The sequence below is a fragment of the Mercurialis annua genome, linkage group LG2 (assembly GCF_937616625.2).
Source record: "Mercurialis annua linkage group LG2, ddMerAnnu1.2, whole genome shotgun sequence".
Classification (NCBI taxonomy): domain Eukaryota; kingdom Viridiplantae; phylum Streptophyta; class Magnoliopsida; order Malpighiales; family Euphorbiaceae; genus Mercurialis; species Mercurialis annua.
The window spans coordinates 45,402,354-45,474,442 of record NC_065571.1 but is presented as its reverse complement, the minus strand read 5'-3'; the positions used below and the strand labels follow the sequence as shown (position 1 = coordinate 45,474,442).

The following is a 72,089-nucleotide window of genomic DNA, read 5'->3' as shown; positions in this document are numbered from 1 at the left end:
ACTTTAAGAGTAAGCATAATACCTAAAATGATATTTGGATAAAACTAGCATGTTTAAATATTAACAACAAGAAGCAACAAATGTAAAACACCTGTGCTCTTTTCTTAGATAAATGGAAAAAAAATTGGGGAAAAAGACATATTCCCAGTACAAAAAAATATAGAAACTATCCTAATAAACCATTTTAGAGGTAGATCATAGTTAGATCAACTCGTCGCTCACTTTTGACACATCCCAATCACATGATTATATGACACTCTTGATTACTGAAATATTCTAAATTTTTCACAAATAAGCACATGAAGCTTCCAGGTACATGCCCAGATTTGACACTATTCACTCTATATATATATTCAATCATCACTAGAAAATTTAGCTTGCAACTGATGATTATCGACACAACTTGGTTTAGGAAACTCTAGCAGCAGAAACCTAATAAATACACCGTAACTCTGTACAATGATAAATGTGAATCAAAGACTCCAAGCAATTAGTTTACCAGTGCTAAAACACAAGGCTGTGACTGCGCCTCTCGAAGATTGAGAAAACGCAACCACCTCTTCATCAGAACGAATATTATGAACATGAATTTTCCCATCAGCACAACCAACAGCAATAACATCAAGAGCAGGCGACGACACACAGCTAGTAACAGCCGAGTTCCATCCTTTAAATTCAAAAAGCTTTTTCTTAGTGCTAACATTCCAAAGCTGCAAACAACCCTCTTGACTCCCAATAACAACCTAAAAGCAAATTCCACGCAATCAAACAACAACAACTAAAGAAACTATAAAACAAGAATCAAACAAAAATTACCTTATTTAAATAAGTATCAGGATGCATTATACAAGTCGGTGTAAAATTGTCGTCTAGCATAACATGTCCAATTGGTGCAGGATTGTTTTCAATTCCTTTAAATCCCCAAATAAACATATTACCATCAGCATCAACACTCATTACATAATCACCAAATAACAATAGTATATTAACTTTCGCGATATGTCTACTCCACGTCGCCACCTGCACCCAAAATAAATCAGTTTAAGACAGAATGCAAAATCATTTCCATAAATTTATGACCTAAAAATTAATTTAGATGTTCATATACCAGTTCAGCGCGTTTGAAAACCGCGATATGGTTAGAGTAAGCTGCGAAAGTTAATTCACGATAAGAGGTTAGAGCGCGAATTTTGTGAGGGAGTTGAGGGCTGACTAGAACTAAACTGAGCTTTGCGCAGTTGTAGACTTGAAATGCTTTGCCGACGCTAACCGTGACGAAAGTTTCTGTGCCTAATCGCTGTACAGAGAATGGAACTGTGGTTGTTATGTATCCAATTGCTCTAAATGGCTCGAAAATTCCCATTTTGTTTGATTTTAGGGTAGTGAATTGAGTAATGGGAACTGTGAGCTGAGACAAAGTGATGAAGAAAAACAACCAGAGAGAGGTGTTTGCTTGTTAGGGTTTAGATGTTAGGGGTTTAAGGATTTTTTAATTTGGCTAATCCCCTTAAAAACCCCCCACTTTTTAACCCCAATTCAATTGCACCCTTATATTGTAAAACCACCAAATATACCTTAATTTCGCTTTCAATTGCACCCTCAAATTTAAAAATTCACGGCTTTTGATTTCAATTATACCCTCAAACATCAAATTGACTTTTTTTCAATACTTCAAAGTTTTAAAAATATTCTAAATAGTCCTTAATGTTATTATTAAAACAAAAATACCATCTTCCATAAAAAAATTAAATTAATAGTAATTTAATTAATATATTATGTTGAAAAAAAAATTACATCCGCTCTCGTTAAACCTCAGCGTTCTTTTTCCATAAAACTAATTTAAATTTTAAAAAAAATCCCGATTTGGGTTCGTCTTCTCCATAGATCCGGAGAAGGTCGTCTTCTCCAATGGAGAAGTTTGTCTTTTTTGTGAGTTCGTCTCGGAGAAGACGAGTGGCATTTTTTTCGGGTTGATAGTCGGAGTACGAAAAGGCGATTGTGGAAGTAAAAATTTTGGAATTATTTATTTTGGTATAAAACCGATTTAATATACTGAAATTTAAAATTAATAAAAAAATATTAATATTTTTTAACATAATATTATTTCTATTAAATAAATAATTAATATTAAGTTTTATAATTTTTGAAAGAAGTGTTTTTTATTTTAAATATAATATTAAACACTTTTTAGAATACATGTTAAAATATAAAATATTAATTTAAGGGTTAATTCTTAAAAAAATCACGAACTTTACACGAAGTTTCATTTTAATCATGACCTTTAAAAGCTGTCATTTAAAGGCACGAACTTTCATTTTATTTCAAATCTATCACCAACGTAAAATTCAGTGTATTTTATCTGACTAAAAATTCCTAATCCTAGATATTCTAACTGAAAGATAATAAGATTTGACGTTGATTAATAACTTGGGTCTTTCATTAATGGTTTACTGAAGAATTTAGTCAATAAAAATACATTGAAATGATGAATTTGAAACAATATGAAAGTTCGTGCCTTTAAATGGCAACTTTTAAAGGTCATGATTAAAATGAAACTTCGTATAAAGTTTGTAATTTTTTTAGCAATTAACCCTTAATTTAAACATTTTTTTCAGTAAAAAGAGGTCAATTTGATACGTAAGGGTGCAATTGAAAGCGAAAGATCGTAATTAGGGTATATTTGATGGTTTTACAATGTGAGGGTGCAATTGAATTGGGCTAAAAGGTGGAGGGTTTTAAGAGGATTAGCCCTTTAATTTTTATTTTGTCTTTTTTTTAAAAAAATTTCTGGCTTAGCCATCCAAACATACTTTTTTGACTTTTTTGTCTAAGTCCTGCCCTTTAAAACTCGTACATTTTAGTTCATTTTCCAATTTTCAACTTTTAATTAGTAGTTATTTACTTTCAAAAAATATAAATAGTCATTTGATCAAACTAAAGTAAAAAAATCAATATGACCTATTTATGATTTCAGATTGTCCTAAGTTGTCTCTCTATCATCATAAATTTCAAATATAAATGACATATTTGAACATTTTTTCCATTTCATTTGAAAAATATCGCTATTATTAAAATTGAAAATTGAAAAATAAGTTAAATAAACGATTTTGAAAATTCTAGTCGTAAACAAAAAAATGAATGGGGTATCCTTTTTTATGATTGATTTTTTTTCTGCGTCATTTTTTTTGTTTGATGTTAACTTCTTGAATGCCTAGAGGTGAGTGAAAACCGACCCAAATTCAAAAACGGAACCGAATTGGACCTGAAAAATTAGTGTAGTGGTTAAAATGGTTAAATTTGAGTGATTTTGTGTAGGGTTTTGAAAATAACGGTTTATGGAGTTGATTTGGTGTCAAGCCTCGGTTAACCGAACCAAAAAACTGATACTCAAAACGACATAGTTTTGAGTTTGGATAAAACTCCACAAAAACCCCCAGCATTTATTATCCTAACATCTACCCCCTGATATAAAACCAAAATTTTCTAACCTTAACCCTCATTTCTCCATTCAACTGCCTCTCTCATCTCTTTGATTCATTCGCTCTCTGCTCTCTCTAAGATCTAAACCTAATCTCTTATCTCTCCTCTCCCTCTCGACGGCAATTAGACCTAAATCTAATCTCGGAATCCTCTGATTCTCATCCTCTCTATCAATTAAACCTCTTATCATCCATCAATCATCATCATCTCGAAGGCTTCTAGTTCTACTTTGTTTTTTCGAGCGCCATGATATTGGTCACCGCTGCCAAATCATAGAGGAACGGCCTTCCCAAGATTGCAGTAAATGTTAAATCCATATCTACTATGTTAAATAGAGACATGATCTTCTTATTTATACCTTGTTTTGGTTCAATTATGACCTCTAGAGTCACTACTCCAAGAGGATTGATAGATGGTCCTCACTGGATAGTGGGATTGGGACTCGGTGTAATTTGGCTGCTGTTCCGCCAAGGCTTTATAAGTTGTATTTGTCATTAAATTAACAGCACTCCCCTCATCTACGAGGATTAGCTCCATGTTCCAGTTTTTGATGATTGTAGTTGCCACTAAGGCATCATTATGAGGTGCTTTGACATGCTCGTAGTTTTTGACATCAAAGATGACAGTGGGCATGTGAGTTTCCTGGATGTTCATCACTTTATTTTTTTATTTTTTCCTTATGGTGGAACTGCTGGAGCCACCACCGTTGATCATGTGGATCGTCCCCAAGATTTTTTTAGGGCCTCTCTTCCTCCTTTTCTTTTGTTTTTTCATCTTTGTGCCTCTTTACTACCTGGTCACTGCTCCTTTTATTTTTGGAGACGAACTTCCTAAGCTCGCCTGAGTCAATCATTCTCTCGATTTACACCTTGAGATCCCAACACCGTCGATGTCGAGTCCATGCTCATCGTGGAATTTACAGAATCTTGGTGTCCCTTATTCCGGCTCTTAGCTTAGGCGTCCGCTTCATGTTTTTCATGTTTCTCCTTTATCCACCTCAAGACATTGGTTTTGCTCGTGTTGAGCGGTGTGTAGTTCCTTCCATCGTCTCAGGGGTCATTCCTCGGCTCATATCTACTCGGTGGGGAGAATCGTTAGCTTTTTCATGTCGATGACTTCTCTCTTCTGGCCTTGACTTTGTTATTCCTTAATTGTTCCTTGGATTCTTTCATTTTTGCCTCTTTTCCTCTTATAGCTCTTTGTCCTTTGTCAAGATCGAAGTACTTCTGTGCTATTCCCATCACGTTCTTGAAGGTTGTATGTTTGTTGACCAGCAGTTTATCCACCATTTTTCTGAACCGCGTTCCCTCTTTAATGGCTTTAGTGGCCATGTCAACGTTTAAGTTGCTGATATTCATCGCCCTCTTGTTGGATCACTCTATGTAGCTCCTCAACGTTTCTCCATCCTTCTGGATGCATGATCTCAGGATGTTGGTGGTGGTTTTGGCCGGTATGTTGGTGAGGTATCTATTCGGGAATTCATTTGATATTCTTGTGAAGTTCTTAATCGACCTTGCTTTGAGCTTATAGTACCACCTCTAGGCTGTCCAGTTCTGGGTGGTGGGGAATACTCGGCACAAAATGGTGTTTAAAATGCTTAAGAGCCCCATCCTCGCCGAGAATCTCGATGTATGGTCTCTCGGGTTTCCTTCGCCATTGAATGTTTGTAGGATTGGAAACTTCATATTGTGGGGAATTTTTTCCTTCATAATGTCACCGGATAAGGGCAAGTAACCTCATATCATCTATATCAAATTCCTCAATTTTGAGCCTTTTTAGCGCTTTGGCTATCTTTCCTTCCAGGTCTTCTTCAGCTACGTATATTGTTTTACTCTGTTGTGGAGATTCAGAGGACTTGCCTTCGTCCTCTTGGTTTTTTTTTTATTGCGCTTTGTGAGGGCCTTTTTCCATCCTTTTTTCTTGCCTTTTGCTCTTTGCTAGGGCATCTTCTTTTTCCCTTTGCTCTTTTCTTCTTGAATTTAACCCACTCATGGTTTCGTTCTGATTCTCGCCATTTCGGGTGGTATTCCCTCGGTTTGCTTTGTTTTCTTTGTTCTCGTTTCTTCCTTCTTCGTTGTTAGGGGTCTTACGCCCATCTTCATTATTTCTTTTAACTTTTTTAACTCCTCCTACATTCCCTTAATTGTCAGGGTTTCTTCCTTCTGTTTCCACCATTTGCCTGTGGCGATTGGGCGGGGCTGTGAATTAATCTCTTTGCAAATTTATGCTCTCCATATGAGCGCTTGTAGATTTCCTAACTTCTTCCATAATCTTGTCCAGGTTAGCTTAGAATGTTTCCAACACCTTTTTTTAACATCTAGTGCTAGGTTTTTGGAAAAATCAAGCTTGCGATTGGCGTTCAGATTCTGTCTAGATTACGGAAAACAATTGGTTTTCTTCCCCTAATCGGTTGCGTTTGATATAATGGAGTGTGGTTTTTGATGAGAACTTCCTGCCGCCATAGAGTTTACTATGGTGAACCAATAGTTTCAGCTATGGTGACACTAGTGGTGTTGGGGGTGTTTAAACCTTGCCCTAGTGTTTGGTCCAAGTCTTTTAGATATATCGGTTGCTTATTTTTTAGATCAATTGGCTGCCTTTAACAGTCCTGTCAATGAATAGGATCTTGTGCAGGCCATTATTGAAGGATTAGGGACTGCATACCGTCCCTTTGTTCGAGCTATTGAAGCTCACCATTCTAATATTACCTATGACGAGCTCTTCGATCTTCTACTTAGTGAAGAGAAACAACTTAAGGATGATGGTGTCACTGACTCCTTCTCACCATCTATGCATTTTTCTGCTCGCCAATAAAATTACAACAGAGGGCGTGGGCGTGGACGCAATGGAGGAGGAAGGGGTCGTCAAAACTATTCGGGAAATTATTCAGGTTCTTATAACTCTTCTCAGCCTGCTGGTTATCACAATTCATCTAATTTCCAGCCTGCGATAAATTCAGATTTCTGCCTTTTGAAGCAGCCCATTACCCACTTGTCACAATTTCAAAGGTATTGGGCATGTGGCTCGCACTTGCTCATCACCAAAACTCAAACCGTTCGTTTAAACCACAATCCAACGTTGCCTCAACTGCAACAAATCCTAAACAACCTTGGGTGATGGATTCGGGACCAACTCATCACATCACGTCTAACCTTGCTATTCATTTTGAATATCAAGGACCTAAGAAAATTCACTTGGTAATGGCACTGCATCTTTTATTTTTCATATTGGAACATCTTCCTTTAATATTCATGATCATACATATGTTCTTAATGATATGTTACATGTTCCTGAGTCCTCTAATAATCTCATTTCCTGAGTCCTCTAATAATCTCATTGCAGTACATGCTCTTACCAATTCTAATAATGTCTCTGTGGAATTTTTTCCTAATTATTTTTTTGTGAAGGACTTAAGAACGAGGACAGTTCAATTCAAAGGCAGGAGTGACATAGGTCTCTATTTACTGCCCTCATCTGATCCAACGTCCCCTTCAATTTGTGCTCTTACTGCTTCTCTCCGCACTTGACACGAACGCTTGGGGCATGCTTATTTTCGTACCATTAAGAATATATTAGCTGCAAATAACATTTTAGCTTTTGATCATAAGAATTCTTCTCTTTGTTCAGCTTGTTGCACTAGTAAAATCTCAAAACTACCATTTTCTTTATCTACATTTCAGGCTATTAATCCACTTGAACTTATATGTTCCGATGTTTTAGGACCTGCCAAATGTACTTCTATTGATGGTTATCGTTATTATGTTATTTCCTTTGATCATTTCAATAAATACACTTGGATTTACTTTATTCAGTATAAATCTGATGTTTTGCCTATCTTTATCAAGTTTCGCACCTTGGTAGAGAAATATTTTAATTGCTCTATTAAAACCTTCCAATATGATTGGGGAGGTGAATATCGTGCATTGACATCTTATTTATCTGACAATGGTATTGTACAACGCAGGTCATGCCCTTATACTCCGGAACAAAATGGTTGCGCCGGGCGTAAGCATCGACATATTGTTGAGTCTGGCTTAGCTTTATTGCAACATGCTAAAGTACGACTTGAATATTGGACATGTGCCTTTAATATGGTTGTTTACACCATAAATCAATTTCCATCTTCTGTATTAAACTCAAAAACTCCTTATGAATGTCTTTTTGGCTGTTTGCCAGATTATTCACAATTTAGAGTCTTTGGTTATTTGTGCTTTCCTTGGTTGCGTCCTTATGCCAATCATAAATTGGAGCCTCGTTCCAAAAAATGTAAATTCTTGGGTTATAGTAAATTGCACAAAGTTTTTTGTTGTTTAGATCTTTCTACTAAAACAATTTTCTCTCACGATATGTCTTATTTGATGAACAAGTTTTTCCGTTTGCTGATTGTGATCTTGTTGCTCCTGAACCCAAATCTGACCAACGGCCTACTGCTCACATTTTAATTCCACATACAGCTTTACCGAACCCAAATCTCACTGCCCCCTGCACCTTACTAAATTCTACTCCTACCTCTTCATCTATCGAATTTGATCCACATCTGACTCACCCAAATATCTAAGCTCCAACACCTGAACAATCTTCCAACTCGACTGATCGGATTATCACTCAATCGCAGAATGGAATTTTTCGACCCAAGAAAGTTTATTTTGCTGTTTCTCTTCCTCCTGAGCCCACATGTTATTCACAAGCTGTCAAAAACTCAGATTGACGAAAAGCTATGGCTGCTGAATATACTGCTTTGCTTGCTAATGGAATTTGGCGTCTTGTTCCACCACCTTTGAATGCTAACATAATTGGCTACAAATGGGTGTATCATCTCAAAACGAAATCTGATGGTAGCATTGATCGCTACAAAGCACGATTGGTTGCGAAGGGTTTTCACCAACAACAAGGCATTCATTTCTCGGAGACATTTAGTCCAGTTATTAAACCTGCTACAGTTTGATTGGTTTTATCTCTTGTAGTTTCTTTTAAATGACAAATTCAACAACTTGATGTCTCCAATGCCTTTCTACATGGCTAGCTTGACGAAATAATCTATATGAGCCAACCTCCTAGCTTTGTTGATCCTCGGAGTATTCTGATTATGTATGTCTCTTACAGAAATCGCTTTATGGCCTTAAGCAGGCTCCTCGAGTTTGGAATAAATGCCTAATTGTGGCGCTTCAATAATTTGGCTTTTTGGGTTCTAAAACTGACACCTCCTTGTTTTACTATAACAAAGGGTCGATTGTGGTATTTTGCCTTGTGTATGTCGACGATTTATTACTTACTGGTAATAACTCCTCTTTTCTTGATAAATTTTACAATTTCTTGGGCACCGAATTTTCCATCAAAGATCTTGGTAAATTACATTACTTTTTGGATGTTGAAGCACATTGGCAAGATGCAGGTTTTTGCTTACTCAGACCAAGTACATTCATGAGCTTTGTGCTAAGGCAAAAATGGTTGGTTGCAATGGTCTTTCTACACCGGCTAATCCTAGTGAGAAGTTACATCTCAATCAAGGAGAGCCATTTCATGATCCTGGCTTATTTCGCAACATAGTTGGTGGTTTACACTATCTTAATTTCACGCGTCTTGGCTTATTCTGTTAGTAAAGTCAATCAATTTATGCACGCACCAACAAGTGCACATTGGGGAGCTTTGAACGAATATTGAGATACATTTCAGCCACTTCCTCACATGGTATACTTCTTCGCGCCGAGTAAAATTGATTTAATTGGCTATGCTGATGCGAATTAGGGTGGCTCCTTGGATGATCGCAAGTCTACAACAGGGTTTGCTATGTTTTTTGGAAAGAATATTATCTCTTGTTGCTCGCGAAAACAACAAACAGTCTTTCACTCCTCAACCGAAGCTGAGTACAGGGTTGTTGCCACCATTGCTTCTGAAATAACTTGGTTGAGTTCATTGCTTAGAGAAATTTGTTTCCCACTGCTCAAACCTCCTACAATTTAATATTTCACTCTAGAAGCAAGAATTTAGAGATTGATTTTCATTTTGTCAGAGATAAAGTTCAAAAGAAGGAGCTACTGGTGTCTTACATCTCAACAATGGATCAGATTGCAGATGTTTAATGAAATCCTTATTGAAACAACGGTTTCTTAGTTTGAGAAACAACTTGATGGTTCTTCCCAAAGATCCATCATCTTGAGGGGAAGTGATAAGGATTGACCATGTTCTTGTATATTTAATTGATTTAAATAACTAACTTCTTAGATATAATCAAGTAGTTTAAATAGAGATAAAACTCTATCTCTTTGTATCCTTCTTGTACTGCAACTCTTGTTGCTAACGCCTATTTTTGGGTTTTTATCATCAATACAATTAAGCTTAATACAACATTTATAAAAGGTAATAAATTTAAGGTTGAAAGGATGGTTTACGCACAAGGTGATGGTGGAGATGAAACCCCACCCATTGTTGAAGTTTTTGGTGTGAAAGAACTTGTTTGGAGAAAAATTGATGCTAAAAATGTAAAATCTTGTTGTGTTGATTGTATTTGGTCTCAATGTTTCTTGAATGAGTTCATTCATTGTGTTTCATTTGATAAAACTGTTTATGGGTTTGTGGACTCAGAGGTTGGTGCAGGTGGAAGAAAATAAAAAAGAAGAGTTTAATGGACGACAGAGGGAAAAGAAAAATAGAGAGAATATAATAAAATATAAAATGAGCAAAACAAGTCCTTAAAATTTTAGAATTTTAGTTTTGTGTTATGATTTTCAAAATTTGAATTTAAGGACATTTTTGACACAGTGACAATAATGTCAAGGGATGAGTAAACAAAATTAACTGATATGGCTGCCAAAATGTCAACAAATTTAGGTTAGGGTAGAGTTGAAAACGAAAGATGCGGATTTGGATTATCTAGCGATTTTACAACGTTAGGGTGCAAACGAAAAAAGTTAAAAAGTGAAGATTTTTTCAAATCATTACCATTTTTAAAAAGTTCTTTTTCTAATTTTCATATATGTCAAATTTCAGTTTTCATGTTTTTTTTATATATTTTTTCAGTCTATGTACTTGCAATTTGTTTCTCTTACAACCACAGAAAAGAATATAAAAATTGAAATTTGACAAGTATAAAAATTAGAAAGATATATTTTCTAAATAGGAGCTTTTTGAACAAAAATATTAAAATACAAGGTGTTGGCATATGGATTTTGCCGAACTTTTTTTACTGGGAAAAGGGCCATGTATGCCCCTACGGTTTGGGGTCAGGATTAAGTGATACTTCAACGCTCGGAAAGGTTCAATTATTCTCCTAACGTTTGAAATTTTGAACAACTAGACTCCCAATTTGACATCATCTGACTCAGTTACTCCAATTCTATGTGGCTATTATTTTTACTGTTGCCATTAATAATGTGGCTTTTAATTAATAGAGAAAGATCATACATGTCCCTATAATTTGAAGTCAGGGTCAAGTGAGCCCTTAACGTCCGAAAAGGCTCAACTGTGCTTCTAACTTTTGAAAACAAACATGTCCACCAGTTTGACACCGTCTCCGAGTCTGTTATTTCAATCCTACATGGCTATATTTTTTTTGACCGTTGCCTTTATGACAATGACTTAATTAAAGGTATGTCTTTAATTAATGACATGACTTTAATTAGTGACATGAATTTTGTTGACATTTTTTTAAATAGTAATTTAGAAGAGAATATTTTTATAGAGAGAAAGAAAAAATAAAAATTGTAGAAATGAGTTGTATAGTAATTATTTTAAATACGGAGCTAAAATAAATTATGATAATCATAATGAGTTAAGAAAACTTGTTAAAATTAAATCGAAACTGAATCGAAATCGTTATAATCAATTTTTAAGGTAGGAATTAACATTTTTAGTAAGAGAAAATATGTTTTATTATAAAAGAGAAAGAGAAGAGGAAGAGAAAGACCCGAGATGATTTTCTTTAAAAAAATTCAGTAAAATCACAAATTATATAATATGGAGAATAAAAGCATAAAACTGAGAAAAGCTGATGTATTTTCTTTAACCTTTCCGTGTTGCGGTAGATTTTGTCACTATTTTTTATTTTATGTAAAAATGTTTATTTCCCTTAAAAAAAGACTTTTTATATGATTTACTATTTTTCTTAATTACAGCCCTTCAAAAAAATTAGTTTATTCTTAAATCTAACAGGATTAGAGACGGTGTTAAATTAGGAGGTCTATTTGTTTAAATTTAAAACGTTAGGGGCACAATTGAATCTTTCCGGACGTTAAGAACTCAATTATTGTGACCTCAAACCATAAGAACTCGGATAACCCTTTTGCATTAGTTAAACTCCATGTCATTAATGGCAACATTAAAAAAATAACCATGTAGGATTAAAGTAACGGAGTCAAAGATAGTGTTAAAGTAGGGGGTTCCTTGTTCAAAATTCCAAATATTGAAGGCACAGTTGAATATATTCGGACGTTAAAAGCTCATTTGATCTTTACCCCAAACTACAGGGGTATAGATGGCCCTTTCCCCTTTTAAAATCGAGAATATGTGCTGCTGCTTCTCTTTCTCCGATAATTTTCATATTTAGTGATTACAGTTCTCACATATTACTCTTTGAATGCTGCATTCATTGAGAAGTTGATAACCAAGAAAAATGGCTGCCATTATTTCTACTCCGATGTGCTGTGCGAGCTTCAACTCAAATCCCACAATTAATTTCCCAAGAAAATCTCAAAACTCTGTTCTACCATTCCACAAAATCAACTCTTGTTCATTCTCACCCTTATCCAAATTCCCTCTGCACAAACTCAGCAATACCCATTCGTATGTGAAAGCTTCTTCTTCTTCTTCATCATCACCAGCAGGTAATATTCACTACCTGCGTCTAATTTTCTAGTGTAAATTTCTTGATCTTTGTTTAACAATTGCATGAAAAGGGATTTTATTTGTAATCGTGTTAATTTTGGTAAATAATGTGGTCAAATTAAGGCAATGGGTGATGAAGTTTCAGTACATATGTCATATGTGTGAAGCTATGGATTTGTAAATGCCCAGTTATGTGTCGAGCTATAAGCTAATAGAAAGGACAGTCTTGCTTGAAAATCATCTTAAGAAAGCTTAAATGTTTAAATTTCTGGACTCAGAAGCTTTTCCTCGGAGAATAGGCATGGATGGCAATGAGTTGAGAATTTCTCGTCTTTGTATGGGGATCTATATATGGGGATCTAACTAGTACGGGAATGGAAAAGTTAATTTTCAATCCACGGGAATAGGGAGGGACGGGGAGTGTAGTCTTCACCCCATTGGGGATCACATCCCGTTCCCATAGAAACCCGATTTATATATATGTATTGGTATTACTTTATATGTATATTAATTAAAATATAAGTGGGATAAGATGACTCTCATCTGCATGTCCGTTTTCATAGGAAGGATCGTAACGGGCAAACCTTGAGAATTCGGTGCCTTGGACGGACCTCTAAGATTTGGTTTGTCTTGTCTTGGACCACGATGCAATTTGGTTCAGCCATTTGGTGGTCTAGTGGTTGCTTATGTTCCGAACCCTAAGGTCCGGTGTCCATCAAGTATTAAAGTAAAATGTAATATATGGAGGATTAAAAATTGTATGAAAATGGAATGAAATAGTATTGCTAACAGGTAAACGTCTCCATGTGCAATTTTTGTTATGTTCTGTATTTATATCAGAATTCTAAAGTCCATTTTTCATGTGTTTAATATGTTGGCTGCAGTTGGAAGTTCAGAGTACTCAGAGGAAACTGCGACCAAAGTGAAATTTCAGAAATCTATATGTTTGCCTGGTTGCTCAAGTCCATTATCTCTTATTGGAACTGGTCAGTAAAACTCTGGCATCATAGGAAGTTTCTCTATGCCTATAAAAACTTGTTGCTACTATTACTGGCACACAATGGTGTTGATGGTAGTTTCGAGCAAACAAAATGTTGAACCGATTTTTCTCTAACAAATAGATGGTTATACATGCGATACTAAACCTAGTATTACTCCAGTGTAGGATGTAATCTGAGTCAAGTCGAGTCTAAACACTCCCAAGTTCGAGTTTGACTCGACTCTAAAATTTAAAACTCGAAACTCAATTCAAATTCGATTGAGTTTTATTTTAGGAGATCGAACTCGACCTCAGTAGAATAATTGAGATTCAAATTCGACTCAATTATCTATTATAAAAATTTGAAAATTAAATTTTAGCTTAAAAATAAGACTATTATTGTAAATATGCATAATTATAAGAAGAAAATTATTCAAAGCTCGATTTATTAGACTCGCAAGTATCGGAGTATGTAGTAGTAGTACTGAACTCTACTCGGCAGTTTGCTTGAGTAGCTCAAACTCGAGCTCGACGACTCAAGTTTATGTAGTTTTCAAGTCAATCCCGAGTAACTCGTGAGTTGACTCGACTAGATTACATCCCTACTTTAATGTCTCCTTAATCCTTAGAAAAACTGTAGTGTTTGAATTTTTCTTGGAATTGTAGTTTTTTTCTCGGAAATGCGAAGGATGACCAGCTGTCTGAATTAGTCTATGATAATAACTTTGATGATCTGCCATAATAACTTTCAGGATACAGGGAGAAGGTTTTTGCTATAATTGGTGTTAAAGTGTATGCTGCTGGACTATATGTTAATCAATCTATCATAAGTTCATTAAATTCTTGGAAAGGGCAATCAGGTGCTCAAATAAAGGAAAATCAAGTCTTTTTCAGTACGATTTTTCAAGCTCAATTTGAAAAAACGCTGCAGATTGTACTGGTGAGAGATGTTGATGGTAATACATTTTGGGATGCCTTAGACCAAGCCATCTCCCCAAGAATTAAAGCACCCACTCCAGTTGATGCTACTGCATTGTCCACATTTCGTGCTATCTTTCAAAGTCGACCTCTTAAGAAAGGAACATCCATATTTCTCGTATGGTTGGATCCCTCCAAAATGCAAGTAAGTTTTATTTGGAGGACAAAGGAAAAAAACATATTTAAAATTGAATGGCACGTGAAAGTTGAGCCTATATGTTATTTACATTTTTATTTGAAATTAAATAATCTTGCTCTTGTTCTACTTGTGCAATGCTAATCCAGGTTGTTGTTTTGTGATTTTTAGATTTGTATCTCATCAGATGGGATGCCGTCTTCTGTGGATGCAACAATTGAGTCGATGAATGTTAACTTTGCTCTTTTTGATGTATTTTTCGGAGATGCTCCGGTTTCTCCTTCTTTGAAAGAATCAGTTGCCAATGAAGTGGCAACAATTCTCAATTGAATCTTTTGACTTAGAGGTATAATTCCTTTAATTACTAAACATTTTTTCAAGTAGAAATTCCTGTTTGATTCAATTCTCTTTTCATAGCTAATGAGTCAACAACTACCTTTTCTGGTTTGACAAGCTCAAGCATCTGAACAATCTGAGTCATGGTAGGTCTGTTTGTAGGCTCTGCTTCAAGGCACATCATTGCTATTCTGAAAAGATTGTTAACCTCGTCCATAGGCGCACACTTTATGCTTTTATCCAGTGCGTATTCTTCGCTCTTATCTTCCACAACCGTCTTCACCTGTTAAGGTACACAATTTTTTACTTTAGCACACTCATTTGTTAAGTTATCATGCAAACACTAGTTGAGGAATTGCTTTCATTCTCGTTGGCCAAAATCAAAAACTAAACTATCCGCTCATTTATATCCGAATCAAACTGTTTGACCATTTAAATCGAATTAAAAAAATTGTTTTGATTTTGTTAGGATTATCAGTTATTCACTTACTTACCCAAGTTACAAGCTTAGATCCTTCCTCAAAGAATGCTTCATCTGTTGGTTTTTTTGCTGTTAGAAGTTCGAGCAAAACAACTCCGAAGCTGTAAACATCTCCTTTTGCTGTGGCCTTCCCTGTATCAAAGTACTCTACGGAACATTACATAGTTTAAGAAGCATTAGTTGAATTATGACGGCTGGACTTAAGTATCAATTTTTGCTTCCCAAAGAAATTTATATTTAAGTGGAAAAAGGTGTAGTTCGAGTTAAATACCAGGAGCTAAGTATCCGAAAGTTCCGGCGGGAAAGGTGGAAACATGTGTGTTATGAGGCTGGATGAAGGTAGCTAATCCAAAATCGGAGATTCGAGGTTCCATATTGTGATCAAGCAATATATTACTAGGCTTGATATCTCTATGGATGATATGAGGGATGCAATCATGATGCAGGTATGAAATTCCTCGTGCAGCACCAACTGCTATCTTATATCTGCATGCCCAATCCAAACTCTTTTCATCATTTGATTTTCCTGGATAACAAATCGACTTCATTACATTCATAATTCATAGCATAGTCTAAAAACGAATTTTACGACTAGTATTGCATACCATATAGGACTCCGTCTAGGCTTCCATTAGGCATGAATTCATAAATGAGAAGATTAAAAAGCGGAGCAGTGTAATATCCATGAAGAGCAACGACATTACGATGTTTAATATCACCCAAAGCCTCCAACTCTCTTTCAAAACCTCCATCTCCATGGCTTGCTGCATTTAGTCTTTTAACGGCAAATGCCAATGAATGATTCATCTCCAATTTGTAAACACTTCCGTATCCTCCCGACCCAATTATGTCCTTATTGCTCAATTTTAATGTCTTCTTCAACAGCATTTCTGATGTTACACTCTGCGTTACTGCGGATTTAAATATAACCATCCTCCCTCCTATCATTGTCACAGTCCAAATATTCATAAATACCAGTTTAGTATGGAGAGAGAAAATGAGAAGGGTAATTGTTTACCTGAAAAGCCGACAAAATGGTTTGTTTTCCGTCGCTTATAGCAAAGAATTGCAATAACGATCTTCGATACAATGAACGCAATGCAGCATAATGTGATGTAAAGCGCTGTGTCCTGAGTTTTGCTCATTTTTTTTCTACTAAACAAAACAAGTTCAACTCTATGAAAAACTGCTAAAGTTTGTCAATAATAGTAGAGATTTGAATCATGTAAAGTTTTTACATTTTCAAAAAGACTCCTACATCTTCACCGACTAAATGCTGCCTAACTTTAAACTTTTTTAAGTCTCATTTTGTTCCCACCTGGAGCTCTACTCACCTCATGTGATTCTAATTTTTCTTTTTTGAAACAACTCATGTGAAAGTACAAATTATTGTTTTAATAATTGAACTCAGCCTCAATATCAACCAATGGATGGATCCTTCCAATCAAATCATGGAGAATAAATTCAATAATTAGTGATTATTTTTGTCTGAAAGATATAATAATGAATTTAAAATACCAATCAAATCCAAATTTAACTCATTTTACTAAGTTTGACGGACTTTAAAGTTTAAACCAACTAAATCACTAGAAAATTAATTTGTTAATAAAAGAAGGAAATTTGTAAAAATACTCAATTTCTGACTTTATTTGTAAAATAGGGTTAATTGAAATTAAGACACAAATTTTACCCGGATTTGCAATTACAATATGAATTTTAAAATTTAGCAAATTGATACAGCAACTTTCATTTTTTTTGAAAAATTGGTACACCGAACTCGAAAAAACACTAATGTGGACATTATAATATACAACCACGTATTGTTGCATGATTGGTCGGTGTACCAATTTGCCAAAAAACTGAAAGTTGGTGTACCAATTTGCCAAGCTTCAAAGTTCGTGTTGTAATTACAAATCAAATAAAGTTCATGTATTAATTTGCAATTAACACTAAAAATATTCTGGTTTTAAAACTTTATTTTTTTACTCTATTATTTTGTCCGTACTCAAAATTTATAAAAATACTTTGTTTAATTTCATTTTTAAAAACCATCAAAAATCCTTTTAGAAACTGTTAGCAAATTGTGTTTTCAGAAATAATTTGAAACTGTATTATTAGAAATCATTTGAAACTCTTTTAAAATTAAAATTAAAAATAAAAAGAACATGCCTTACTTATAGATTCGACTAGCCAATTTAATATTAATAAATTCCCAATTATCTATTACTCCTAGTGGTTAAGTGTAGTTAATGACACTCTTTAGATGGAATTAAGTTTTATTAATTCTGTATGTTTATCGTATAACCTAATCAATGGATGAGATTAATCTATATAATGGTAATTTATATTAATTTAATTGGATCATAATTGTGTGTCATTTCATTGATTAAATGCATGACACCTAATTTATCATGTGTCGAATATACATTACATATGATACATTAATCCATAACGTGTCAAATATACATTGTATATTTAAAACTTAATTTGTATATTATAAGACAAATTAATATTATTTTTTTTCTAACTGTTGTCTCATTTCTCTCAATGCACTTAATACCGAGATGAGATTGAACCCACTATATTAAAAATTGAATTGGTAGTCAAATCAAAGGAATCATTGAATCACCGTTGCCAATGTCGGCCTAGTTTAGATGGTTAAGGTGCCTCTAAGTGCATTGAGAAATTGTGTGTTCGAATTATGTCTCCGTAACTAATAACTAACAATTGAGACTGTAAAAAGTCGATTACCATTTTTGAAAAAAAAAACTGATTCACTGTCAAATCAATTACTAAAAGTTTAGGGTTTTCCAGATTCTATCTAAATTGTAGTCATACCAAAAAAAAAAAAAATATTTGGATATGATCCGATCCGGATGTTTGATTTTGATATTCTTTTAATCAGACCAAACATTGATTTCCAGTTGAATTAATCGGATTATCCCGCTGTGGTCTTATTTTGAAAACAGTGTTGAACCTTTACAACCCTATTTATGTGAAGGCTACAAGTTTGAATTACAGGCAGTGTATAATATTTAAGCCATGCAAGATATTATAATTATCTTATTTAATGTTGCATGTTCAATCCCTTGTGGTCTCATACAATGGTAAAGAACAATAATGAAAAATCATATAATATTTAACATATGAAAAATGTATCTTTTATTGCATAATTTTTTCTAACATAAAGGAAAAAAGTATCAGATGTTGAAGATGGTCACGATACATGCTGTTGCCAGAGAAGCTACCAAAGGAACCATGAAATTCTGAAATGCTCTTGTTCCACCGCTTTTATAGTTTGTAAGTATACCTGCAGTACAGCGACGGAGACAACAAATTTACGTGAAGCGTAAAGAAACAAAATACTATCATCATACACAAAATTTAAGACAGTCGCTGAAATATACCTCGCCTATTTTCTTTTTTTGATGAATGCCTATTTTTTTAGGGTTAATAGAAAAATAAATTCAAATCGTTACGGATTATTGTAATTTTATTCATCCATTTTTTTTAATTTTTTTATAGTGTCCTAATTTTAATATTTCGTTGCAATTTTAGCCAATTTTTTCAATCAATTTTAGCCAATTGGTTAAAGAAATTACCTGAATTGGAGGTGCATGCTTGATCAATGGTGGTACTAATGTTGTGAACGTTAGCGCCGGTAGCGAACTTAAAGTGGCGGTGAACATAAGAAATACACGTCAGCACATTCTTGGTATGGTTTGCACATCCATTGTCACAGTAGTCTCTGATCTCAACTCTGCTTACATTCACTATTCCATCCATCTTTATTACATCCTTCTCTGATATGCATGCTGCCGATTTCTATAATAGATGAAAAAAATCTAAATCTTATATGGATTTAAAAATAATTTTAAAAGAGTTTAAAAATTTGGTACATATATTCTTAAGAATGTTAAACTTTTAACAAATCATAGTGAGTATAATTATTGAAAAAATTCTCAATTTTATTTTGAATATGGAGTAAATTTTAGTTCACAATTTGCTTTTTACTTTCTTATTCAGTTTTATATATTGTAATTATTATATACTATATATTTTTGGCTTAATTGCACCAAAAATCACCAACTTTCGCGTATTTTTGGTATTTAATTTAATCTTTTTTCTTAGCATATTTAACATTGTCTATAACTTTTTGACATATTTAACATCATTTGCGTTTTTTTTGAAAAATAGTGTCGATTTACATTTAAAACAGTGTCGCTTTATATCCAAAACGGTCTCGTGGTCTTATATGCCAAAAATGATAGATAATGTTAAATATGCCAAAAAAAAGATTATTGTTAAGTACCAAAAATATGCGAAAGTTGGTGATTTTTGGTGCAACTAAGCTTATTTTTTCACACTTTAATAAAATTTGAAGTTTAAATATTAACATAATTAAATTTTTGAACTTCGGCAATTCACCTTATACGATTCCATTTTTTTTCATAATTTATAATTAATCTCACAGAATTCTCATTTTTCAGTAATTTCATAAAACAAATCTCGAACATTATTTGTACCTATTTAGATTTGTTACTATTACAAATAGAAATATAAGTTTTTAGTGTTTTTGAATCCTTATTATCTTTATTTATTTAGTCCTTTAAATTCAATTTTTACAATGGAGATCCTTCTATTTCATCTATGTGGATGATGACATAGATTTACAAATTATAAGGAAATAGGGATGTGTAATCTTTTTCAATAGTTTCATAAGCTTTTATTTTCAAATGACCTATAAATAATAGGGATTAAAAAACTTAAAATAAAATTTGAAGGACCAATAACCGAAAATTATAAAATAGAGAGATGAGAAATGAATTTTTTTCAAAGTATAAAAATAAAAAAATAAAATTCGGTTGAATCACATGACCAATCCCACTCTCATGGAGACATGGAGGGGTAATGGCCTCCCCAAAATTTTAAAAAATTACTAAGTACTAATTTTACTTTTTAACCTTTTGCCTTCCTAATTTTTTTTAGAGTAACTAGATACTAATTTAGTTTTTTTAAATGTTTAAACATTTGATTTGTATGCATTTAATTTGGCCCTCCCAAAAATTACAAGAAGATGCCACTGCGGCCACTCTAATATATGCTCACTAATTTTTCTGAATAATATGTTTATATACGAATACGATTATGATTTTTTATTTAAATTTTCAAGATCGGGTTATCATGTTAATATTAACTAATTCTAATAAAAAAGAATAGATTACATTTTGCAAGCATTCCCAGGCACTTCTCCACTGCCAAACTGGACTCAAGTTAACATTTCTGAGTGGGTCTGGAAAGAGCATAAAAAATATTAAAAATAAATAATATGTATGTTATGATCAATTAGAAGGCAAAAAAAAAAGCATATGAAGAGAAGAAAAGAAAAGAAAATTACTTTCAGCTTGAGTCGAGCATAGAAGAAGAAGAATCCCCATAGATGACAATAGCAACCACTTTCTGAAAATTTCCATTTTTAAATCAAATATAAAAAATTTAGTTGTGAATTAGCACAATTAGTGTCTTCACAAGTTTGTATATATACATAGCAGAATTAAGTTATAATTAGATTTGATAGGAAAATGTCAAAATAAACACATAGAACTTGGGATAAACATTTTGAGTATATGCTTATGATACAATTCATAAATCTTATGATAATACCAAGAAATATAAGCCAAAGTATTCATCATCCCACAAACTGGCATTGTTTGTTTTGGACTTGTATGTCGGGTCTCGTTTTTAATTCTTTAATATTAATTAAATATACAATAGAATAAGTAATCGGATACAACAATGATATGTTTTGATGTTTGAAAATAAGTAGGGTTTTTCTTCACAAATTCTCTAAAAATGCTATAGTGTTACGTTTTTATTTCTACAAAAGATAACCTGGCGAACTGCAACATCTTAATAACCAGAGAAAAAAAAAAAGTAAAAGTGACTCCCGTAGTAGCGGCGAGCGAAATGGAAGCAGCCTAAACCGTGAAAACGGGGTTGTGGGATATTAATTTTGGCAGTAATCTCTAAAAAAGAAAAGCTTTCCGTAAATTTTTTATAATCCAAAATTAACTTAAATTAAGAAAAAATAAGATAATTATAAACCCTCCAACCACTTCTTCTTCACTAACCAAAATCTAATTCTAACAATTCTTTGTTGGGCCAGTCTCTCACTCAAATTCTTCTTCTTCTTTGTCTCTCACGACTACCACTGTCACTTTCAAAATCCTGCCGCTTCTCTCCACCTGATCATTCTAGAAATTGAAATTAAATTGCAAATATATTTTGATACAATAATGATACATAAAGGATACATAAATGATACGTGTTTAAATAATTCTGACATGAGCTGACATGTGATTGGCGCACCTTTTTGACATGCATGTCAGTTTTGACGTATTTTAACAGCTGTTTGACAGTTGTTTAACACGTTTTCTGATTTTTTTTTTAATTTAAGTATGTCATGTATATATTATTTAGTGGTTGAATAGAAAATGTAAATTTTTTTCTTATTTTGTCATGAATGTAAAAAAATTGGTATTTTAGCTATTTGAGTAATATTTAATTTATTTTGAAATATTTCTGTTTTTTTCTTAAATAAAATATATAGAACATAAATAATAATAACAACAAATTGGATATTAAAAAAAAAGTAAAAAAATAAAATTTGGGATCTCGGTTATTTTGGTAAAAGTAAAATAGCTAGTCTTCATCTAATATTTTTATCATGTTGTTCACATTGACAATTTGAGTAGAAGACTATTGTAAGGACGGTGAGAACACAGAGAAGACAACTGGCACCATATTAGGCATTAAGGTTCAATCTATATCTATATCTATATCTATACTATATATAAAAGCACGGATGGGGGGGAGGACAGGCAAATTTACTGAATAATCTTTTTCAGTTTACTACTAAATAAAAGTTTTATAGTCATTAACTAATTAGTTATTTAATTAATAACTATTGTAATTAAAGTCCTAATTAGAATAGGTAGCTAAATTATCTCCAATTTAATTTTTAGTATGTAAAAAATAACTAAATTGTCTCCAAATTAGTAGGAATACCTATCTTTTAGTTTGATTGAACTACAAAATTAAAATATTATATTTGGTCAATACATTATTATTTAAATTTATATCTTATTATTTTTAAAGATATTATTAATAAAATCAAATTAATTATGTAATTATGGTTATTATAAAACCAAAAGAAAAATAAATTTAGTATGAAAAAAAAAAAAATAACCGAATATATTATATTTACTTTTACAAGAAGTCTTAACTTATTTAATATTAATTATAAATAAAAAATTGATATAATTATAATAAATTTACTAATATGTTCATTGAGAAGTTACATTACGAGCCACGTGTATAGCATGTAATGCAAAACTAGTATAGATAATAGAATGCATTCCATATATACTAACTATTCCAGCCTTGTTAAACATTAAACAACAATTTATTACTCTATATGTCATGACTCGTTTATTTAGATTAATGAAATATAGGGTGTAACAGTTCTTAAATTTATAAAAATAATATGAACAGATAATATATATCTTAGATCAGATTGACACGGTATATTGAAGGAATCCGCATAGCACGATGGTTTAAGCCGTGTGTTAAACAAGTTGACTTATTTGAATTACTAACACCACTAATTTTTTTATTAATATTGGATGAATCGTGTTCTTGTATTATGATTTATTTACGCTCCTGATTCCATGTGCAGAATTAACATGCATCTTTAGCTTTTAACAAATGTAATACTCACTCTGTCTATAAAAAAATAGGCTTATTTTTATTTTAAACGTTTCAAATTATAGATTTATTTTTATTTTTAAAAAGTAGTTAATCATATAAATATTAAAAATTCCCTTAAATTTAATCAACTAAATTAAATTGATAAACACATTAATAACAACAATAATTATATCTTCATCTTTTTCTTCAAAGGTGGGAGAAGATGATTTTTCCGGTTAACCGGAAAACCATCTTTTCTCCGCCCATAACACTATTACTTATAGATCTATTTCTTTTGGTTCAATAAATTTTATTTTAAGGTGTTTGATTGTTTGGATTTTATTCTGATTGAATAAATTTCTAAGGTCATCACAAAATTTTGATCCGATATATTAGATCGTTCAAGAATCTTTAGTTTTTGAGTTTTAGATTCATATTCTTGTAGAAAATTGGAAGATGGTCTTTGCTTCTTACTGGATCTACTCTTTGAATTCATGTTGAAGATGACACTTGAAAAGCTTTAAGTTTTAAGGATAGATCAGTTTTAAAATCGTATTTCAATTTTGGATCTATAAATGTATTGGGTGACCCATTTATTGGTTTGTAAAATCCTTATCGATGATTGTATGTAATACTGTATTTACAGCTCTCATCACTATTCTGGAATCGTTTTTCAACTTGTTGAAAAACCATTTATTTATGTAATTTTCGTGATTATTAATAAAAAATTTAGTATTTGACAAAAAAAATATTAAAAGTAATTTTATATCTACTTTTTGAGTGATTTTGAATTATCAATTAAAAAAACACATTGGAAAGATGAATGCATTAATTATTTAATAAAGGTATTATAGGAAGTTAGTATTATTTCAACTAAATAAACCGAATTTCTTAATATGTGTGTAAATGAAGGCTTATAATCACCCATGTCACTCCAACTTAGGCATTCCACTAACCAAAACCCCTAAATTTTGGCCCGCTAAATCCCCTAAACTTCATTTAATAATCACCTATGGTACTTTTGGCATAATTTGACCAAAATACCTTTCATTTCTATAAAAATAACAAACAAACCAATACCAACTAAATCTAACCAAATCTAAAGTCACTCACCCAACCAAATCAAACATAATCTAACCAAATCAAAAATAATCTAATCACATCTAAATTCATTTGAAAAATAAATAAATAATTATTTTTTAATAATAAAACTTTAATAAAAAATTAATATTTTTAAAATAACCCGGTGAACTGACCCACCGTGGTGGGGCTGTTCACCGGAATGGACAGACCCACCACGGTGGTGGGTCTGTCAAGAACAGATCCACCTTCGTGGTGGATCTGCTCCAAATGGAACAGAACCACCACGACAGTGAGCCTGTGAAGAACAGACCTACCGTCGTGGTGGGTCTGTTCTTGTAACAGACCCACCACGACGGTGGGTCCGATTAAAAAAAATTAAAAAATTATTTAATTTAAAAATAATAATTTATTTAATATTCAAAATAAATATTTTTTTCCGGCGATGAGCGGTAGTAGTCAGAAAAATTGGCGACGGCGAGTGACGGTTTCCGATTGAGTGGTCTGATTTAATTGGGTGGATGGGTGATTTAAGTATGATTTGGTTGGATGAATGAGTTATGTTTGATTTGGTTGGGTGGGTGATTTTAGATTTGGTTAGATTGGATTGGTTTGATTTTCTTATTGACTTTAGGGGTATTTGGGTATTTTTGAGAAAATAATAGACTTGGGGCGGTTTTTTTGGGCGGTTTTGGGGTAAAAGTGCCATAAGTGATCATTAAGTGAAATTTAGGGGGTTTAGCGGGCCGAGATTTAGTTCAGGGGTCTTGGTTAGTCGAATGTTTAAGTTGGAGTGTCATATGTGATTAATAGTCGTAAATGAACTAAGCCTGTCTTTTATGGACGAAGGGGGTATTATTTTCTAAAATAGACATAAAAATATTTCATTCATTGTTGTTTGCATGGAAATAATTTGTCACCCGAATCTTTGAATTTATGATGAGATTCTATCTCGATTTGATGCTTTAATCCGTAAAACCGACCAGGTCTTGTAAACAGGCTTTGCAAACTTATCTCGCAAACTTGTAGCGTAAACAAGTCTTGTAAAAAGAACAAAAATAACCAAACTATATTAAATTTAACGGTATTGATCCGGAAGTTAAGAAATCTAGTGGAATTGATGTCCATCTGATCATACTTCTAAGTTAACTAATCACGGAGATTGGGGATAGAAAAGCACAGGGTTTTGAATTGGTTTTTGTTTGATAATTGATGTGTGTTCCATTAATGAAAATAACTCAACTATTTATCCCTTTATAATAGGAAGACTATGCTAAAAATGACTCTACGACTAAAGATCTATCCTAGTTAGACATAATTACTAAAAACCTATTTTAGTGAGACACAATATCTTATTTAGATAAATAATAAACCAAATAGGATAAATAAAAATAAAAAGATAAGTAATGACTTCTAGGCTCAAAAATCTGAATCGGCTCATGTAAGTTCTTTTTGCCCTAATATAAACAATGTCCACCACATTCTTTTAGTTGAATGTCAAATAAGATGAAAAGACATAATTTTTAGCGAGACATTTTTAAGTTTCGTTGAGATCCGCTTCTCGGCCGAACTATCATTGGTCTCGGGAAGATCGGTTCCTAATCTGAAATATCTCTGAATGCCTCTCTATTTAATCCATTTGATAGACTTCAATTTTCCATGTAGACATCTTTAAAAATTACACTAATCGGCTATATCAAATAACTTGTTTCTTGATGTCCTTATACACCAAATTGGCTACTTACAATTTCGTGAACTTGATCATCATAATAAAACAAGCCGATTTAAAATATGAAACAATTCAGTCACGAGTCTTGCCATGAACATCCCACTCATAGAAGTCTCGCCAAGTTATGCGAATATTTCTTTGTCGCGCTCGAATAAAACTGTTGAGCAATTGGGATCACTAGATCGGCGTTTATCCAAAATCCACATCCACATCTAATATGTTTGTGTTTTATTTCGGATCATTTCAACTAGATATCTTGCTTCATTTCTTTTGAATCATTATCCTCGAGGCATACCTTGATGAGTGTTCAACAATTGATTTGGATGGATTTATCAAAGTAGGTGGTGACCGGCATTGCCCCCCTACGCCTCCAACTTCCTCATCACAAAAATCAGTCTCGACCGGAGATAAAAACAACATACATTTTTCTTTTAAGCCCTTAAATTTCATTTCTATTCTTAAATAAATTTTAATTTTTAAATTAACCTTAATTCACCTCTAGATTGCTACTGTTATTTCACCCAATAACATCAATAAAACTCATACACAATTATATATTAATATGAATATTGAATCAGGACTGAAAGGGAAAAATTAGATTTTTTTCATTGATTACGTACATGGTGGCTAGCAGCCATTGTGATGTGGGGAACTCCACCTTAAAGTGACATAGTAGTTGTGAGCGGATACTCCGGACATGTGTCTGCCTCCTTAAGAATGCAAATTATGAATTCAAATAATATCAATCTAAATTTTTATTCATTCTTATATATTCAAAGTAATAAAGCAATTCAAAATGTACTCGTACAATTGTTTATACATGTAAGGTAAGGAATACTTTTGAATTTATTGACAATTAGATTATGGTATGGGTTTGTCGGTAATTATAGATAAATACAAAAGCTTTTGGCTTAAATAATATCTCTAGAATATCAATAAAACTCATATACAATCATATATCAATATGAAAATTGAATCGAGATTAAAAAGAGATAAATTAGATTTTTATGGTAATTCCGGAAATGATGGCTAGTAGCTATTGCAATATGGTGAACGTCACCTTAAGGTGACATAGTAGTTGTGAACGGGTAATTTGGACACGCATCCACCAACTAAAGGATATAGTAGTTATTAGCACAAAATGCATGATTCATATCATGTAATTAAGATTGACTTTTGAACTTTCTCTAATGTTATACAAATATTAATTACTTCATATTCGTTTTAATGATGTTTTAATAATTTAAAAATACCCTTAATTTTAGATTGTTATAAATTAACTAATAATCTTCTCGAATTATAAAATAGTTTAATTAATCTTTAAACCGTAAAGTTTTTAATTTTTTTATTGATTATCTGCGACAATTACGATTAATTTAGAGTTCATCATAAAATATCAATTTAATTTACTTGAATAATTAAAAATGTCTAATAAACTCATCACATGACATGGTGTCTTTGTATATCACCATGTGTCTTTATCATCCTTTATCATTTTATATATATCAAAAAATGGGTATATATAATATCACATTAATTAATATTTTAAAATATTTATTCCGAATATTTTTAAGGTTAAATCTATTTCGAGGTCCATGAACTATACTTTGTTTCATCAGATTCTTCAACTTTTATTTGACTTACTCAGGTCCCTTAGCTTTTGTTTTTTTAGTTTATCAGGTCTCTCAATTTTTATTTGCCTTTCTCAGATTTCCCAACTTTTATTTTTTGGTTCATTGGGTGCCTAAACTTTTGTTTTTGGTTCATTAAATTTTTAAATGGATCTCCGTTTAAGGATCTAATAAACCAAAAAATAAAAATTTAGAGATCTGAGAAAACCAAATAGAAATTGAGGGACATGATAAATTAAAATTATATAATTTAAGAATCCCAAAATGAGTTTAGCCTATTTTTAAAGGTTAATTTGTATAAAAGTTAATGATTCTATTTGGAATAAGGGTCAGTCAGGCCCCTAACGTTTGGTCTATGGATCAAGTAGACACTTAACGATCAGAAAGGTGTAAACAAACCCCTAACATTATGAAAATGTATCATATAAGCCCTTATACTTAACACCGTCTATTTTTTTAAGTGTGGCTCATTACAAACAGTGTTACGTAAAAGGGTTGTATGATACGATTTGATAACTTTAGGGGCTTAGTTGCGCCTTTCCAAACGTTAAGGGCCTACCTGATCCACATGTCAAACGTTAGGGGTCTAACTGACCATTTTCCCATTCTATTTTAATAATTTTATATAACAAAACCCATTTTTTAGATTCAAACCCTCATTTTTTTTATCAATTGCTATCGAACCATTTGAGTTTTATAGTTGTATCCCAAAATATAAAAAATTTCTAATTGACAAAACTAACATAGGTAAAATTTTATTTTTTAATTTTTCATTTTTACTTTATTTAAAATTAAACTTTTATGGAAAATGGTGAATATTTAATAAGAATTGGACTAATATACTAATATCATTAATTAGCTCCATTATCAATATAAGGGTATAGAAATAACTATTTATATCATAACTAGTTTATATTGATTATTGTAATTTATTTATTTTGTCAATTAGAGCGGAACAGAGGGAATAACAGATATTATATTAGCTCGAAAACTGTAGCAGTTATATTTGTAAAATTCTGGAAAAATCTTAGAACCTCACATAGAACAAAATCTTTATACTACAACATAGACTTTTTGATTGTAAATTTTCATTATCCACCTTTTAAAAATGATAAATTACATAACTATTAGATATGTATAAAATCTTATAATTCTTCAAGAAACTGCAACGATTGATCTCAAATCAGCACTAATGTTTTTTCCGAAATAAAAAAAACCACATCAAAAATCAGCACATATGAAGCTCAAATCAACAAGATATTAATCTAACTAGGAAGCACCCAAGAAACCATCGAAAAACACACGCAAAAACAAGTTAATCTTTATGGTGAGTAAACTATTATTAAAAAAAACGCATAAACATATAAGCGAAAAAGTGAAGAAAAAGTGGATTTTCGGTCTAAGGCCGAAACCCATTCTTTCCCACCTAAAAATCAGGTCTTTTTATTCAAATAACCAACATTTTAATTTGGTTTACTAATATACGAAATACACTTCCATATATCAAAACTACTGTATAAAGAATAAAATTGTCACTTTTATGCGGTTTATATAAATATCCTTTATACAAAACAAACCCTCATAATTTTAATAATTTTCTCTCTCTTCATATTTCTCTCTTAACTCGCCTTTTTCACAACTTCTCCTTCTTTTCAACCATCAGAAATGTTTATTGAATCTATTAGATCAGCATCTTTAGACCTGTTTCTCGCGCCGCCTCCACCGTTTTGCCTTCGTCTCGCCGTCAAAGTTATTTTCTCCGTTTGTTGTTACTGCCAAAGTCATTACCTCCGCTCGTTGTATTTTTTCGTCGTTTTTCTATTTTGATTCCAGATCTGAAATTCATTGTTCTTCTTCTTTTTCTTCAGATCTACAATTTGTTTTTTTATTTACTATTTTTATATAACATTTAATTTTTCATTATAAGACATGTATTAAGATTATATTTAAAGAATATAATACTACTTATCATGTAACATAAAATAATTTTGTGATTTAACGGAATACAATTCTGTTATTTTTGCATTTTTTCTGTGTTTTGTTGTATTTCTGTGTTTTTGTATTTTGCATCGCGATTTTTTTGATGATGGTTGATTTTCTTAATAGTCTTTTTGATTTTATGTTGATATTATGTTAATATTTTTTTAATTTTAATATTGGCAAATAAAATAATATTATTCGTGAAATAAGCTCAAAAAAATAAAAAATAAACTGAGACTAAATAATGATATGTTGACATTGGAAAAAAAAACAAATAATCATGTTGAATTATTGTAATGTTACAGTGTTGATATTGTGTTGATATTATGTCAATAATTAGTTGATTTTAACATTAGCGAAAAAGACCATATTATATATGAAATAAAGTAAAGAAATTAAAATTAAATTGCAATAATGCTGTAAAAATAAAAATTAATGTAAAAAAAGATTAAAAATTTATTGTTGATTTTTGTGTTGATATTAGAATTGACACAAACGTCAACATTCAAAAAAATTAAAATCTAAAAAAGTTAAAAAAAAGTTAAAAAATAATAAAGGCTAATCCTCTGAAAAACCCCTAACATTTCAATCCCCCTTCGTTTGCACCCTCACCTTTCAAAATCCTCAATTTTATCCTTATCACTTTTCATTTTCAATTGCACCCTAAAAGTACTAAATTGACCTATTTTCATTAAAAAGGGTTCAAATGAATACTTTATGTTTCAACAAATATTACAAATAGTACCTAACATTAAAATTTAAATAAAAAAACTATCTCCACTAAATTTCAAAACGTCGGCCACCACCGAAACCTGGGAGTTTCCCGTTGAGTTGAGGTAAGTTTAGCCGCCAACCCCCTTTCTTATATATGGGAAGCTCTTAGGGAAAATTTTTGACCACTCTGCAGTCCCCTGCCGCCACCATGACCCGCTGCCGCCGTCGAAAACTGACTGCTCGTCCGAGACGAAGGAGCAAATTTGCTCCTTCTTAGGGAAGAGAAGGTGCCTGAGAAGGAGCAGCTGCTCCTTCTCAGGCGAGAGAAGGAGCACGAACCTGTTCTTTCTCTCGCCTGAGAAGGAGCAGAGCAGATCTGCTCCTTCTTGGAGGAGGAGGAGGAGGAGCATCTCCTCCTCCGACGGTCGGATTTTGTTGGCGGCGAGTCTCGATTATGGCAGGTTCATCACGACGAACGAATTTTTTCGAAAAAATAAATTTTAATTAAAAAAATAATTTTTAAAATTTATTTAAATTGAATAATAAAAATTTTGCGTACATTAAATAGAAAATATTAATTATTTTAAATATATATCGGAGTCGAAGAAAAGACGAGATCTAGACTGTTCTTCCTTGAAGAACACCTCGATTTTTCATTATTTTGTTTTTTTAAAAATCGTTGAATATTTAATTTTAAAATTTAATTTAATTAATATTGTGGAATTAAAACGGTAAATTTGAATAAAAGTGGATGTGAAATTCAGTAATTTTTAAAATATTTTTAGGGAAGATGGTTTTATTGTTGAAATTGTAACATTGAGGACTATTTAAAGTATTGATTTGAATATAAAGTATTGATTTGAATTTTTTTCTAGTGAAAATAGATCAATTTAGTATTTATAGGGTGCAATTGAAAATAAAGTGTGATAATTGGGTAAAATTGAGGATTTTTAAAGGTGAGGATGCAAACGAAGGGGGATTGAAAGATGGGGGTTTTGCAGGAGATTAGCCAAAAATAAATAAATATATGATAACTATAGAAATATAATGATAAAAAAATTTGAAAATATGAAAAAAGAAATGTTGAAAAATAAGAGTTGTAATATAGAGTAAAGGTTTAGAAAAAATAATGTAAAAAAGAAAAAAAATGTTGAAAAAAAACCGGCATGTCATATAAAAAGCCCTAAAAATCAAGAGGCTGAGAGGTGAGTTTACTAAAACAGAAGATTTGAATAGAAAGATTAGATATTATATAAAAAGTTGTTTAAATTATATTCAAACTTTTCACTTTCAAAATTAATATTTTTTTCAGCTGGATCTAAATTTTCTAAATGCAGTTTGAATTTGAAAGAATAGTACTACTATATATAACGAAAATACAATTTATGGTTTGCTCGCAATTAATAAAAAACGTAAGAAAGTGAATTTAAATGAAATCAATACTTTTTCTATTTCATTTTAAAAGTTTATTTTATATATTTTATACTAATTTTTTATTTATTTTAGTTAATGATAATTTTATAAATTATATTCAAAATACTATTAAATAAAATATATAATATTAAGATCAAATCAAATACTACAAAAAAATGAAAAAAATCATTTTTAAAATAGGATAAGAAATATAAAATTTGCTGTAAATTGAATATTCACCCACCTATTTTCGATTAGGTTAAAACAGCAGCAAATACAAAATAATGAAGAAATAAATGTGATATTTCCTTAGTTTTATAAATATAAAAAATATGTTTATATTAAATAATTTTAAAATATAAAATAATTTTTCTTTATAGTTATAGTTTAAATATTTTACTTAATTTTTTCAATAAAAGAATTTTTATAAATATTAATAATTATATATTAATGTGAATAGTCATAATAAATCTGCAGTTCTAAAGAATTAAATTACTTTAAAATATTAATTTTTTTTATTTTTAGATGACCGTCTCGTTTAAAGAGTTTCATATTTTATTTTGTGGTGAATATTTTATTTTATTCTTCATTTAGTCATATTAAAGATATTTTATAGCAAATTTTATTACCATTAATAGGAGTAAAATATGAAAAAATATGAAAAGATAAAAATAATAATTTTTTTTTTAATTTTAATATAAAATCAAATGGAATTTTTTAAACGGAATAGAAAGAGTATACTATGATTATTTATTTTGCAGAAAATAAAGCGTGTAGACTTTTTCTATATTAGTTTTTATTAAATGAAAATCCGGCATGTGCAAAAGCGGACTTAAAGGCCTTACTCTTTTTATCGAGTCTGTATCATCTCCATACCCTTACCATACCAAACCCTCTCTCTCAATTACTTCAATAATTTGCAGTTTTTTAGGTTCAACTTCAATTCCTCCTCCAACCTTCTTCCGTAAGCTATTTCTTTTCATTTCTCTGCTCTTTAACATACAATTTGAAGTTTTTGTTTCTGATTTTTAGAAATGGACTTTGTTTTTGAACTGATCGCATCTGCTTTTTGAATTTCTATTTGTGTTAATTATCTGTTTTGATTTTATATTTGATTTGGATAGTGACAAACAAATTATTCTATAAAGTCTGGACTGAGAAATCTAAGATATTATTATTAGTAGAAAAATACAAACGCATAGATTGGTAGAATTTGTTTAATGTAAATCACTTTTTGTTTGTCTTATTTTTGTTATCTTCCACAAAAGTACAGATTTAATTCAAAAAAATATGGAGCTTTTGCCTGAGATGATTGGTTGATAATTGAAATAATTAGAGACAAACAAAATAAAAACAGTTAAAAGAATTATTTTTATATTTTTTAAATTAGTAAAGTAAACGAAATGTGGAGCCGCGTGGAAGTAAGTGGAAGCTGGTGTTTGGACAGTTGTGAATAATTAGGGCTGGATTTAGATATTTATTATAATCCCACTCGTTATTTTGAGCGCGTGTATTCACTCTCCTTAATGGAAAATTTTGAATAACTTGTTCTTGTAGGGTCTCACATATGATATTATCTTTATTATTAATATTATTGTTAATTATTTGGTGCTTTTGAACTCAAAATTTGATCCATGATCTGGTGACATTATTCTAAATTAATGATTAAAGTTACTTGTAATTGAAAATTATGTCATCTAATAGTGCATGTGATGTGGTGAGAAACTTTGACTTTTTTCTTTAAGATTATTTAATTTTTAAATTAAATTTTATTATTTAGTATGTTGAATTTGAAATTTCAAATGCATTGTGTGTGTAGCAGGTTAACTAGCAGTGAAGTTTATTCCTGTCTCAGAAACTCCACCAGCTCTTTAAATGGCTTCTCCTATGGTAAGGAATGAATGTTGAACACTCTTGTTGTACTTCATAAAAATTTCGAATCTTTGAAGCGTTTTATTCGATTTCGAACTATGGTAATCTCTATTTAGATTATCAAGTATCAAACATTCGATAACATTTCAATTTGCGATAATGGCGGTTCAAATGCATTTCAATGAATTTATTGCTTAGAGATGAAGCATATGCACCTGAAATCGATCAATACACAACTTTTCCAAGTTTATTTTCACTCTATATACATTTTTGTTGCATATGCTGTTTACTGTTTCAGTGATGCTTTGGAATGCAATTTTGCTATAAGAGCAGCTCTATCATATGCTTTGTTGGAATATCGTGTCAATCTAAAGAGTTAAATAATTTTGTACCTCCTTGATACAGATTCGCTCAAATAAGAATTTCAAGAGGTTGCATTCAACGAAATCGCATTCCTGGTGGTGGGATAGTCACGTCAGTCCCAAAAATTCAAGGTGGCTTGCGGAGAATCTCGAGGGTAAGCAACTCAGTCACCCTGTTTGGCCACCCATCTTCTACTTCTTATTTTGAAAATGTAGGCTGTGACTATAAATCTAGTTTCTTAACCACAAACATTCTATTTGATAAACGAAGTTCTTGCATAACAATAATACATAAAATCTCTAATGGATGTTATATTACACTGCATTTTATAAATCAAGCTTTATGGTAACTAAATATTTGTTAAGGAAATAAGACGGACATTTTCGCAAAGTTTGGAGCCAAATATCATGCTAAATATAAGACATATGAGGCCTATGGTCAGCTTGGTATTCACAATTCTAAGATCTTTGAAGGAGTTGACTACATATAAAATTTAGGCAGCTGTTGGACCGTCCTGTGATGGGTACTTAAAATCATCTTACCCCCACACCAATCATTTTGTCTTAATTAGAAGGACATGGAGTCATGGACTAGTTATGAATCGAGTAGTTTAATATATTGTGGAATACACTCTTTACTGACTTGTATCCAAAAAGATGCTTTTTCTGTTTATTCTGCAATATTAGTTTAAATACTCTCGTATCTAAATTTCTGTTGCCTATATTTTGGGATCTCCATTCACTTTTTTGTTGCCCTGAAAGAGTATTGGTTTAAACTAGCAAAGTAAGGAACCATCATATATTTTTAGTAAATTCATCTACAAAGTAACTTCAAGATGAATTCTGACTAGAAAAACCTGCAAGTGATTGTGGTTGATTAATCCAGTGCTGTTTCAGCTGAAAAAGGCAAAACTATTCTTACATTAATATTGTTTAATAATAATTTTTGTCTGTGAACAAATTGATTTAAAATGCGGAACAAGAAAATGACAAAACGATCTTTGACATCAGAAATGGACCGGAGTGTAAGGCGGATGTTAAAGCTAATCGAAGAAGATGGAGATTCATTTGCTAAAAAAGCTGAGATGTATTATCAGAAGAGGCCGGAATTGGTTTCGCTTGTTGAAGAATTTTACCGCATGTACCGGTCTTTAGCTGAACGTTATGATCATGTGACGGGAGAATTGAGAAAAAATATTCCATCAGACCTCCAATCTCAGAACTCGGGCATTTCTGACGTTAGTTCTGAACCGCCCTCTACATGGCCCTCTCCTGCTCCGGAGCCGAGGCGTAGGTCTGGACATCGAGCTGCTGGTTTTGATTTCTTTCTGGGATCCGGTGGAAGTAGCTCTGATCTTCAGAGAGATGGAGATGAATCATCTACACTAACAGATTCTGAGCCAGAATCTGATGACTCCTCCTCCGTTAACAATTACTCGGTTCTTTTAGGAAATGGTAGCGACAATGCTCTTAGCAGAAAGGTGATTGAATTAGAGATCGAGCTACGTGAAATGAAAGATAGACTCCAGATGCAGCAGGAGGAGAACGTAGATGGTTCATTGAAGGGGGTGAGGAATGATCATTTTGAGGATCTTCTAGGTAGGATCTCAGGATACGAGCAAGAGCTGAAGATTGCTAATCAGAGGATACATCATTATGAAGAAGAAGTGTCGAGATTGACCATTGACCTGCAGAGACATAAATCATTAGAATCCACCAGAGATTTTCAGCATGAATTCGCATCATTACCAGAAGAATACATTCAGAGTGCTGAGAGTGAGATGGAATCCGAGAAAACTCGCGCATCCAAGGTTCAAAAGGATACAGACGGACTGGAAGCTGAAACTCAGGAATTCGATAGCAAAACTAAGGCACTGGCAGAAGAACTTGTAATTATGAAAGAGAAGCTACAGTATGCAGAGAAAGAAATTGCAAGTTTGAAAACTAAGCTTGAGGACAATGGACCATCTGAAAAGGTCAACAAATTGCAGGATCAGCTTGCTCTGGCTCATAAAGACATCAATACATGGAAAAGCAAGCTGAATGCAGAAAAAAGGGAGGTATCTAAACTGCAGGAAAGAATCGCAAGGTTGAAATCTAGTTTATCAGACAGGGATCACGAGAACAGAGAGTTAAAAACAGAAGTATCTGATGCTGAGCAGAAGATTTTTCCTGAAAAAGCACAGATCAAGGCTGAAATATCAAAATTGTTGGAAGAACAGACTAGTTTGAAGGAGCAGGTCAGAGAGCGGGAATCATGTTGCCGTACTTTAGAAGATGAAATTAGAAAGCTACAAACTGAAATGTCAGAAACAGAGGTAAGGCATGACTTCGAGATCAATAACTTAAAGAAAGAAACCAGCGAAAGAGACTATTATATACAAAATTTGAACAAAAACCTCGACGCCTTGAAGTTAGAAAGAGATGAGCTTAATGCACAAGTTACCGCACTTAAAGCAGATGTAGCCTCTAGAAATGATCAGATTGATGAAATGGATAAGCATTTACAGCAATTACATATGGAGCATATGAAGCTCATTGCCGATGCTGAAATGGCGCGTAAATTAGCAGATAAAGTAAATTCGAAAGTTGATGATCTAGAGAAAGAGGTTGAAAGGCAAAAGATGGCGATTGCAGAAGGAGCAGAAGAGAAACGAGAAGCAATTAGGCAATTGTGTTTCTCACTCGAACACTACAGGAACGGATATCATAGTCTTCGACAAGCCTTTATCGGGCACAAGAGAGTTCCTGTTTTGGCATCATAAAATTAGTATGTATACTTTTTGTTCTATTTATTTATGTTTTAGTAATATTTGTGCTTTTAGCACAATAAATCATGGTTTCAGGATTATAAGTTGAGAATATGAATTTTTTGCCTAGACTAGATTCATCACGAACAGTGAATTCCACGATTCATCTGATGGAGTTTGTGTGAGAAAAATATGATGGATCCAGTCTAAGTAAGAAATTTTCATGAGGATTGTTCGAACAGCTAAGTAAGAAATTTTCATGAGGATTGTTCGAACAGCGTCTAAAGTTGAACAACATATTTTCATTCGGCACTACAAATGTATCAATAACCAACAACGAAGTACGTGTTTCTACTATATAGAAGCTCGATAAAATGAAAAATGTCATATAAACAATTCATCCAAGTAGCTCAAATGGTATAAGCGCTGGGCAGCAAATGCCAGGGTCGTGGGTTCAAATCCTCCCACAAACGCTCCCCTTCTCCAATTATCAAAAAAAAAAAAAAACTCAAGCAATGTGCATTACATTAGGGGGCTGCTAACCCTAGAAAAAACATGTTTGAGTCAAGACAATTTCTTAATTAAAATTGTGAACTAAAATATTTAGATTTAAAATTATAATCACATATAAATATGATTAGATAATCACATATTTTCCTATTGGTTATTAAGTTCAATAATCATAATCGCAAACACATAAAATTATATGATAAACGCCATGCATCTCAATTCAAAATAAATAGCAATTTAACATTAGTGATTAACTCTATTGTAGCATTCACAATTTAAAGCTTATTTATGATTTATTTTTTTGAAAGAAAATGGAAATAGTTAAGATGTTTTAAAGATTTTATTTCAAATTATGTTGATCCAAAAACCGGATTTATATTATTAATCTCAGTTAACTTAAAATTAAATTTTAATTGAATGGAATTTAGTGAAGTCTATTTTTAAGAGTACCAAACTGGTTTTTTTGGGAATACTTAAGGCCTTTTTTATTGGGATCCTCTCGAGTTTACATTGAGACTCATCTCAGTCATCTATATACCTTTATAAAATAAATGGGATTCTTACAAAAGTACCTAAAATTTTAAAAGTATTTACAAAAATATTTGTGGACTTTTTCCATTTACAAAAGTGTCGACTGGTTTAAAATTATTTACAAAAATACCAAAAACTTAAAATTATTTACAAAATACGATTTGTATAATGTCGATATAATATTGGTATAATTTTGGTATATTAAAACTATGAATCAGATAATTTAAAAATAGTATTTGCTTTATTATTGGTATAATTCACTATACTTTCATATTATCGATAATAATTTTTCATATATATATTTTTAGTTGATAACATGTACATTTATTTTATATGTATTTTCACTATAGTTGGTATAATTTCAGTATATTGTAAAGTTTTATTTTTTAGTATACGATGTGTAATGTTGGTGTAATTTTTATTTAATATTAATAAACTTTCAGTATATTTTAATGTGTATACTCTTGATATATTATTGGTATAATTTTAGTATATTATCAGTTTAATTTTTACTATACGATTTGATGTAATTTTGGTAAAACTTTTATTTAATATTAATAAAATTATGTTCTGATGTGTATAATGTTGATATAATGTTGGTATATCTTTAGTTTATGAATATATTGACACTATACCAATAATATACACCGTATGTTTGTAATTATTTTTTTATTTTTTGCTATTTTTGTAAATATTTTTAAATCAATTAAGATTTTTGTAAATGAAAAAAATCAACAAATATTTTTTTAATTTTTTAATGGAATTTCCTCAAAATAAAAAGATGTGTTAACTATTTTATGAGTAAAAGGATCAAATTATTCTCTAAACTTGGCACGAAGTATCAAATAAGTCCAATCTCACAATACCGGATCAAAGGACTCCAGAACTATGCAAAACCGGATAGGTTTCACCCTCTTAATCAAAAAAGAGAGTGGAATAGCCCAATTTTAAAAATTAACACTAATTAATCTTAATTAAAATACTAATTAATCCTTTTTAATTTAAAATCTAATTAACATAAAATTGAAGGTTTTTTCTATCTTTGTCTCTTATTAAATTTAATTACTCTCATTATTAATTAAATTTTCCTAATTAACAACTAACCCTAAATAGTTATCCTAATCCATCTTCTTCTTTCACAATAACTTTCGGCTACCCCACCACCACCGCCCGAAAACTCCGCCTACCCCACCACCGTCAGACCTAGACCCAATGGGTCGGAAAAGGCAGACCTAAACGGGTCTGCCGTTTATTTACACGGCAGACCCATGTTTCCTAGGCAGACTCCATCTGGGTCTGCCGTCTCTGAGGCAGACCCAGAAGAGTCTGCTGAGGTGGCCGGTGGGAGCGATGGCGGCGGAATAGCGGCAGATAGGTGGCTGGTTGGAGAAGAAGAAGTTATGAAGTTTAGAATTTCTAATGTTAACCATCTAAAACCACCTAAAGCCATCTAAAATAGGAGAGTTCATTCTCTAAGGTGAAAGTGGAGAAGGGGGTATTAATACATTTTTATATAGTTATGGAGTGATTTGATCCACTTTCGTGAAATTGAGCGTATTTGATCCTTCGTGTCAAGTTCAGGGGTTTTTTTTGAACCATCACTCACTATTTTATATTGCAAACTTTAGTTATGGCCTATGGGAGAGTGGTCCTTCATAAATTGTTGGACTTGGCTTCGTCTCTCATTCTCTCAAGCTCAAGCTATTTCAAATTTCTTGTGTCAAATATATTTAATTGTCCATCTCTATAGTTTATTTCATTGACAAAGCATATACTCCTCCGTCCGATAAAAAAAAAAACAAGACACCTTTTTATCCCATAAAAAATTAATAATCATATTTATTGATAATTTAAAATAAAAATATCAAATTACCCTCATAATTTTATTGCATAAACATTAAATGTAGTAACTTTATAATATTTCACTCTTAAAAACTTTAAAAGAGCATTATAGAAATATTTGAATATATCAACCATAAATAATGAGTTTTTTAATTCTTGCAAAACCACTATTTTTTTTTAATGGGATGAAGGGAATAAATATAAATGCAGTTCACCAACCATACAACATTTGCAAAACAAATCAATGGTCAATAAAATAAAAAACTATTAGAATTGGACAGTTCCACATTGTTGCACAACAGAATTCTCCCTTTAACAGCTTGCATTTGTTAAAAAACAAACGGGCTCTAATATCAATTAAATTCATATTATGTTTCACAAAGTATACGTTTTGACTCAAGACATGTGAGATTTTTTTTTCTTTTTTGAAGAAATATGTCTCAAGATAATTTTGAAGAAATATCTCGAGATAGTCGAATACAAACATTGGCAAGTCAGGCATCACAGCAGCTAAAACGACAGTTTCCACTGGAACACTTGTGATATACAAAATATTCACAATCTACAAAAACCAGTACTACGAGTCCTATCATTCAGACTGTCCAGAAAAAAACCGGTAACTAAATCATAGATGCAGCTCGGCGATCATATTAGAATAAACTCGCAAGAACTTTGTGATCTTCAATGCGTAAAATATACACCTACACATGCACCTTTTGTAAATTAGTATAACCTGCAAAATGAGGCACGTAACACTCTACTTACCAAAATATAGAAATAAGAGAGATGTTTAATCTCATCAATTCCGCATGAAAAGAAACGAAACAGTATCACTGACCGTAAGGAATTCTCTTTACACCGAACTGGTACCAGCAACGGATGTTGTCAATCATCCCAAGCACTATCTGCTGCACCTATTCCTTTGACGCTTGAAGAGGAGATCATAAACCTATACTTATCTTCAATGTTAATTGATGCGGGTGTCACAATCTTCGACACACCATTCCTGGTTTCCTTCTGTGTAGTCGCTGCTTCTCGTTCTTTCCTTCTTGCAGTCTATTATTTGAGAAGTATTACTTTCAAAAGTATGGCAAGAGACTAAAAAATAGCCAATGGGTTGAACCCGGGAATTTAAGATGACTAACATTGGTTTGCAGGGAAGAGAGACATAGAGCGCACAGTGTAAAATGAAAGGAAATTAATGTATTTGAGTATATAAAATGAATAAACCCTACCTTCCCAGTTGCAAAAGCGGAATTATCCCCCGATTCAATAGCAGCTCTTGCTTTGTTTATTTGTGCCACCAGGAACTTGAGTGAGGAAATACAACAGTCAATACTGGTACAAACAAATATAGGAATTCAAGAGAACATTAGAAATAAAGTAGAAACAAGGGGAGAAGATACCATATCACGGTCAGTGTAGAACGATGTAGCTTGGCCAGCCGACCCTGCACGGCCTGTCCTTCCAACACGGTGTATATAATCTTCCATTGTCTATAATTCAGGCATCCATAACTGAAGCTTCAGGTTCTATTCAGAAACACATTTTAATAGCAACTGAAATGTATAGGCTATTGAGAACATCCATTGGAGTATGACCACAAGCTGAGGTTTAGACCATACCATCATAACATAATTTAGGCCATACCATCATAACGTAACCCAAGATAATGCTTCTATTTTCTAGCAGTGATATCACAAGATTTGCACTTCACAAACCAAGTAATATTCCCAAGCTTTCCCACACAAGTAAATATGAGAAAAAAAACACCCTTCGCACTGATTTTTATGGATTTCATAACAAATTCAGCACAAAACAAGTTTCTGCGGTAAATACCTTTGGAAGATCCAGGTTAATGACATGAGTGACTCCTGTAACATCTAATCCACGAGAAGCAACATCAGTGGCAACCTGCATACTAATGGCCCGTCAATAGATAAAGTACAATTAACAGAAACAGGGTAAGGATCATGGCATGGACCTGCTAAACATTGTTTCATGCTAGGCACTTGGTTTTGTCTAGTTATATAATAATTGACTACAAAGCCCAAAAGGTAAAACACAATCAGATGTACAAAGATAAGGGGGTGCAATGAAGATGACCTCCTAAAAAAGGTACAGCTTGAATCTAAAATTCGGGTAACTAGAACAAGAACATATAAAACGAGGGAGCCTATTTGCCTCTGGATTTTTTCAAATCGAGTTTCAAATACGGACGATGACGTCAGTATGCTACTAAATGTTGAAGAGAATTCAAGGGTAGAGGATGGATGCTGTGGTGTCTGTCAAATTACTCTTAAAGTAGTAAGATCACAATGAGATCGATAAAATTTACACTCTAGTATGTTTATGCATGACAGTGGCTTATAAGGACCTTAAAAACATGTATTAAATCACATCAGCAATAAAATTTCAATTACCAAAATGTTAGTTGAACCACTCCTAAAATCATGCAAAGCAGCCTCCCGTTCATTCTGACTACGACCACCATGAAGTGCAACTGCCCGTAAACCTTGTGCCACCAAAGCTTCAGTAACTTCATCACACCTTGCCTGGTTGCAAACACAAGTATTTCGAATGAAGACTAAAGGTTTTAGAAAACATATACTATCTGTTATATATATATATATATACAAGGTATCAAATATGCAATACCCAATAGCCCCCAATATGCTTCGCCATCTATTTTACTATGTCAAAGAAAATAAAGTACTAAAACAACAAGAGTTTGCAGCATGACCAACCATAGAGAGAACATCTTAATAATGTTGCATATGCATCATAACCAAACCTTCCTGTGCCAAGCATTCAACTTTACTTTGTCTATTACTTTTCCTTTTTCAGGAATTGGTTGAGAAAAACATTAGACAAATTCATCCACCATTCATTGCGAGTTTTCCCAAAAATCGGTGATAGTTTTACATAAAACTCAGTTATTCTTTATTTTTCATAAAACTCAGTTATTTTTATTTTTCATGGGTAACTAGGTGATGCACTTGATGAAACAAACATAATAAAATAATGCGAGACAAAAATGCAGTCAGCTTACCTTTCTTTCCACAAACACAACAGTCAAGCCAGATCTTTCTGCCTGAGATGCATCCTTTACAAGTAAATCTAGAAGGCGATCAATCTACACCACATTAAATAAAGTCAAATTCTGCTATCAAATCCACATATAATGATAATGTTAGTTGAAGAAATTACAGATGTAATTTGAAAGAGTGCATCACTTAATCAAGAGTCAAATCAGCCGGATAAAACATATAAATCCAAATGAAACAGGGAAAAGAACATTGTGTGTCTACGCATTTGCACATACGCGTTGCCCCTCCTTCAAATCAGCAGGTTTCATCTCCCAATTTCACATCAGGTCATACTTCTCAACCCACACTGGGTCATATTACTCAATCCCAAGCAGGGAATGATCCGCCGCCAGCTTCAACAAGTTGTCCAGCTCAACTCACGACGAGCTGCCTTCACAAAAGCAGCTACAACCCACCTATGCCAAATCATCCAGATCCTACCATATATCATACTCATCTAGTATCCCCTACATTCTCATTGCCAGGCTATATCAGACCAAAGATATATATCTCTGTAGCAAAAAGCAGTCTTCTATCTGAGGTATCTATTGGGATTGTCCTTTTTCAGAAAACTACTGTCTGTCTCAATTCAAAGCACTGCAGCAGTGAATAGCCAAAGATGGATTGAATCATGCAAACAAATCACAAACTATAAATACATTCAACTTGCACACCCTTCATACACCATAAAAATAGCTATATGCCTCAATAACAAACTGACTGAATTAAGAACTTCCCACACCATGTGCAGAGCAAAACAAATTTTAGAATTACACTATGAGATTTACCTTCTCACTTTCAGTCACCTTCACTAAGCTTTGCAGGACATTTGATGTTGGGCCACTCAATTTTCCAACCATGACTTGCACAGGGTTAGTTAAGTAATCCTGAAGTTGAATAAAACACGGACAAAATTATGCACATATTCTCTATGATAAGCTGACTCAAAGAGTTGTAGGTATGTAAGAGCTTATATTCTTAAAAAAGCAATACAAAAAAATAATTGGTCATGAAAACAAGAAAGAGTATGATTGCATTTATCTGGTACCAGGCTTATAATGCTCTTGCACCTATCCTACAGCTACGAAAGTGAAAGTAGGGTGTGCATTCGGTTAAATCGAACCGAACTGAAAGTTTCCCCTTTTTCAAACCGAACCAAAATCCAGAAGTGTAATTTTTAAACTGAATCTGTCGGTTTTTCGGTTCAGTTCAATTATTTTTGGTTCATTGTACATCAAAACTTAACTGAAATTTTTTATGTCCAAAAACAAACTGAACAGAAAAGCTGATTTATTATTATAATATCCAACAGAATGTTGGTTCGGTTCGGTTTAGGTTGGTTTTTGCACAGCCCTGAGAGAAAGAATGTAAAGCACCAAGTAAATTACAGCAACAGCACTCCTCAAACCCCACAGAATATGTGATCCGCATATAAATTTTAACTGTGATCGTATCAGTCCAATCATAATGTAATACAGACTAATTTCTTCATAGCAAAAAGATTTAGCTAATCAAAGAAATTATTGCATAGTTACAGGAAACATGAGCAATAAACATACATTTCAAAAACCCCAATTTAAAAGTTTATGAAGGAAAAAACAAATTATTCCGAAGATAATTGAAGATAACTAGAGGAAGGAAAGAAAATACTCCAAGAGATTTGTATTACTAGATGACTCTGACCTTCATATGAGGCATTGACTTGTCAAGCCGTGAATTAAAGGTTAAAACAAAAAAAATCAAAATAAATAATGGCAATAACAATAATAAACTAAATGAAAGTTATAGAAGACAACAACTATGTATTCTGCTAACTACATTTATTCAGATTGATTAGTATTTGTGACAATCCAGTAAAAGATTCAGTTGGGATAATTGCTATGCCACAGCAAAGCAGCACATATGTATCAGTCTTCAATCTTCAAAGTTTCCCATTTTTCTCTATAGAGAAAATAGTGCCTTGCATGTAACACAATTTGAAACACAAATGAAAACTAGTCCAAAGTCTAACCTGCGCTAGTGTCTCAATCTCCTCTGGCATAGTGGCACTGAAGAGCAAAGTTTGATGTCTTTTTGGGAGGTTATGCAGTACCTAAAACAATATCAAACTGCATTATTTTCTTTCAAGTTACACCCTTCAGCAAACTACAACTTTCATGTAATAAAAGAGCACAAATGAACCAATCATCAAAATTCAGCCTACACTATGACTGCCTTGGACATCATATCCTGTTTCAAAAATTCTGTTGTCAATTTTGCATTCGTACTTTGGTTCTTTCAGTAATTCATTGTTTAGAACAATTTGCAACAGTTAAATTCAATCCTTGCAAATGAAGTCTTTGAAGACAAAAAAAATGTTTTAAGTCTTATTTTAGCAACTGTGAGCTTTCCATGATATTCAACCACAGAAATGAAATTGATTTATATTCTAGCATTCGAACAAAGTAAGAAGACAAGCTTTCCCAGATTTTTGAGTTTTAAACATTTTTCGTATACAATGTTTCAGTTCGAAAAAAATACATGAGTCGGCTTCATCTTCATTGCCTTGAAGTCCGTACAAGTGAAAAATTATTTCATATCATTAAATGCAAAATAAGGTTTAACACCGATCGATATGTACAATTGGACATGAAAAGTCAAAAACCAAATTACAGCACTAAATTGCAGCATTCAAATTTTATATACCTCTCTAATCTGTGGTTCAAATCCCATGTCAAGCATTCTGTCCGCTTCATCCAGAACTATGAATGAAATTCTAGAGAGAGACGTGTTTCCTTGTTGCAAATGGTCAATTAATCTTCCAGGAGTAGCAACAACTATATCCACTCCTCCTCGTAGCTCAGACCTCTATTACCGCGGCCATAAAGAAAAACCAATAAAATAGGTACATGTATTAATTATTTTAAAATCAAATCAATAAATTTATAGTCATATGTTACCATATTACATTAAGAAAATAGAGGATGAACTAGCAGAATAATTTTCTTTCCGTGATTTAATTCTTAGGACTGTAGATTTTCAGTAAAACTACCAAACTTGACTACAATGCTCTCGTTATGCCTAATCCTTTCTAGATAACCACCTAAAGAAGAAACCATGTGCAGCACCAGGTTTATATTTTGCCATGTTAGTTATAAATTCAATCGACCGTGAAAAAACAAAAACACCATCAATAGTTTCTTTAAATTGGTACTTGCCTGGTCAGAAATGTTCGTTCCGCCGACAACTATTGCACTTCTGAAAGAGTCAAGAGATCTGCTAAAACATTTTACCTGCAATTAAATGACAATTATACTCAACAAGCTGACATATTCAATAGAATCACAGCTTATAATCACAGTTCCAGTACTGGAAACACGCACAAAAAGTATAAATAATACCAGAAAAGCAGTTGTAATCTTAGTTAGATAAAAGTTGCACATCAAACCTCCTTTTCAATTTGTTGAGCGAGCTCTCTAGTAGGAGCTAGCACTAATGCCAAAGGCCCATCACCACGCTGAACAGGAGGCTGAGCCAAACAGTGCTGCAAAATTTAAATAATAATCTTATTAAACAATGTAAGGAAAATAACTAAACATTCATAGATCATTTTAAAGAATAACGACAAAACACCTGTATCATAGGAATGGTAAACGCAGCGGTCTTTCCACTACCAGTTTCGGCACAACCTAGCAGGTCCCTCCCACTAAGAGCAACAGTCATTGCCTGAGCCTGAATTGAAGTCGGCCTAGTATATCCATGATACACAATATCCTTCATAATGCTTTCATTCAAACACTAACAAACATAAACAATAAACATTAGTATTGCGAATAGGTTCACCAAAAACTAATCACATTCTATAGCACAAACGGATAAAATTACCATATCCTCAAAGGATTCAATTGGCGCAGGAGCTATAGAAGAACCGGGAGCAACTGTAACTTTGACATTAAGTCGAGCTCGAATATCTTCAATCTGATAACAGTATTCAAATACATTATCACATTCGTAAATAAATTAAATAAAACAGATTATAAAATAAAACCTCAAAATCCAAATATCTACAAACAGCTAAACTAAAAGTAAAACATAAATCTAAAGCTGCTAAAATTAATTAAAAAAAAAACTCGAAATCAGAAAAATGAACATAGAAGCGAGGGAAGTAAACCTGCTGCGAGGTGAAGCGAAGAACGCGTTCGGAGGGGTTCCAGGGAGGGGAAACAACGTCGGGAAGAGACAATGTTCTCGGAGACGAGAAGAGAGCGGCGGAGGCGGCGTGGCGGGAGGCGGTGGATAGAGAATGAGTGAGAGAGTGATCATTAGCTAGGGTTAGGGAAGAAGAAGGGAGAGCAATGGTGGTTGTAATTGAGGAGTCTCTGAGGTGTGGAGGTACGTACGACATCGTTTTGGAGCTGAGAGTGTAACAGTTTTGGGGTTGTTGATACGATAGAGTGTAGAAGTAGTAGAGAGTAAAAATGAGGAGGCGAGGTGAGAAGGAAGAAAATGAAAAACAGATAATGATGTGTGTATACTGTGTAACTAACTTATACCTTAGACCCTATGTACTTTCTAATATATCACACGCTAATGGAGTAGTGATTTAGATGGTAAAGGTCGATATTATAAATAGAATGAATAAATGATCACTTTCACCCCGAACTTGCGTCAAAGTATCAAAAAAGTCCAAAGTTGGAAAACCGGATCACTTATACCCTGAACTTGTGTAAACCGGCTCAAAAAGACCCCTTTGCTGACGTGGCACCTTAATTGGAGAGTGAGATTTAAATTAATCATATCTTACACTAATTAATTATAATCAGCACTAATTAATCAAATTTCACGAGGAGCTCTGCTCCTCCGATGAGGAGCATAGCCTCCTCGTTAGGAGCTCTGCTTCTCATCTAAGGAGCAGAAGCTCCTCGGTTCCGGCGAGGAGGAGCTCCTCCTCGCCGGAAAACATTTTTTTAAATATAAAAATAAATAAAAATGTAAAATATACAATAAAGTCTTTATATTTTTAAATACTATTAATAAAATAAATAAAGTTTTAAATTAAATTATTAATTTGAAAGTCTTATATGTTAATTTTAAAGTTTTATATGTTAATTTAAAAAAATTAAAAAAATTTAAGCACCATTTTAACCTTTTTTTTGGTTAAAACCACTTTGAAAAGAAAACCACTATCTAAAACCGGAGAGTGTAACTCACTCTCTGAGGTGAGAGTGGGGAGGGGTGTTTTTGAGCCGAAATACGCAAGTTTAGGGTATAAGTGATCCTATTTTCCAGTTTTGGACTTTTTTGATACTTTGACGCAAGTTTAGGGGTGAAAGTGATCCTTTGTTCTAAATAGAATATTAGACTTTTTCTTTTTTCAAAAGTAGAACTACACTAAGTTAGACGTTAGCAGGGGTTCACGTAATTATTCATTTAGTTTAGAAACAGCCAACTGGCTGTCAGAGAGAGGGTCGGACCCTTGCCCTCTGGAAATGCATAGTGAGAGTAGCCCACTGGACTATACCTCACATGCAAATAGAATAGTAGATTGAATTTGTTAATTTAAATTAATTTTTACTAATATTTGTACTGAATTTTGTTATATTAGTGAAGTAATTTCCTACTACACTATTTCTTATTTCCTATTTTATTTATAATTTTATATTACTTTTTTGTTCTTGTTTATGTAACCTTTTTTTTACGAAAAATACCTACTTCTATTTCGAATTTTCACAAATATTTTTTTTCACTTTTTAATGATTTATTTTTTTTTATAAAAAAAAATTGATATTTTTTTTATTTTTTTATTATGCTTTTTAGTGTAACTATATTGTATTATAATATATCTATTGTGTTTTTTTAATGTAACTATAGTGTTTTTATAGTGTAATAATAGTGTGTATATAGTGTATCTATAATATTTTTATAGTGTTTTTATACCATAAAAACACCGCAAATACATCATAAACATTACAAATGCACCATAGATATATTAGAAAAACGGCATAAATACACCGAAAAACACCAGAAATACATTATAAGTAAATATATTATAAAAACACTGCAAATACACCATCAATTAATCGTTCTTTACAAAATCAGTAGCATTAAAATAAATAAACAAATCTATAAATAAGAGAAAGACAAAATAATTATATGAATAATGGAAAAAATTTATAAACAAAAAATTATAGATCTACAATAATTTATTTACAAAATGTTTAAATCATCATAAAAAATCTAAAAATTACAAAAAATCTAAAAACGATGTCGAGAAATTTATAGCGCAAACGGAAGAGAACAGAAGAGACAAACAGAAAAGCGATCGGAAGAGACGAGAAACTCATCGGAAGTAGACGAACGGAAACGAGAATAGAAATGCGAAAAAGAGGAGACGAACGGAAACATAACCGGAAGAGACAACCGGAAAGTCAAATGGAAAAGAAGAAAAAAAGAGAAAATTTTGAAAGAAAAAGAGAGAAGAAAGAGAAAATAGAGTGTGACTATGTAAAATTTTAACCTAAAATAAGATAAGTCTCCTATATATATAATATGTATTTTTGTAAATATGTTTATTATTAGTGTATAATGGAAAATTATAGAAAGTTGGTGTAAAAAGTGATAAATACTTTTCAAAATAGTGTATTTGACAAATAATCCCTATATTACTATGTAATTTTAATTTTTTATTCATTTTAATATCATCTGTGATATTAGGATTATTCTTTTACAAGAGTGTATTAAAATTTTTATTTATTATAATTATTGTTTAATATTAGATTGTTGATAATACTTGAGGAAGGAGGTCAAATGCTGCTTCAAATAAGTCTTAAGCGTAGGGAAGCTGTCATTCTTGCATGTTTCTTGGATAGATGGTAAAACTTTTGTTGACTTATATGTTGATATTTCTTGTGAAGGTGTTGATATCTCTGAGGATGTTATTGTTGATGATTTGTTGAGGAGGGATAGAGAAAAATGGTATAATCCAGTGACTGATAATGCAATAAAAGTCAGGAGAACAATTAAAGAGGAGTATTGTATTTTGAAGGAGAGAGAAGACAATAAAACCTATAAATGTAGTAAGCTAGGTACATTTTTTGTTAAACGTTTTAATCTCATTTATGAAAAAAATTTGATGATGTTTTCTGGTGGAAAATGATTTAGGGCTCTTGATGTATTCAAAACAAGTTTTATTATATGGTTGGCCATTAAATTGAAGTTCAAGACCAAAAACAAATTAAAGAATTTGAAATATGTTTTTTTGTTTTTTCAAAGATTTAATTCCTAAAAAAATCACGAACTTTACACGAAATTTCATTTTAATCATGACCTTTAAAAGTTGCCATTTAAAGGCACGAACTTTTATTTTGTTTCAAATCTATCATTTCAGTGTATTTTTTTTTTGATATAGTGAAAATTTTGGATTAAACCAATAGCAGAAGTTGACCCTAAGATATGAGAGTTTTTAGGGCCAGGTGACTTCGGAAAAGAGGTCCTTATGCGTACCCTGTTATGGAAAGCAGGGACCCGTAGAGAAAGAAGGCTTTTCTAAGATAAAATGACTTCGAGAATGGAGGGTTCGAAAAAAATATATGTATATTTTGTTGATGAGAGAATGAAATGAACCCATGAAAGATAATTTTTTTCAACTGTAGCTTTTCTAATAATATTTACATAAAGATGATGCAGGCCTATATGAATAATATGAATGTGAAAATTTAAGGAGAGAATAGTCTTGGCCAAGTAAAAATTAAGGTTAATTGCAAATTAAATTACGAATTTTACCCTAATTTACAATTATAAAATATCAGTAATTAACTTTCATTTTTTGGTAAATTGGTCCACCAACCTAAACATACACTAACGTAGACAATGTAATATACCGCCATATGTCGTCGTATGATTTTTCTTTATATCAATTGCTAAAAACGAAAGTTGGTTACGGATAGTGGCAAGTTTTAAAATTCGTGTTGTAATTGTAAAGTAGTGTAAAGTTCGTGATTTAATTTGCAATTAACACTAAAAATTAAAAGGAAAAAATATTCTGGCAATAAATAAAATTATTTTTTCTTATTTGATATCTACCAACTATGAAGGGGTTGGAATAGGGTGACTTTTGTGAGTAGGTAGTAACCAGCGGCATGATTATAGCGGACATTCGCCAAGATATGATTTTGAACATGTTTTTTAGAAGAAAAAAAAATAATTTTGAGATTTTTATCATGTATCAAAATTGGCAAGTCCTATTGTAGTTAGGACAGTGTAAAAAGCAAAATGAACAAAGGGTCAACGCGCGCTCTAAACTTGTGTCACAGGATCACCTAATCCAATTTGTACTTTTTTGAACAAATAACCCCAAAACTCTTCATTTTCGGGTCAAGTAACTCCATAATTGTATTTTTAAAACGCGTAAAATATAAATCGGAGGTGAGGGATGCAAAAAAAAAATTAGATACTTCCCTAATTGTTGTGATAAATTTATCCTAAATCTTTGTTTTTTAAAATAAAAATATAAATTATGGATTATTTGATCCAAAAATGAAGAGTTTTAGGGTTAGTTTCTCAAAAAAGTATAAATTGGATTATATGACCTTGTGTCACAAGTTCAGGAGGTGCGTTGACCCTTTGTTCAAAGCAAAATTTATGTATCGCTTGCTATTTGTTTTACTCTGTGTTAAGTTGTTTATAGCTGTGATTTAGACATAAAATTAAATTTTTTATGGTTTGTTGGGCTTGGTTGAATTACCTGGTGTTCTCTTAGACCTAATTTTATGGTGGTTATGGAATTTGGACTAAAATAAAATTTTAGGTTCTTATAATAAAAAAAAAAATTAATTTGACTTTTTGTATTTAAATAAAAAAAAATAAGTACAATTAATTATATATTATTAACAAATTCACCAAAAATATCAAAAAAAGAACACCTACAATCTACACAAATACCATTCAGCCAATCTATATTCTTTGGCCCCCACTTTTTTAGTTAGGGATCGGGTAACCTATTCAAAAAATTCCTCCTATTTCCACATTCTTCTAAAAAATTCTCCTCCCAAATTATTATCATTCTTGCATGAAAAAAAAAAAAAACTTCACTTCAATACCTTTCCAATAAGAAATGGACACACACGTGGATGACATCAATAATAACCATAAATTTTAACTAAAAACATATAGTAACAGTTACATTAAACACATAATAGATATAAAATGCATATATTATACATATAAAAACATAAATTTTCACAAACTATTAATATAAAGTAAAAATGAACTAAAACTATAGAAAACATCTATTATACATAAATGATATATATACCGAAAAAATTTCACAAATTATTATGTAAAAATTAAAATAATCTAACATTTAAAATATATATATATTGTACATAAATGATACACATATATCAGACATTTCAAAAACAACTATATAAATAATTTTTGATCAAAAAGATTAAACAAACACAAACTACATAGACTACAATTGAAAAATAAAATTATCTTAATCAAACGAATTAGTTCTTCAATATGTATGATTTTCTAATCTTTCTTTATTTTCAAGGACCGAATCATAAATTAAGCGCTTTGTTTTCACATCAAGACATGAGCTACTTTTTCCTTGAGTTTAACATCACCAGATACATTTTCTTTTGAAATATAGAATTGGCTAATAATCACCGACGGTCCTCGACTTTTACCCTAACCTTCCGTAAACCCCCCAACCTTTCAAAAGCTTCTCTAAACCCCCCAACCTTTGTGGCGGCGCCATTCACGGCCCTTATAGACGAAACTACCCTTTTGGTTTTGGCGGCTGTCCTTTTTTTTGGAAAAAAAAAATAGTGGCGCCACATGTTAATTGACACGTCATTTAACGTCAAAACAAAATTGAAACACCCAAAATACCCCCTAAAAAATTAAACCAAATCAAATTTACTTAATCAAACCCAACCCACGGTCAATCCGCCCGCCAACCCGAACCACTCACCGCACCCGCCGCCGACCACCACCCGCCGCCGACCCATCGGAATCTGTTCTCCAAGAACAGATCTGAAATCTGTTCTTGGAGAACAAATACACATCTGTTCTCCAAGAACAGATGTGCAGAAGACGAGCTGATGCTCGTCTTCTCAGATCTGAGAAGACGACGAGCTTGGTCGTTTTCTCACCTGAGAAGATGACCGGAGGCGGGTTCGGTTGTGGCGGTTCGGTTTCGATAATTCAATGGTTTGAATGGGTTGATTTGCTTTGATTTTTTATTTTTGTTTTAATTAAATTTTAATAGTTGTAAGGGTGTTTTGGGTTTTTCAATTTTTTTTAGATATTTTGCCACATGTCAGATGACACGTGGCGCCGTCTTTTTTTTTTTTAGAATTGTAGCCGCCAAAAAAAGACGGCGCTTAGGGGTATTTTCGTCTATAAGGGCCGTGAATGGCGCCGCCACAAAGGTTGGGGGGTTTAGGGAAGCTTTTGAAAGGTTGGAGGGTTTACGGAAGGTTAGGGTAAAAGTCGAGGACCGTCGGTGATTATTAGCCGAATTGGCACCACTTTCCTCAACATTTTTATCCATTTTTTTAACTAATTGGCCTTTCATTTTTGCTAGTTCAACAAACTCAGTTTTTTTTGATGGAGTTGATCTTGTAGATACAAACATGTTGCTATTTATAAACTTAATACAATAAATTTGAAAAATGAAGAGCCACTAAACCAAAACAAAAGTTAAAATTACAATGAAAATGAATATGGTTTAGAATATAATAGCAAAGTGTGAATGATTAAACCTTAATTTGAAGGAGAGAAAGAAACTATGGGAGAGAGAAGAGAGCAGTTAATGAATTAAAGAAGTAAGGTCAAAATGGTAATTAGAAAAGAAATTTGCTAGAGAAAAGGGTTACCGGGTATTAGAAATATTGGTGGGAGTAATTAATTATTAATTAGTGAGAATGTGACTGTCACGACCCAAAATCATGAGTCGCAAACGGCGCTAGGGAATGGGAGTGGTAGCTACAAAACCCGTAGCAAGCCTAAAACTACTATAAATTTTTTCGCAAATTAAATCATATTTTATATATCACAATAATATCAAAATACGCACGACCCCTGTTTGAAAAATACATCAGAGTTAAAGCGTTTTACAAAATAGAGTCTGTTTCTCTAAACTACTGCGGACTTGTTAGAATGAGAACCAGGTCTCATGACTCGTACTACTTCCGAGAATTAAAACTTCGGAAGCTTCATTCTCCAAATCGTACCTAACTCAACCTGTAAAAATTGGAGTAACAATGGGGTCAGTATAAAACTGAGTGAATACACATAATTACAAGTAATATTACATAAAGGGTGAAAACGTTTGAAAACTTCTTTATGTAGAAAATATTCTTTTTGGATCATACTTCATATGATATTACTTCCAAACATACTTTTAAACATATAAGTATTCATATAGTCGCCCGTATATGAAAATACGCGACTTTATGAATATTAGCAAGTAATTAAAGTGTACTCACAGAACACGCTTATCCAAAAACACTTCGGGGCTTAGACACGTCAAGCTTCCCGAGCTCTTTGTCCCACTGCCTCTTGCCTCGCCGGATCTAAAACAATTTCAAATCATTTAACTCATATCAGAATCCTATTCTAGGATTGATTCTAGACTCGAGACACGACACGCCACACTCTTTAACCGTCGTGCTTCAAACGTAATCTTTTTCGATAAACGAATCATACTTCTTTCCTTTCTTAATACTTCTCGGTTCAATCCTCAATAGAGAATATAGGTTTTCTTAATAAAACCAATTGATATCCATAAACTATCTCATTCCAAACAACTAGTCATATTTTACTCGTTTAACGTCCGAATCTTGCATTTTCGGAGTCCGGGAGTCGATATCGGGTTAGGGGATCGTAAAATTAGGTTTTTGGAGTCATTCCCCTTCAAAAGAAGGGCGGTGCACGTCGTGCACCTTCGAATTTGGGAGGTGCACGTCGTGCACCTCCTCAGGGTGCTCTAACCTTGAGCACGTCGTGCACCTTCGTGGGCACGACTCCGGCCGCTGAAAACGGCCATTCCGACGTGCTAAATCAATCCCGAACTCATCCAACATCCATATAGCATCCTAATCTATCCAAAAACACAATAAAAACGTATAAAACGAATCAAATACGTAATCGCGATACGGTTTCTCCGTAACCTAATTTTCAAATCAAAAACCCATCCAATAAACTCAAATAAACGGCAAAACAACGTGCTTACCGTGATTACCCATTGAAATACGATCGATTCGAGCTATAGAACGTTGAAAACGGACGAGAAACGGAGATCGAGCGACGGACCGTAGTTTAGCGTCGAGAGAAATGGAAATGAAGCTGAGAATGAGTTCTGGATCATTCTCTTCCTATTTCTTTCCTTATATATAATTGGCTAATTGTCCCTTTTAATCCTTCATTTCTTTAACTTAAACCAATTCTCTTTTAATCTTTCTATTTTAACCAAATGGTTAATTATTCACTTTAACTCAATTACTTACGTATTATTTATATCCAATAAATAATACTAACCCAATTATAATTACTTTCCGACAATAATCTTTTAATTTCTATTCTCGAAGCTTAATTGGATAATTTACATTTTGATCCTTGAACTTTTTCCAAAAGTTACAATTTAGCCCAAAACCTATCCGCGTCCAAATTTTAAAAGGTCTCCCATTGACTCGAGACTTTTACCATAGATATTATAAATCATTTCGCGGACTTTGGCGAAATAAATTCCATTACGGGATTTATAATTTATTTTATAATTATTTTCGAAGTTATTTCCTTTAATCTCGCTAATTAGCTTAATAAAATTATTCCAATTTCCTGATATAATTAAATTAAATTCTTCTTAACTTAATTTATCGGAATTCCTGACACGTGGCACGACTTAATTATTTGGGGTATTACAGTGACAATCCACCTACATGCTTATGAGAGAGTTTAGGTTCAACTATGACCTAATAACTAGAACTAGTTAAGAGGTGGTTGAACCTTTACACTTATAAACTCATTTATATTTGTTCTTTTAAGCAATGTGGGATTATCTTTAACATCGCCCCTCAAGTGCAACCGGGACTGGACATCCGGTTGTCACTTGAAATTGACTTCCCCTGAAACTGAATCTTTTTGATTTAACAAGCAGCGGCAACACCGGACCGGGCCGCTGGGAACGAACATCCAGAAGGATAACCGGCAAATTAAAAATCCGGGCCAGATCTACTGAAATTTTGATTTAATACGCAGCGGCAACACCATATTAGAAATATTGGTGGGAGTAATTAATTATAATTTGGTGAGAACGTGACAACCCCACATGCTTATGAGAGTGTTTAGGTTCAACCATGACCTAATAACTAGAACTAGTTAATAGGTGGTTGAACCTTTATACTTATAAACTCATTTATATTTGTTCTCCTAAGTAATGTGGGATTATCTTTAACACCGAGCAACACGATACATGTGTTTGGTTTTCACCGAAAAGTTAGACACGTGTAAACTAGGGGACAAAACATGTTGGGTGAAATAAAGAACGAGTGTTCACTTTACCCTCTCAACTTGGCACAAAGTATCAAAACGTCCAAATTGAAAAAACCGGATCACTATTATCCTGAACTTGACAAAACCGGCTCAAAAACACCCTTATGCTGACGTGGCATCTTAATTGGAAAGTAGGTCTCTAATTAATTATATTTAAACACTAATTAATCTAAGGACTTTTCAAAACTTTTTTCCAAAAGATATTTAACTTTTTTTTCCAGCTCCGACGAGGAGGAGAAGGGAGCAGATGCTCCTCTTCTTAGAGGAACAACAACTCCACTACTCTCCTGAAGAGCGATTTGCTCCTCGAAAATCGCTCCTCATGCGAGTAGCAAATCTAATCCTCGCCAAAATGGGGAACAGATCTACTCCTCGTTTTGACAAGGAGCACTCATCTCTAATTGATGAACAATTTGTTCATCAAATGGATTAACAATTTTGTTCATCCATTTGATGAACAGACACATGGGTTAGACCCACGAATCTATTTTAAATTTAAAAAATAATTGTAATTTTTTTGTTAAATTTTTTATTTTTTATTAAAAAGTATAAAATTTAAGGGTTATTTTGTTATATGTATAAAATTTGGGTGTTAATTTATTATACATACAAATTTTTTTTGGGGGGGGGGGGGGGGTTAATTTATGATTTTAAGTTTTAAATTAAAAGGATTAAATTATTCCTTTTTTTAATTATCAGGTATTAATTTAAAATTGGCCTAATTACTTAAAAAAATCTCACCTTAAAATAATTTTTCGTTTATATCCTGACCTACGAAAAAGTTTATTTGTACCCTTTTTTTGATTTTTTCGTTTTCAATTGTACCCCAAAATTTTATTTTTTGGCAATTTAATTAATTAAAGGATGAAAACATTAAAAATAATTAAATAGAAGGGTTATATCATTTTTTTTTATTTGAAAAAAATACAAATAAGTTAAAAAATGAACGAATATTTTAAGCTTTTTTTAAATAAAAAAAGTTCAATTTAGTGCTTTAGGGTAGAGTTAAAAATGAAAAATCAAAAAAAGGGTAAAAATGAACTTTTTCCTAGGTCATGGTATAAACGAAAAAATATTACAAGGTGTGGTTTTTTTAAGTAATTAGGCCTTTAAAATTTAAAAAAAAAATACCATTTTAAATATTTTTCTATTAAAAAAACCACCTTGGAAAAAAAGCCACCCTAAAAAACGAAGAGTGTATTTCACTCTTTTGTATGAGAGTAAGAAGGGAGATTTTTGACCCAGTTTTGCAAAGTTTAGGGTAAAAGTGATTTTATTTTGCTAATTTGGACGTTTTTGATATTCTGTGCCAAGTTCACAGGGTAAAGTTTCGTTTGTGAAATAAATATAACAACTTTGCTATATTGTAAAAAGAACGGTAATAAAGAAAATTTAACAACTAAAGACATAATTAATTAAAACAAGTGTTGGGATTGACTATTTTTTTTATTTTCTCTATATTATTTATTAATGTTTAATTTAATTTTAGATGATATTTAAATTTAACATGAATATATATATTTATATTAAACATATTTAAAATGTATATGGATAATATAATACTAAATCCTTCTCATATAAGAAGAAATTTTATATTTTATAATTATTTTAAGAAAATATGAATGTTAATTTTATATATTTTATTATTTTATTAATTAATTAATACATGCTTAAGCTTGCTTGAAATTACATTTTAATGTTAAAATATTTTTTAACAAATTGTTTAATTTCAATTTTGTTATCCAAACAAGCATTGTTCTATTTTTTTCCAAAAAAAAAAAATCAAAAGCCTTTCTACAAGCCTTAACATTTCTTCTTTTTTGTCAAATTCTTAACGCTAAATTGACTAAATTCTGTATGTGGAAGAAAAGTAAAAGAAAAAATATGTTAATACATGAAGAAGTTGTGGCGTCATTATGGTTGTGCATACGGTTTTCAAGTTCGGTGTGGGAGTGTAAACATTCAAATCCTTCGGTTATTTTAAAAATAAAATATCGCACCAAATATTTGGAATAAAATCCAAACAAAATTATAAATTACATTTTTAGAATTTTAAAGATAAAAAATAAAGATTTTAAATTTATAAATCAAATTCAAATCAAATTACAATGTATTTTACATATTAACATTTAAAAATATAAAAAATTGAACCGATTATTTTCAAATTGATTTGGTTCACATTCCTGGTTGTTATTTTGGAAGTTCATGCGGGTAGTGAACCATATAAAAGTAGTAAAATTTGATTGAGTAGTTTTTTTTTTTTTTTGAAAATCAAAGACAATTTATTCCAATAAATCAGAAGCAATTACAGATGAAAGGAATTCAGGAAAGTTTGACAACCACTCCTGATGACCTGAAAAGAACCTAGCATTATGCGCCAAAATATGCGCAGCTCGGTTAGCAGATCGCCTAACAAAACAAAACTTTAAATTATGAAATTGCTTCGCCAACTCAGCACAATCACAGATAATAACACCTGTATCTTCTCTAGTCGGGTTTCTGATACCCACCACCACTTCCATAGCATCCGACTCCACAACTAGCTTCGACCACCCCTTTAACCACGATAACACTTCCCGGATGCCAATGGCCTCGGCACTTCTGGGAGAGAAAGACCCACGAATGGCCACAGACTTGGCCTGAATTACTGATCCCAAATGGTCTCGAACAACACAGCCAATACCTATATTTTCCCCAAACAACGCTGCATCCACGTTGCACTTCACCCACCCCACATCCGGAGGACGCCAACTGCAGGTACCATCGCCTTTCTCCACTGAACTAAGCTGACTTCCAAAACTACTACTACGTGCTATTTTCCAAGCAGCCAACTGTTGTTCCGCCGCACTAATGACATCTCCAGGAACACCTGATTTCTGCGACCACACCTTGTTATTTCTGTTGCACCAAATGTGCCAGCAGATAAGAGCCGAGAGGCAGGCTTCATCCGGATTAAGATCAGTCAACCAAGACCTGCACCAATCCACGACAGAAGAGAACGGATCTTTAAACACATGCAGCTTAGAACTACTCCAACAACTCAGCGCGAAGGGACAAATACAGAAGAGATGCAAGTCCGTTTCATCAAACGAGGAACAGATAGGGCATTGAGCGTTTATAAAAACACGCTTACGCGCAAGGGCCTCAGCAGTTGGGAGAAACCCGGAACAGAGCCTCCACAAAAAGTTCTTTATGTGCAAAGGAATTTGGAGCTGCCAAATCTTATTCCAGACAATATCAGTCCTTACAATAATTTCCCCACACAAGGCTCTATAGCAGCTTTTTACACTAAAATTCCCTTTTGCTTCAAACTTCCACGACCACTTATCACTCACTTCACGGACACTCAACGGGAAGCTAACAATACGCTGCACTTCGGATGGATCAAACAGGTCGTTAAGAACTTCCAAATCCCAAGCACGATGATTGACCTTAAACAGATTGCACACTTTTGCTTCAATCAACTCCGGAACAACCGGATTCAGAAGACACTCATCTCCATCACCTCCGAGCCAAGGCGTACCCCAAATATTGGTAGAGCTGCCGTCACCGATACAAATGCGAGCCCCACTTTTCAGAACATCATGTGCTTCAAAAATACTCCGCCAAGTGAAGCTAGGATTGGAACCCATATTAGACTCCAAAAAACTGCAGTGAGGGAAGTATTTGGCTTTGAACAGCCTAGAAACTAAGCTCACGCCATTGCTAATGAATCTCCACCCTTGTCTTGCGAGCATGGCGATATTAAACTCCCGGATTTTCCGAAATCCTAAACCCCCGAATTTCTTAGGCAAACACAATCTGCTCCACCGGGCCCAACTAATGCCCTTTTTTCCACTTGGTTTCTACCCCACCAAAAAGAGTTGAGCATACGCTCCAACGCATCACAGAGATCAATCGGAAGAAGAAACACGTTCATAGTGAAGTTTGGTAAAGATTGAGCAACAATTTTGATCAAAATCTCTTTACCCCCCCTCGAAAGAGACTTAGCGTTCCACCCTTTCACCTTTTGCCACACCCTCTCTTTGATAAAATTGAAGATCTGAGACTTATTCCTGCCAATAAGCGAGGGTAACCCCAAATACTTACCTTGGTCCTCCACTACAGAGACATTAATAATACTCGCGATATTATGCTTCACATCATCAGGCACATTTTTACTAAACATAATATTGGACTTTCGGAGGTTTACCTACTGACCCGAGACCTTTTCATACTTCGCCAAATCTTCTTTAACTACCTCCATATCCTCCATAGAAGCTCGAAAGAACAAATAGCAGTCATCAGCGAAGAACAAGTGACTGATCGACGGAGCATTCCGACACACTTCAATACCATGCAAGCTGCCCGCACCCTCAAGTTCCACAAGCAATCGGCTAAGACCCTCGGCACAAATAATAAACAGGTAGGGGGAGAGAGGATCACCTTGTCTGATACCTCTGGATGGAACAATGGGCTCCATATCTGCATTATCACCAATACCTGTATAACGAACTGAGGTAACGCACTCCATAACAAGATCAGTCCAGTATCTACTAATTCCCATTTTACTCATCATATCACGAATAAAATTCCATTTAAGCCTGTCATACGCTTTACTCATATCTATTTTCAACGCAGCCATACCCACTTTTCCCCTCCTTCTCTGCCGAAGAAAATGGCCAATCTCAAAAGCGATGAGAAAATTGTCTGTGATCAATCTATTTTCCACAAAAGCACTCTGGTTTTCAGAAATAATCAAGGGCATCAAACCTTTCATTCTGTTTGCTAAAACTTTTGCAATGATTTTATACAACACATTACAGAGAGAAATTGGTCTAAGGTCGCTAACCGTTTCCGGACACTTGACTTTAGGAATAAGAACGATAGAAGTATCATTAAGCCCAACAGGTAATTTACCAGAGCTGAAAAAACGCCTACAGAAGCTCACAACGTCATGGCCGACTGTGTTCCAAAAAGATTTGAAGAACGCTGGGTTGAAACCGTCGGGGCCCGGCGACTTGTCATTATGCATACTGAAAACTGCACTTTTCACCTCCTCCACTGAGACCTTTCTATGCAAATCCATATTATGATCATGGGAAATACTAGGCTCCATAAGGATATCCTCTGCACTAAATGAATCCGAATCAGCAAATAAATCTGAGAAATACCTGTGAATAACACCATGAATATCCTTTCTTTTAAACTGCCATCTGCCACTATCATCTTTTAACTTCAGAATACGGTTGTCCTTTCTTCTAGCAGAAGCCTATTATGAAAATACTTAGTGTTTGAGTCTCCGCCTTGAAGCCAAAAAGCTTTCGCTCTCTGCTTCCAGTAAGATTCTTCCTCCTGAAGCAAGTTATGAAACTCGTTAGCAATGGCTGCATATCTAGCCATGCCGGCATCATCTCTTCTGCCCTGGAGATTATTAAGAGCAGCCCTTTTATTAGCTATAAGCTTCTTATAATTCTTGCTCACAGATTTACCCCATTCCATCAACTGACCTCTGTTCACACCAAGTTTTTCCACGACATCCACGTCACCACAATTTCTCCAGCCATTCTCAACGATATTCCTGCACTGCTTCTTTATCAACCAAACATTACTAAAGCGAAACGGGATTTTTGTCACTCTTTCCTCCCTTTCGGCGACAACAAGATAAATTGGGAGGTGATCAGACGTTGTAACCTCAAGGTTATTAACTTCAGAGTTAGGAAACATATCTATCCAGTTCCGAGAACAGAAGGCTTTATCGAGCCTCTCCTCAACTCTATTAGAACTGAGATTACCTCTAGCCCAAGTAAACTGGTAACCGGAAGCTCCCAGGTCCATTAAATCACTATCCAGAATAGCCTCACGGAACCCGTCGATCAGCCACCTAGCTAGAACAGCCCCACCACGTTTTTCCTCTGCTGAACTAAGGTCGTTGAAATCACCGATAATGCACCAAGGGAGAGAACTGGCAGCACTTAGATTACGAATCGTGTTCCAAGCTTCCCTCCTTCTAGCCCTTTCTGGAAAACCATAGTAACCCGTCAACCGCCACCGCCGACCATCACTAGACCCAACCTCCACATCAATAAAATTCTCGCTAGTGTTTAAAACAGAAACATCAAACTCCTCTGTCCACATCATCACCAATCCTCCACGCCTACCAACACTGTCTACGCAGCACATACCAACATAATTCAGAACATTTTTAAGGACTTCCATACGGACACAAGATACCATCGTTTCACAAAGAAACAGAAATGAGGGTTTCTTATGTTTGACCATATCTCGGACTAGTCAAATTGCTCTCGGGCTGGCCATACCCCGGGAATTCCATGATAAGCAACTCATTGCTCTTGGTGGGCCTGATGAACAGGGCCCATCGGACTGTAACTCATCGGCTCAATAATCATATCAGAATTTTGAAAATTGGGCCCAATCTCACTCCCATCGCAAATCATATCCAGGTCACTCCTTTTCCTTTTAGGGTCTAGAACCACCACATCGCATATATTACCAGAATTAACTTGGTCAACTTTATTGACAAACTGATCCCTTCCCTTATTCGACCTTACCAAAACAGCATCAACTGAATCTTTCCCTTTCCTTATCTCCACCCCATTTTTGAAATTTGAAGAGATATTTGATTGAGCAATTACCAAATTCTTCTCCATCTTTCCATTCAGCATTGCCACGTCATCGTCATCTTCCCTACTAGAAACCCTAGTTGGGCTATCCGGTCGCAGCCATTTCTCCCCAGCAGTGGTGACAATTTTCTTAGCAACATATCTCATTTCAATTCCATAAGAAAAACACTCCTTTGGAATAGGGTTATCAAAATATTTTGAACATAGCCGCTCCGAGTGTCCAATGATGCCACAGTAGAAGCAAAAAGTCGGGACTTTTTCATACTGAAAACTTAACCAGCTCCACACGTTGCCTCCTCTTTTCAGTTTCATGCGTTTCTTCAGCGGGACCCTGATATCAACCCTAGCACGAATTCTCATAGAAGATACACCACTACTACTTTTAGGATTAGTGTCATAGTGGATGAATTCTCCCACAAAATTCCCCACATCTCTGCCTAACCTCTCCGTAGCAAATCCCATTAGGATGTCCAGAATATGGACCCAGATATCAAAACACCACAACTCTACTGCCGCTGGGACTTCGCCTCTTCTAAGACGACTACTCAAAAGAATGTGTTGTTCGAAATTCCAAGGGCCATTATCAACCACTCTCAAGAAATCAAATTCATGGAAGAATTGGAATAAAAATAAATTTGGCTGCACTGCTTTTATACGAACACCTCTTACTGGTTGCCACACTGCTGCAAGGACATTTGTTAGCAAAAATGCCAACTCGTAATAAAGTGGACTTTAAGTCCGGGTTGTCGAACCCACAAGGATGAGAGGTTTAAAGTGAGCGAAATCGATCTTGAAATTCAATTCGGATAGCAAACGAGTGATTGGTTTTGATTAATACTACGCAAATAAACTCAAGCAATAATAAATAAACTAAAAGCAATAACAATTCAACAACTAATTGATTAACGGATTAAAAACGATAATTAAAAGCGCCTAAGGGTTGCTAATCATGCCAAAGCAATTCCTAGGTAGATAGGTCGGGTATACGGGTATTGGTTTGGGTCAAGCCATTCTAAGGTATCCAAATCCGTTCTCTCGAGCCGGAAGTCGAAGAACCGAAAATTGATTAATAAGTCGAAATCCAACTCACTCTCGCGCAATTGAATGTCGACTACACCAATCAATCCGATTAATCCGCAAACTCAAACAACCGCTAAATCCCTAAATCACTCTCGTGCATCTATGTCTTAAGCTTATGCTTAACTAGGTCTATTTAATTAGTTTAACTCTCGCCCTCACTAATCAAACACTAATCAAAGATTAAGAGGCCAACTTAATCAAGGCATTAAGACTAATAAACACAACAAAACCCTAACCCATACTACCCTAACCAATCATCTAGCAATTAAACATGGCAATCATAACAATCCCTAGACTAGGAGTTTAGCTACTCATGATTAAAGTTAAAGCAACAACTAAGCAATAATTAATTAACATAACAAAAGTGAGAATGATTACCTTAAATGAAGAACAATAAATCATAAAGAAGATAATGAAGAATCAAAGATAAAAGCTTGTATTCAATAGGTAAATCTTGTTCTTACAAAGCAATAAAAGCTTCCAAGCACCAACAATGGTGGAAACTATGGAGGCACAAAACCCTAAGCTATTCTACTCCTAAAAGATGACTAAAAGTGTTGCTACATAATAAGTGATACCTTAAAGTTGAGGGATAAGGTGCCTTATATAGGCAAAAGTAAAAGAGGAAATATAAAACATTCTAGTACAAACTTTGTTGGGCTTAATAAGGAAATGTTCCAAGCAAAGCTCTAAACTCAAAATTTGGTCTTTTTCTGAGTTTTCTTCACTTCTCGATCGAGAAGCTTCATTAAAGTCAGCTTCTCGATCGAGAAGCAAGATTTCACAATTCTCTGCCATTTTTTGCCTTGCTTCTCGATCGAGAAGGTGAGGTTCTCGATCGAGACATGCACAAAAGTTTGTCTCGAAAGAGACACTATTTCTGCTGCACAACCACTGACTTCAAAACTTCAAAACTCGATGTAGAAACCTCCAAATGAGTTGGTTCTTGAACCTCTGGAAAGCTTAAGATGTCTACTTTATTTCTTATGAAGAACACAATTTCATTGGAAGCCTTGAACTGGTCCATATTTGTAAATTAGTGCAGCGGGGTCAGATTTTCAGGCTTGCAAATGTGCTTTCGACGTCTCTTTGCTTCGGAAACCTTCGGAATGCTCAAATTAAACCCAAAACTCATTGATTTCCATGTATTTAACCTGAAATACTAAAACACACAATAAGACCCAAAATAGCTCAATTATAGCAATAAAAGCATATTAGAAGACCCAAAACCGACATAGAAAATAGAAGTATTTCTACTCCTATCAAACCTCCTCACACTAAACCCTTGCTTGTCCCCAAGCAAGAAATGAATCTTACTTAAGAACACATGCTAACTAATAAACTCATACTTGAACATGTATCAAACATTGCATTTCAACCAATGAATACTCAACCAAATGCTTCAAGAACCGACAAATAAGAGTGATGCAAACAAATGAGGAATGCAATTATAATGACATGATCCGATGACATTAAGACTACAATCACGCAAGCACTTTAACAAAACAATTTACATCTCGAGGTTGCTATCATATGCGGGACATGTACACAAATTTATCACAAGCTAACTTGGGCAAAACATGGCATAGTTCTTAAGTATTAAGCAATGAAATAATCCTCTCTAGATTTCACTCACTCAAAAGATCAAGGTGTAAAAGAACACATGCAAAGTCACCATAGGCTTGCTCATAGTCCGGACTCCACTACTTAGTTCGGTTTCCGACAATTATCATATGGACTTTATTGGGTTGTAATGAGGCTAAGGGTTAGGGTAGGTAGAAAGGTAAAATTTTTGGTTAAACAAATAACTTGATGACTAACTCACAAAATATATCAAATTGATCTAACTTGTAATTTTGCACAATGTGAACATTTTTTTTTTCCATGCCTCTATTTATTCTTTTGCATTCAACTTCTTTTTCTTTCTTTTTCTCTTTTTTTTCTAAACTTTCTTTATTCTTTCTTTGTTTTGATTTTCTTTCTCTTCTACTAAGATATTTTGTTCACTTTTCTTTTTCTTTTCATCAAGTTAGGATCAAGTGTTTCTTACATTAAAGTCAATCAAGTCAAATGTGGTGTTTAAAGAGGTAAATTTTTGAAAGGTTAAATGTGTGAAAATGTGGTTTAAAAACAAGAAAGGTCTTAGGCTCAAGTTTGTGTTATCTAGGGGTAAAAGGGTAGGCTTTTTAAGTGGTTTAAAGAAATGTGTAATCCTAATTGCCATACTCATCTAATTGCCAAAAACTCAACAATGCAATCTTGAACGGACACCGAGCAAGTTCTAGGACTAAGCATACAAAACACAACAAGAAATGTAGGCTCAAAATATTCAATCAATGAAAAATGTGTGTTTTTGCCATGTACTAGAAACTACATCAACTATGCCAAGCATTACCCGAATTTTGAAAATTACACAATTTTATGACATACATATCATGAATCCGCATCAAGCTAAATCAAGCATGCATCGAGGGTAAAAATTGCTCACAAGTGAGTTCACCCTAATCCTATCGAATCATGTCATACGATTGGCATTTCATTAGGCAAGCATCACCAAAAATTGTTTACTCGAGAAGCATCATTCTAAGCATTCATTAACCGAAAAATCGACAATTAATACGGTTCAAACATTTTATTCAACTTAGATAACATGCTTACAAAATTAAGCAAAGGCTTCATGCATTAAAGGCACCAACATCCCAACCTAAAACAACACAAACATCCTAAAACATTTAAACTAAATAAACACATAAAAGCATAAACACATAAAAACAACCTAAAACAATCTAAACACAAACGAGATTCAATTTTCCAACCCTCCTCACACTATTTCTAAGCAATGCCCTTAATGCTAAGAAATAAAACATATATGAAAATTACATGAGTTTGGGTTAGAGAATCAAATCTTTTTCAATTAAACGCAAAATAACATAAATGAAACACTAAAAATAAATAACAAAAGATAAATGACAAGAAAAGAAATCGAACCTCTCGGGATTGCCTCCCGAGCGCGCTTTAGTTAGAGTCCAAAGCTAGACTCTTCGCGAAAAATTGTTAAAAATACAACCGAACATGCGGAAGCCGTCTTGGTAGCATCTTCTCCCTCTTGTTCCTTGTTGGCTCCTTCATATACAATTCCAATAATATAGAGTATGCTTGTACTCTATAACAAAGAACATGAGGAGTATGAAGCATCTTCGTATATTTGATATTATTTCCATCATACTCGGAATCAAACCCCTCCAAGAATGGATCTTTATAATCAACGGATTTGTTGATATCCTCGCAGAGTACCGTAATACCAAATTTCTCCCCACTTTCATCATTTACACTCTTGGGACAAGTAAGTGGCTTGGAAATCGGAGCTTCAAGTTCAACATCCTCACACCTTTCTCTTTCGATCTCTATGTGAACTTTTGTGGGAGGATGTTCTACTAAAGAATCATCATCTTTCAACTCTATGGCCATAGCATGTTGTGTTGAAGGAGCTTCAATTTCGGCTAGTAATCCTTCTTGGTTTGTCTCTTGCAAATCACTAGCTAACCGAGTAACTTGTATCTCTAGGTTATGGAGATGTGTAGATTGAATTTCATGTTGTACCTCCATTCTATCTAACAACTCCATGATCTTGTCGATTTTGCTAGATTCATCAAACATTTTATCTTGTTGAAAACCATGTGATTGTTGTGGTTCATTGCCAAAATTGGAATTGAGGTCACATTGGTTTTGATATGGGTGATAGCTTGAATCGAAGTTCAAGTTTTCATTGAAGTTCTCCCAATTGTTTCTCCAACCATAGTTCGGAGGGTTGTGCCACCCCGGATCATACACGTCGGAATAAGGGTCACTAGCTTGCCATTGATCACCCACATAGTCAACATGCTCATTCCACTCCGGATAGAGTTCGGGACACTCATCTCCGGTATGACTAAAATTCCCACAAATATCACAATTGTAGTTAATGTTTTGGTACGGCAAATAACTTTGATTCCATGCCATTACTCCTTTCCGACCATAATTCGCCATAAAAAGAATATTTGAAGATAAACCAATGAAGTCCAAAATTTCCTACGCAACCACAAACGAGAACACCAAGCGTAATTCACGAAAACACAAACTAACTAAGGAAAAGTAAAAATAGAAAATAAGGCTAACTCGACCGAATTTCAAAATACTTTCAATCAATTAAACGCAACCTCATCCCCGGCAACGGCGCCAAAAACTTGTTAGCAAAAATGCCAACTCGTAATAAAGTGGACTTTAAGTCCGGGTTGTCGAACCCACAAGGATGAGAGGTTTAAAGTGAGCGAAATCGATCTTGAAATTCAATTCGGATAGAAAACGAGTGATTGGTTTTGATTAATACTACGCAAATAAACTCAAGCAATAATAAATAAACTAAAAGCAACAACAATTCAACAACTAATTGATTAACGGATTAAAAACGATAATTAAAAGCGCCTAAGGGTTGCTAATCATGCCAAAGCAATTCCTAGGTAGATAGGTCGGGTATACGGGTATTGGTTTGGGTCAAGCCATTCTAAGGTATCCAAATCCACTCTCTCGAGCCGGAAGTCGAAGAACCGAAAATTGATTAATAAGTCGAAATCCAACTCACTCTCGCGCAATTGAATGTCGACTACACCAATCAATCCGATTAATCCGCAAACTCAAACAACCGCTAAATCCCTAAATCACTCTCGTGCATCTAGGTCTTAAGCTTATGCTTAACTAGGTCTATTTAATTAGTTTAACTCTCGCCCTCACTAATCAAACACTAATCAAAGATTAAGAGGCCAACTTAATCAAGGCATTAAGACTAATAAACACAACAAAACCCTAACCCATACTACCCTAACCAATCATCTAGCAATTAAACATGGCAATCATAACAATCCCTAGACTAGGAGTTTAGCTACTCATGATTAAAGTTAAAGCAACAACTAAGCAATAATTAATTAACATAACAAAAGTGAGAATGATTACCTTAAATGAAGAACAATAAATCATAAAGAAGATAATGAAGAATCAAAGATAAAAGCTTGTATTCAATAGGTAAATCTTGTTCTTACAAAGCAATAAAAGCTTCCAAGCACCAACAATGGTGGAAACTATGGAGGCACAAAACCCTAAGCTATTCTACTCCTAAAAGATGACTAAAAGTGTTGCTACATAATAAGTGATACCTTAAAGTTGAGGGATAAGGTGCCTTATATAGGCAAAAGTAAAAGAGGAAATATAAAACATTCTAGTACAAACTTTGTTGGGCTTAATAAGGAATTCCAAGCAAAGCTCTAAACTCAAAATTTGGTCTTTTTCTGAGTTTTCTTCACTTCTCGATCGAGAAGCTTCATTAAAGTCAGCTTCTCGATCGAGAAGTAAGATTTCACAATTCTCTGCCATTTTTTGCCTTGCTTCTCGATCGAGAAGGTGAGGTTCTCGATCGAGACATGCACAAAAGTTTGTCTCGAAAGAGACACTATTTCTGCTGCACAACCACTGACTTCAAAACTTCATAACTCGATGTAGAAACCTCCAAATGAGTTGGTTCTTGAACCTCTGGAAAGCTTAAGATGTCTACTTTATTTCTTATGAAGAACACAATTTCATTGGAAGCCTTGAACTGGTCCATATTTGTAAATTAGTGAAGCGGGGTCAGATTTTCAGGCTTGCAAATGTGCTTTCGACGTCTCTTTGCTTCGGAAACCTTCGGAATGCTCAAATTAAACCCAAAACTCATTGATTTCCATGTATTTAACCTGAAATACTAAAACACACAATAAGACCCAAAATAGCTCAATTATAGCAATAAAAGCATATTAGAAGACCCAAAACCGACATAGAAAATAGGAGTATTTCTACTCCTATCAACATTCTTCATGGCCATCACATTGATAGTTTTATCAGTAAGGAAACGTCCGATCAAACACCACCGGAACTCATCTTCTCCACCTGTATCCACTTCCCCAGAATAATCCAGACAACCCTCCTCCTCCTCTTCTAACGGATTATTATGTGCCATGTCGCCGTTTGTACTAGAACTCGCCATCGTCAAATACCAAAACAGAATAACGAATCGCTAAGAAATTAGGTTTAGCAGACCTTAGCAAAAGGTTTTAAAAAGTAAAAACTATCACTTCTCACTTCTCATGCAACGAAACAGCCAACACCACTTGTCACTCTAAAGATTAGAGACACTCAAAAATGAAAGGAATAAAATGGAAAACCGGCAAACAAAACTGACCAAACACTTGTCAAAAGACAAGAAAACACGCTTGTCAGAAGACAAGAAAAAAATTAATAATTACTTCATATATTTGATTGAGTAGTTTGTAAAGGTAAAATAAAAGAAGATTTAAGATTAAGCATTTTTACTTGTCGAATAAAGTTAGAGAAGGCAAGTTCTCCTATGGTTTAGGGCGGAAAACAAACAGAAATTCTTTAAATATTGGATCTCATTTATGCTCGTAACGTTTTAAAATCAGCACATTCAACCCTCTCTTTGTGACAGCGTTTACAAAACACTCAATGCCATTCCATTATTTCATGCCTACATGTGATTTTCATGGCATTGATTTTTAGATGCGGGACTTTCTTAATAGGGACAAATATGCCCATATGATATATTAGGCCCTTATTGAATTTTCTGTCTTATTTATCTACCTAACATTTTGAAATCAAGTCATTTAGCCCCTCTCTTAAGTATTATCTTTTAAAGATTATATTGATAATTAAAAGGGTTAACCTCACCACATAACACCATCTTTAGCGCTTTTTTTAATTTAAGCCCAACTTTTAAAACGTCTCAGCCATTAGCCTAACCTTTCTAAATTTTTCATTTTATAACCCGATATGTATTTTATGTTTTATTTTTTGTTAAAATGACGTCGTTTTTTATCGTACGGACGATCAAAACGACGTCATTTTAGGCATTTATACTAATATATGACACATAATGAAAGGTTGTGCTATTAGTTGAGACGTTTTAAAGGTTGGGTTTAAATAAAAAAAATGCTAAAAATTGTGCTATTTGGTAACAATAACCCTAATTGAAATATATTTATTAAAATAATTTTTAATATATATGAAATTGTAGAGTTGTAAAAAATATAGTGTTTCAATGGAATTGGAAAACATGTTTTTAATTACTTAACTCTAGATGTGCCGTACGCCTATAGATACACACTTAAATCTAAGATTTATGTTATATGTTGTTTGAAATATTGAAATACAGACATATCTCACGATATAATATCACATAAGTTCAAAAATTGCTTAGAGAAAAAAAAAATTCTAGCACACAAGTATTTATTTTGGAAGAAATCTGTTTATGTGGATATTTATAGAGGACATATTTTTTTGAAGATGTTTCGATCCGTTAAATATACTAAAATTTTGAGGTAAGGTGTCATCGGAGTGAACCAACTCTCTTCTTTTCAACACAACTGTCGTGAAATTCATTACTCCGTTAGTTTGAAGGATTAATTCCATAAAAAAAATCACGAGCTTTACACGAAATTTCATTTTAATTACGACTTTCAAAAGTTGTCATATAAAATCATGACCTTCCATTTTTTTTCAAATTTATCACGTCTATATTTTCCGGTGTATTTTTATCTTTCATTTTTTTCAAATCCGACAGATTCCAGTGGCCAAATTAGCAAAAATAATTTGGTGATTGATTTGAAAAAAATGAAAAGTCGTGATTAAAATTAAATTTCATGTAAAGGTCGTAATTTTTTTATAAAATTAACTCTAGTTTTAATATACAACTATGCCAATATGATTGAATTATATGGATCTTGTTTTGAGTTTAAATAATATTTTATTCTGCTGTGATATAAACCTAAAAAAACTAACACTTACTAGATTAGCTGTTGCGGTCAGTTTTAATTTTCTTTCCCAGTTATATTTGGATTATTTTTCTTTGACACTTTTTGTGATTTTTATATAATTTTCAATTCATTAAAAAAATTAACCAAGTTAATTACCTGAGGAAATGATTTTTTTCATGTAAAAATAATAATATAATTAACATATTATTTAAACAATATATAAAATTATAAAAGATATTTGATTTTAATTATTTATAAATTATGATTATAATAATATTATATTATATTAATAAAGCTGAAAGTTATTCTTTAAAATTAACAAAAAAATAGTGACATAAGAATGATGCGGAGAAATATGAACAATATAAAAAAAGAGGGAATGACGGCAGCTCTAAATTGATACGAGTGAGTGGTTTTACTTTTAGTTAGGAGGGGTAGGTATGTCCACATCCTTTTGCATTGGTAGTAGGTGGTCTTTTGAATTGGTCTTAAATTAATATTTTTTTGTTTTCTTCTATGATGAGCAAATCAATTTAATAGTCAGACC

The 72,089-nt window shown here is 33.1% G+C and overlaps 5 protein-coding genes across 13 annotated transcripts in view; 2 read left to right on the top strand and 3 right to left on the bottom strand.

The window, feature by feature from the left end:
* Nucleotides 1–1,473, bottom strand: part of LOC126669091 (U3 small nucleolar RNA-associated protein 21 homolog) — an 11,872-nt gene extending 10,399 nt beyond the window's left edge. For both annotated transcript variants that reach the window (XM_050362419.1, XM_050362418.2), the window contains exons 1-3: nt 1,109–1,473; nt 817–1,020; nt 500–743 (exon numbers count right to left, since the gene is read on the bottom strand). In XM_050362419.1, coding sequence (XP_050218376.1) covers nt 500–743; nt 817–1,020; nt 1,109–1,363 — 703 coding nt within the window. In that variant the 5' untranslated portion in view covers nt 1,364–1,473. The remainder of the gene's footprint in view (nt 1–499; nt 744–816; nt 1,021–1,108) is intronic.
* A 10,516-nt stretch (nt 1,474–11,989) lies between these two features.
* Nucleotides 11,990–15,398, top strand: LOC126670455 (fatty-acid-binding protein 3, chloroplastic). Of its 5 annotated transcripts, none has more exons than XM_050364188.2 (6): nt 11,990–12,299; nt 13,185–13,286; nt 14,032–14,402; nt 14,565–14,739; nt 14,892–15,020; nt 15,199–15,398. In XM_050364188.2, the coding sequence occupies exons 1-4, from the start codon at nt 12,089–12,091 to the stop codon at nt 14,721–14,723; spliced, it is 843 nt and encodes a 280-aa protein (XP_050220145.1). In that variant the 5' UTR covers nt 11,990–12,088; the 3' UTR covers nt 14,724–14,739; nt 14,892–15,020; nt 15,199–15,398. The 5 variants fall into 5 exon arrangements, with proteins under 5 accessions (XP_050220145.1, XP_050220146.1, XP_055960828.1 ...); XM_050364189.2 differs by having other exon boundaries at nt 14,880–15,020; XM_056104853.1 differs by having other exon boundaries at nt 14,811–15,020; nt 15,287–15,398.
* Nucleotides 14,141–16,483, bottom strand: LOC126670454 (receptor-like serine/threonine-protein kinase At1g78530). 2 transcript variants are annotated; one of them, XM_050364186.2, is made up of 5 exons: nt 16,229–16,483; nt 15,816–16,121; nt 15,482–15,736; nt 15,224–15,357; nt 14,141–15,012 (listed from the first exon to the last, which is right to left on the bottom strand). In XM_050364186.2, exons 1-5 carry the CDS (start codon nt 16,353–16,355, stop codon nt 14,770–14,772), a joined length of 1,065 nt encoding a protein of 354 aa, XP_050220143.1. In that variant the 5' UTR covers nt 16,356–16,483; the 3' UTR covers nt 14,141–14,769. The 2 variants fall into 2 exon arrangements, with proteins under 2 accessions (XP_050220143.1, XP_050220142.1); XM_050364185.2 differs by having other exon boundaries at nt 15,816–16,151; nt 16,229–16,482.
* Nucleotides 16,484–32,336: 15,853 nt separating this feature from the next.
* Nucleotides 32,337–36,619, top strand: LOC126669989 (protein NETWORKED 4B). 2 transcript variants are annotated; one of them, XM_050363640.2, is made up of 4 exons: nt 32,337–32,470; nt 33,329–33,396; nt 33,784–33,895; nt 34,752–36,619. In XM_050363640.2, exons 2-4 carry the CDS (start codon nt 33,382–33,384, stop codon nt 36,503–36,505), a joined length of 1,881 nt encoding a protein of 626 aa, XP_050219597.1. In that variant the 5' UTR covers nt 32,337–32,470; nt 33,329–33,381; the 3' UTR covers nt 36,506–36,619. The 2 variants fall into 2 exon arrangements, with proteins under 2 accessions (XP_050219597.1, XP_050219598.1); XM_050363641.2 differs by having other exon boundaries at nt 32,348–32,470; nt 33,326–33,396.
* Nucleotides 36,620–39,874: 3,255 nt separating this feature from the next.
* LOC126668249 (ATP-dependent RNA helicase DBP2-like) lies at nt 39,875–46,993 on the bottom strand. Of its 2 annotated transcripts, none has more exons than XM_050361456.1 (15): nt 46,613–46,993; nt 46,327–46,419; nt 46,075–46,239; nt 45,890–45,985; nt 45,660–45,734; nt 45,148–45,309; nt 44,474–44,554; nt 43,251–43,349; nt 42,426–42,509; nt 41,797–41,928; nt 41,213–41,287; nt 40,780–40,869; nt 40,609–40,683; nt 40,212–40,429; nt 39,875–40,074 (listed from the first exon to the last, which is right to left on the bottom strand). In XM_050361456.1, the coding sequence occupies exons 1-14, from the start codon at nt 46,844–46,846 to the stop codon at nt 40,259–40,261; spliced, it is 1,632 nt and encodes a 543-aa protein (XP_050217413.1). In that variant the 5' UTR covers nt 46,847–46,993; the 3' UTR covers nt 39,875–40,074; nt 40,212–40,258. The 2 variants fall into 2 exon arrangements, with proteins under 2 accessions (XP_050217413.1, XP_050217412.1); XM_050361455.2 differs by having other exon boundaries at nt 39,875–40,106; nt 46,613–46,987.
* Between the last annotated feature and the right edge of the window lie 25,096 nt (nt 46,994–72,089).

What these genes read in the sequence shown, in the direction of transcription:
- LOC126670455 (XM_050364188.2), top strand. Translation starts at nt 12,089, where the DNA reads ATGGCTGCCATTATTTCTACTCCGATGTGCTGTGCGAGCTTCAACTCA. An exon ending in TTCTTCATCATCACCAGCAG is followed by an intron (nt 12,300 to 13,184) that starts GTAATATTCACT and finishes TGTTGGCTGCAG; the next exon opens with TTGGAAGTTCAGAGTACTCA. An exon ending in TGGATCCCTCCAAAATGCAA is followed by an intron (nt 14,403 to 14,564) that starts GTAAGTTTTATT and finishes TGTGATTTTTAG; the next exon opens with ATTTGTATCTCATCAGATGG.
- LOC126670454 (XM_050364185.2), bottom strand. Translation starts at nt 16,355, where the DNA reads ATGAGCAAAACTCAGGACACAGCGCTTTACATCACATTATGCTGCATT. An exon ending in CCTAGACGGAGTCCTATATG is followed by an intron (nt 15,737 to 15,815) that starts GTATGCAATACT and finishes TTTGTTATCCAG; the next exon opens with GAAAATCAAATGATGAAAAG. An exon ending in GATCTAAGCTTGTAACTTGG is followed by an intron (nt 15,013 to 15,223) that starts GTAAGTAAGTGA and finishes GTACCTTAACAG; the next exon opens with GTGAAGACGGTTGTGGAAGA.
- LOC126669989 (XM_050363640.2), top strand. An exon ending in GCTTGCGGAGAATCTCGAGG is followed by an intron (nt 33,896 to 34,751) that starts GTAAGCAACTCA and finishes CTTTGACATCAG; the next exon opens with AAATGGACCGGAGTGTAAGG.
- LOC126668249 (XM_050361456.1), bottom strand. Translation starts at nt 46,846, where the DNA reads ATGTCGTACGTACCTCCACACCTCAGAGACTCCTCAATTACAACCACC. An exon ending in TTGAATCCTTTGAGGATATG is followed by an intron (nt 46,240 to 46,326) that starts GTAATTTTATCC and finishes TATGTTTGTTAG; the next exon opens with TGTTTGAATGAAAGCATTAT. An exon ending in TTGTGTTTGTGGAAAGAAAG is followed by an intron (nt 41,929 to 42,425) that starts GTAAGCTGACTG and finishes GTTTGCAACCAG; the next exon opens with GCAAGGTGTGATGAAGTTAC.